General features: G+C 35.3%; 2 protein-coding genes across 6 annotated transcripts; one reads left to right on the top strand and one right to left on the bottom strand.

The window, feature by feature from the left end:
- Nucleotides 1-17,447: 17,447 nt before the first annotated feature.
- Nucleotides 17,448-31,946, bottom strand: PHT4;5 (phosphate transporter 4;5). Of its 2 annotated transcripts, XR_015200771.1 has the most exons (16): nt 31,427-31,946; nt 31,196-31,341; nt 31,020-31,119; nt 30,198-30,250; nt 29,141-29,215; nt 28,930-29,010; nt 28,630-28,691; nt 27,389-27,483; nt 22,836-22,951; nt 22,266-22,302; nt 20,526-20,621; nt 19,992-20,051; nt 19,038-19,179; nt 18,861-18,913; nt 17,889-17,975; nt 17,448-17,781 (listed from the first exon to the last, which is right to left on the bottom strand). XR_015200771.1 is itself a non-coding variant. In XM_086569986.1 (15 exons), exons 1-15 carry the CDS (start codon nt 31,724-31,726, stop codon nt 17,680-17,682), a joined length of 1,545 nt encoding a protein of 514 aa, XP_086426112.1. In that variant the 5' UTR covers nt 31,727-31,946; the 3' UTR covers nt 17,448-17,679. The 2 variants fall into 2 exon arrangements, 1 of the variants encoding a protein (XP_086426112.1); XM_086569986.1 differs by lacking the exon at nt 19,992-20,051.
- A 9,264-nt stretch (nt 31,947-41,210) lies between these two features.
- RAD5 (DNA/RNA helicase protein) lies at nt 41,211-53,167 on the top strand. Of its 4 annotated transcripts, none has more exons than XM_086572005.1 (20): nt 41,211-41,761; nt 41,837-41,970; nt 42,051-42,186; nt 42,481-42,534; nt 42,612-42,761; nt 42,859-43,010; nt 43,093-43,177; nt 43,261-43,593; nt 44,763-44,909; nt 45,038-45,193; nt 45,718-45,785; nt 46,800-46,922; nt 47,020-47,119; nt 47,224-47,336; nt 48,551-48,829; nt 48,958-49,158; nt 50,962-51,055; nt 51,149-51,220; nt 52,104-52,202; nt 52,429-53,167. In XM_086572005.1, the coding sequence occupies exons 1-20, from the start codon at nt 41,285-41,287 to the stop codon at nt 52,549-52,551; spliced, it is 3,096 nt and encodes a 1,031-aa protein (XP_086428131.1). In that variant the 5' UTR covers nt 41,211-41,284; the 3' UTR covers nt 52,552-53,167. The 4 variants fall into 4 exon arrangements, with proteins under 4 accessions (XP_086428131.1, XP_086428132.1, XP_086428130.1 ...); XM_086572006.1 differs by having other exon boundaries at nt 41,822-41,970; nt 43,333-43,593; XM_086572004.1 differs by having other exon boundaries at nt 41,822-41,970.
- Nucleotides 53,168-72,089: the final 18,922 nt, after the last annotated feature.

Here is a 72,089-nt window from a genome sequence, read left to right as displayed (position 1 = left end):
TAAAGAAACTATCATAAGCAAATGTATTGATCAAATAAATGGGGTACGCATTGTCGGAGGATATGAAAATACAAATGTGTACACATTTCCTCATGGGGACTATATCTAGAGTGTTAGAAGATTTGTCATATACATCTAATTTTATTTCTTCCCTTGTATTCACAAGTGTTATTATATTGGTAGGGTTGATGTGAGTGGAGCCTTCACAGTGACTCATGCCCCTGCTGTGGTATATTTTATCTCTTACTTTTTCTATGGTTCTATCACAAATAACATGTTAATTTATTTTTGAAATAAATATGCAGAACCAGTAATTCCAATCTCAATGCAGTTGAGATGTTGGAAGGACTACTATAAATGGAGGTCTCTCCCACTACATTCTCCTATTGCGTTGTTACTTCATTGGGTACGGGATTCCTTAGTTTAGTAGTTCAAACATGAGAGCCATTAAAAATTTTATTGTTATTTTTTTCACCTGCCAGCTATTCTTCATTATTTACATATGGATCTTTTGTTTACTATAGACTCATAGATTTGATTTTGATTAAGTAAATGTTTGTTGCTTTCTTGGGTTTTAATTCAGTAAAGTGTATATACTGCAGACTAGAGACTAATACGTGTCGTTCTTCTTCACACACACACACACACACACACACACACACACACACACACACACACACACACACATATATATATATATATATATATATATATATATATATATATATATATATATATATATATATATATATATATATATATATATATATATATATATATATATATCTTTTGATTGGTAACTATCCTTGTTTTGATATTCAGTCCAAGTAAGTTGTCCTTCTTTTAAGAACGTGTGACGAAAAGCAGTTTAAGGCCATACCGCGTTATGTGGTGACCATATATAGTTTTATTAAACCCTTGCACAGTAACTGATCTTCAACTTCTGTAGCCTTTAACTCAGGCTCCTCACTAGATCTGACTGTCTTTGGCTTTTACTTTCTTAACTCGTATTTTCCGGTTTGGCAACATCGCTGGCGCCATTCCTTTGGAGTGGTGGCTAGGACGTGGAGCCCCCTTGGATCCTTATTTGAAAGGCTTATTAGTAAGTTTCCTCCAAAAGGAACTAAAGCCGTGTGACTAAAAAGTCGCGCCTGACGAGTCGTGGAGACTCAGACATGTACCAAGCTAACTTATCATATTGAAATTACTCGTTGCTAGTTGTTTCTCTTTGTTAACTACTCGTTAACTTATCATATTGAAATCCATTTGACACCATCCCAAACTAATTCAAGGAAACAACTCATGAGACATTCTTTTTTTTTTGCTAAGGGTAATTGTATTAAAAAGAAAATTTTCGAAGTACAAAAAATTTCGTAGTACAAAGAACTCATGAGACATTCTATTTTCTATATGAGATGTTATACTTTTTATGTGTCGACATCCATTATTAATTCTCATAGTTCATCTAATTGAGGTGAGGCTATATTCTTGTAGCAGTCTATCAGGATTATGTGGCAAAAGTTTTCTTTTGTTGCTAATCGGACCTAATCAAAGGAAGGCTAAACATGTATTTAGGGGTTTTACTTTTTTTTGGGCAATTAGATATTTTATTTTTAAATTAAATATCATTGTTTCTATTCCTAATGTTTCCAGGACATATAGTTGATTGGGCATTTACAGTAGCCTTTAATCCGATGTTTGATCCGTTACTTAAGGCATCGCGAGAGGCAACCAATACTGGAATTAAGGTATCTCATTTCTTTACAGTCTTTGCATACAATTCTACATTGGTTGATAATGTGTGATCTTGCAATGAATTCTTCTTGAACACTTAAAGAATCATCTCATCCTTGCATATTTACTTACTTAATTAATGTTACATAAAAAACAACAACTAACATTTCAATATATAAAACCTTAGCCACTCAACCCATTTCTATTTTATATGTTTTAGATGTATCACTGCACAATGAATGCATATATGAACTTGGAATTAGTATGTAGTGCCTTTTCTTCTTCTAGTTTCTAGCTCTGAAAGTAAACTGCATTGCATATTCTAGTATTATGGATGGTAATTATTAAGGTTAATGACAACAATATGCTCATGTGTCGTAATTTATTCTGCTCTACATTAATGTCCATACATCATATCTGTTATGTGGTGTTTCTCTTATATCCTGAAGGAAGCTGGAATAGATGTAGGTTTGTGTGATGTCGGCACTGCAATAATCCAGGAGGTCATGGAGTCATATGAGGTTGAAATAAATGGAAAGATCTTTCAAGGTACAGTTGTTATGTTTGGAGATACATTTCTAGTCGTTTATAGTAGATTTAAAATCTTAATGCTTTTATTACTTGCACTATGTATTTGGATGCTATTATGATGATACTTGGTGTACTGCTTTTTTTTCTTGGATCATTGAACTGATTTTAGCTTTTCTTAAGGGAACTATTTAAAAACCAATAATGATGCATACATAGAAATTATGTACGTATTATCGGTGGCGGTGATTTGCAGATGAAAGTTTTCGGGGAAAAGAAATCCAAGCATGGCATGGTGAGTATATTATTCTGTGTAAAGACTTTGATTTAGATTGACCTTGTACTTGCATAATCATGAATAGGCTAGCATGATAGTGTCATTTCTTTTGGTGTAATTATTTTGTGGGTTTTGACTGAGCAAGCATGGTTTGAACTTTGTCTTTGATCAAGTGAATGTGCAGGTTCTGACTTTTTGTGTTGATTGGACTGGTTTTTTGTGTTATGTCTACCCTATGAAACTAACTTGGTTAAAGGTAAAAGTAATGTTAAATGTAGTTATTGTGTATAATCGCGTATATGTTACTTCAGTTATTTTGTTATAGGAATAAGGAACTAAAATGCCTCCGAAAGTGAGGAACTAGCTTTAGCGTTAGGAACGTAGATGTAGAGCAACAATGGGGGAGACCTAGCAGCTTAATGAAAGGTAAGGTCCTTGTGTGGTTTTCTTTCGTTTCATATGTGACAATTGTATGCGGATGTTGGAATATTCACGAGTTTTGTTTTGGAAGATAGGTATGTAAGTAGTGTGAAAGTATGATGTATATATATTCGAAGTGTGGTATCTCTGATTGGAACTAATAGAGGTGTATAACACTGATATAAGTGGAAGTGATGTATATATTGTTTTCATTTTAATTTTGGTTTATAATTTATGGTGTCTTTTTTATTTGAGGATTGGTTATTTGACTTAACTGCCATTGGTCGAGATGGTTAAGTAGCTGGTTCTATGAATCAATATATATTTGAGTAGTTGGGTTTACAACTGAGGTCTGAGGTTTTAATATATGTTATGGAAGTATATTATTTGATTTTCAGGTTATGACAGGATTTATATCTATGAAATGTTGAAAATACAAAGGAGACTCTGCCGAAATTTTTATGTCTTTCGTCAAGGTGTCTGACAAGGTTATAGGGTTTTGGGGCGTTACATAAACTTTCATGTCTATACTATGCTTCTAGCTATTGCTACTAGTCTGCTATCATACCCTCTTTTCTGAATTCCGTAGTTTAAGTATAAGGAGCTACTACTTAAGAATAGGATATAAGTATATATCTATACATATTTGTTTTCTATTGCCTGACTATCTTTTATTTATTTTTATTGGTGTATATGATAAAAGGGACTTTTCTGATGATACCATCCCAAAGTCATCCCCTGATGCTTGCAACTATTGAAGGTGGGATATCTGTACAAATGACGTTTGAGAGCTTGAGTTTAAAACAAGTCCCATTTATTGGAAAACAATGTGTATTTCATTCGTGGCAAGTCCTATTTATGAAAAAGGTTTTGGTGATGTTATTTTAATAAAAGATTATGTGATTGGATGTACTTGTGAGATTTCTTGTTTATGTTATGGACGATTGCAGAATACCCAATAAGTGGGGGCATCTTTATACAGGTTTAGTAGTCTCCCAAAAATGGTGGTTTTGGGGAAAATTATTTTTTTACATATGGAATAGTTTTGTAATGGTAGAAAACCGTAACGAATCTTTGCAATGAGTAACACTTACGGCAAAGAAAACCGTTACTAAAAAAGAAAATTAACCGTTACAAATTTTATAAATCAGTAACATAAAAAAGTGTTACTAACTTTATAAAACCGTTACAAAAGAGTAACACAATTGAGCAAAGAAAACCGTTAGCAAATATTTTTAGTTATGGAAAAAACTGTTACAATAAATAATTATGTAACGGTTCTGAACCGTTACGAATATTAATAACGAATTAGCAATGCCCAAACTGTGACGCAAAAAAACCATTACAAATATTTTTAGTAACGGTTTTTTACTGTTAAGTATGTCCTATTTTGGTATAGTGTATGTCTTCTTCTACTTATTATTATGTTTATGATAGTCTCATGATTCATAGCTAAACCTCCATTAGAGGAGTTTGATTAAAGTCTTGATGAAGACTTGATGTGTTAGTATATATAGAATAGTTGTAGTAAGATATCCCACTCTAGAAGGTAGTTAATTCACCATGAGAATGAGTTTCAATTGCCTCACGTGTTAATTATTAGTTGGTAGAAATGTCATGAATAATTAGGGATAAAAAGACCTAACATTTATTTAAAAACATAAAGATTAGGGTTGCAAAAAAATCTACACTAACATACTAAGAATTAATCAAGGTGGAATCAAATCCCCCTAATCTCTTCTTCTCATTCACATCTTTTCATTTAATTACTATAGTATAATTTAGAATATTTTAATTAGTTATTTTCATCATATTAGTATAATTAAACCCTTACTCTCATTGATATTATAGAATTATTTAATTTAGAGAAATTATTACATCTAAGCAACTAGGAATGGAACGAATTCTGACTCCAGTTTTATTATAAGATAATCGATAGTAGAATTTTGATAAACAACAAGTATAATCCATGTTTTTACTTTTGCCGAGTTTAATTAGTTAAGTGTGAGTAAAAACGAGTTTTTACGAATATCAAGAGTGATTATTCATAGTCATGAGTTATGAACATTCTTTGTTCATATCACAATTAGACTATGAACAGTGATTGTTCATAGTTCGGTAGTTATGAACAATGAACAATTGTGATATTTTATATCACAATTGGACTATGAAAAGTGATTGTTCATAGTTTGATATATAGCTATGGACACTCATTGTTCATAGCTATTAACAATGAGTGTTCATTGTCCATACTGTACTATGAATAATCATGAGCTATGAATATACCCTAGGTTGTGTCGGCTGGGACGTTTATTTTTTTTCTTCAGGAGTATACTTGACCTTTCAACTACCCGAGCCATTGTTATTTCGCGTCAAGAATAAACTCAAACTTACGTCCACCCGGTCATTGTGAGTTATTAAAAAAAAAAAAGTGTCCTCTAGAATTATTTTTTCGAGCTATTTGTCGTTGAGAGTCGTTCTCTGTTATTAATTTCCCTATTGAAATCAGAGAAAGTGGGGAAAAAAGCTAAGAGAAAATGGTGGACGCGTTTGATTGAACTTGCAAATGTACTAGTGATAATTGTTTAGATTATAGGTTGTGGCCTGGGGCCTACTATATGTGAAGAGAACTTGGTCTGGAGTGAAGATTCTAAAACCTTGACATAGATTTTTTTAACGTATATATATTTATCAAAGATATTGTAAGTACATATATTTATTCTTATTAATTTATCATCCAATCACAAGATCGACGTGGCCAAGTAGCGAATAAATTAAAATTCTCATCTATGCTTGCCTGTTTGTTTGGCACAACAGTCTCCCAGATCTCATAGAACCGTTACGTAACTGTTTATGACAAAAAGTTGTTTAGGGCATTCCCAGTGCAAATGATTGTGATAGTAAATTGAGAGTTTTCACTTTGGAGCAAAAAAACCTTGCGTAATGCAAATGTGACAATGATGGTGACTTGTCACTAAGTCAAAACGAAAGTAACAGTTGCTACTAAGATAGTAATTAAGTTGTTAATTTTGGGCGGGATGTTTGATTCCGTCTTGTGTGTGTTTTTTTTTTTTTTTTTTTTTTTTTTCGGATGGAATGTCGTCCCGTGTGTTTTTTTTATTTTGTTTTTCTTTTGGACGAGATCTTTCATTTCATCCGGCCATTTTTTCGATTTTTACATTCAAACGGAATCAAACATTCCGTCCAAGGTTTAAAATCACTTCTGCATTGGGCAACATTTTTTTTGTTTTTCACCACAAAGATAGCAAAGAGGAGAAATAGTCCTACGTTGGGGTGAAAAAAAATGACTTGCATTGGGAATACTCTTATATGTGATAAACAACACACTACATAGAAAATTGTTTATAACCACTCCACTCCTCCTAGCCCATTTTTTAGCTCCTTGACACAATTCACAAAACAAAAAAAAACCAGGAGACGGGTTATTTTAGGAGACTCTTCACTGAAGTGCTTACAAGTCTATAACCTTAAGTTCACAACATTTTATATGTTTCAATAATATTGGCAATTTTTGTTAGACTATAATTTCTCCTTATTTCTGATGTCTTTGTTACATAACCAAGTTATAGAAAAATAATGTTGCGAATGGTAGTAGAGCTTTTCTCATCACAGTGTTTTAAATGATCAATATTAATGGAAATGGAAGTTTCGTTTGATATCAAACTTCAAAATTATATATCTCTACTACTAGTATAGCCTATAATGATCGTGGCCTCTTAAATTCATCCGGGACTTTTTCTGACGCATAATACCCTTGATGAATAATAAAATCAGATGCCTAGCTATTTATTAATGAGGACTACTTTGCCTTTTTATGTGTTTATAAATTTTCAGTACCGATATTGTCCTTAAATAAAACAATTGCTTAACACCTTTAAATAGGGCTAATCAGTCTTTTCATGTGGGAGTATATTAGAAAACCAAATCCACGCCATTCTCATTTGTACGCATTACTATTAATGTCATTTAATTAGCAATAATTGCGATTTAATAAGAGGTTAAGAAATGGAAAAGTCTAATTAGAGAATAAGAACCGATTCTTTTCCATTCTCTCCCACATCCTGGAACTAGCACAGAAGCCTAAAACCGATGCTTACCCCTTCTTCGTCTCACATAAAATCTCTTAGAAGAACTCTCCCATCTCAAAAAAATAAAGGGGTCAACAAACACGCTAATCGAAAGCATAGAAACAGAGAAAAAGATGGGCGACTAAAAGGCGGATATTGTAAGAGTACCCGAACAAGAAAAACTGAAGCAACTGATTGCTCAACAAAGCTCGACGAAGAGGTTGTTGGGGAGCAGTGAAGGTGGGGGTGGGTTTGTTTTTTTGGTGAGTCTTAATAGGTGTCCATTAATTTCTTATTATTGTTTAAGTTTCTTAATACGTTATGAAGACATACTGTTTAGGAGAATTGTTGTATAATTATTTTGTATTTGAATAAACACCACCTTTTGTATCTCTAGCTCGATTTTTTTTTTCTTCTTCTAATAAATCTATACTAAGCTTGGAAGGGATTGTAGAATTAGCAGGTGGCTTCCATCCAGAGTGTTGCATCAGTGAAATGAATAGTTTGACTTGTGTGATGGATTTCTCAAAGATCTTTCTTTCCGTGTTGGGTTTAACAAATTGAATGGTGATCCAACTGGCGTCGTTGAAACTGAAAAGCGGGTGACATTAAGGGAGACTAAAATGTGGATATTCTAAGAGTACCCGAAGGTTCTCGCAATACTAACTCCAATCATTTTAGAGTTCTTTTACAGATATGTGATTTAATTTCCCTTCATCTAAATTTTGTATTAATTATTTTTTATTTCAAAAAAATTTCAGTGCAACACTTTCTCGATCGCTTCTGTGATTTGTTTGACGCAAATGGAGGTACCAAAGAACAATTTTTCTGAGCTTAATAATATCCAAAATTCTGGCCGGGGACCTACTCGCACAAGTCGGTATAGAAAGTGATTGAGTAAAATGACTGAAACAAAGTGAAATGCATATCTGCAACATGAACGCCTTCGGAAGAGAACGCATCGTCTCAATATGACTGCTGAAGAACGTGCTATACATTTAGAAAGTCGTCGTGATAGTTATCGACAACATTCAGAAGGCCTAGCTGATGAACAAAGATCATTGGTGAGAGAGTGCCAGCGAATATGTGCATGCGAACATAGAGCCACTAAGCTTTCTAGAGCACGACAAACTCAACATACAAACGACCAACAAATACTTTTACGAAAATCATTAGATGTTATCACATTCCCCGGGGGTTCACAAACTGAACATCCAGGTACATTAAATGTGAGACCATCAGGTACACCAGTATTGCAGTATGCTACTTCTGCATCTGACACTGATACGTGTTGATAGTGCTGATGAGGGCCGTTTCGTCCAAGTTATGTAGCAACATTTGAACTCAGAATCATCTATACTAAGTGGTCATGACATTAAAGGATCCTTGAGCATTCAGAATGACTCATTACACATTGATTTCAATTGTCGTGGTATTCACATAATTCTTCTCTTATAAATTTGCTCTTATTTTACTTTGCCATTTTTATGCTATATTTATTAGTTTATATTTGTCCCTTAAAGGAACTTCTACTATATCTTTCGGCGTGGATCATGGATTAGAATTAAACAATGAGGTTGACCTTATTATACACAATGGCAATGAAGACATTCATAGTGATGACTACGTTAAAACTGGTCTTAGCAGCAGTATTACAAGCTCCATCTATAGCAAGTTGCAGTATACAAGGTAAGTCACCTTCATTTTCTATAGATATTCATGTATTATTTCCATGTAAATTGTGTATAATAGGGTATGTATTTATATAATCTACATTAGAGTTTTATGCTCAAATGGTATCTAATTATTTCCTGTAAGTGGAAGCTATCTTAGATACAGGAAATTCCACCAAGTTCTGCCAAGACATGTGCACTTCATTTCTTATATGAACTAACTACATTGGGCATGTCTGTGGTTGGTTTTATTATTATTAAATTACAAAAGTTATTCAACATTTTTAAAAAGAAAAAAAAGTATTCCCCTGTTTAACCACACACGAGCTTCGTTGGACATCTGATACAGTTTATGGCAATGGGTCATACTCGAATTCACTTTCTGGTGAGTTGGTAGAAATAACACTCGACGTACAAGATGACGACATTGTACTTCTTCGAAGCGTTGAACCAGCAACTTCCACCAACCATGATGGCAATGCCACAGATACACCCATGTCGTCAAAGCCATCAACAATGAAGAGAACTTCATCAAGCAAACTTCTAAACTTTTCGCAAGAACTCAAAGCAGAAGCTATCACGAAAGCTAAGCAGTTTTCGCAAGAACTTAAAGCTGAATTTCAAAGGAAGTTTTCAAGGAATCATAGTATCGTCGAAAAGCACTTTCGAGATCTTCTTCTTCTTTAAATCATAACCAAAATGGTGATCACCGTTTTGACTCGGCTTTAGCTGCTAGAGCTTTGAGACGACAACGAGCTGAGTTTAACAGGACTCAGAAAGCACTTAAGGGGTTGAGATTTATTAGTAGTAATGCAATTTCAAGTAATGGTGCTAATGGTTGGAATGATGTTGAAAATAATTTTGATAAGCTTTCGAAAGATGAGTTTCTATACAGATCCGATTTCGCTCAGTGCATAGGTTGGTTTTTCATTTTTTGTTAATTTTTATTTTTCTTAAAAAATATATATTTTTTCCATTAAATTTAAATAGTTAATTTATTTGTATGTTTATTTGTTGACATTTTTTTTTTGTGTTTGAAGGAATGAGAGATTCGAAAGAATTTGCATTGGAACTATTCGATGCGCTAGGCCGGAGGAGGTGAATGAAGGTGGAAAAAATCAGCAAAGATGAACTATATGAGTTTTGGTCTCAAATTGCTGATCAGAGTTTCGATTCGCATCTTTAAATATTTTTCGACATGTATGATTGTTTTTGTTATATATATATATAACGAGAAGGTTCTGTTTACCACACTTTTTATACCATAGTTTATATCATGCCCCACAACTTTACGTACAACATGAATTATAACCTAATTTTTTTTGGATGTGTTCAACTAACCATGAAGATCACCTCTACTAAATTTCAACTTATTTGATAATGTTTAGCTATGTCAAAAGATGATTGCAAAATCGAAAAATCTGAGCCGTTTAAAAAAAATCAAAATTGAGAACAATTTTTAACTAGGTTAGAGGTTTCTAAATGCAACAAATTTTTGCAGATATGTTATCAATGGTTAGTAGATTATATCCAAAAATTATTAGCACTTAACTCATCTTGTAGGGGGATGTGGTATAAACTATAGTATAAAAAGTATGTATATATATATATATATATATATACATATATGGTATAATTTTTAGGTGAGTCAACTCAAAATATATATATATATATATATATATATATATATATTATAGGTATATATATATATATATATAAAATTTTTTATCAAAAATTTTATAAAGAGGTCAACTCAATATTTTTGTTTTGTTGGAGTTAATTATAATAAAATAAAAAAACACACGGAAATTTTAAAAGAAACTATGATGTAGTTCTTTTTGGGAATTTTTTGTTTATGAGAATGCTAATTGACTTTTTTTTTTCTTGGTCATAATTATATATTTCATGTAGGCATATGAATGTATTCCATGTGTTCATGGTATACATTCAAGTTTTGAGTCGAAGATATATTAGTGGTTCATGGTATATTCACAACAATCCAAGTTTTTTTTCTTGGTCATAATTATATATTTCATGTAGGCATATGAGTGTATGAAGAAATGCTTAGGGTCTTTTGTAGCAACTGGTGGTGTTACACTATAACATTTATGTAGTGGAGACAAGTAGTTTTGCTAATTTTTCCATTATTGTGATCAACTCTATGTTACCATACTTTTTATTAGCATTGTTAGGTGCTATGGTCGTCATATACTATGTGAGTAATGTCTCGCTTATGCACCCTGTCAATACTATCATGCTTATGTGCGACTAGATGGAGACAATCCTGAATATATATATTTTGGACTTATGTTCTTGGAGCTAAATAGGCGTACATTGCATACGAGTTCATTGTCCCATCTCCTTTCTTTCAAGCTGTTGTTAGTTTATGCTAAATTTAATTCATCATTCTATGATACTTAATTTCATTGTGACTTAATTACAAGGGTTGTTTATAATGATTTAGCAACTTTCTGAGTTTTGATCTTATGCAACTAATGGTTAATGCAAGGAACTCTACAAAATTCATATTTGCCATTAAGGGCAAGCGGGCTACGATGCCATATGGTGATTGCATACACTTTTGCCACTCAGTGCAAGCGAGCGTAATCCTGCTTTGAACCTATTTTTCCGAATTAGATACCTCTATTTTGAACGGGGGGGGGCTGCATGCATGTGATATACTCTACTTTCTACTTTTTTTTACTTTCGTTTTGTTTTGTATTGTACATACAGTTGTCTAATCTGGATCTTAATGCAGGTCTTTAAGGAATGTCAGGCACCCGATGACTCTAGAAACTCCTTTAAACTCTCTTTGATTAGCTACAAATGTTTTGGAGCTTATGTGAGAAACAAAAAAGAAACAAAATCCGGTAATTTTTTTTGGATTTTAATCATTTTCTTGACCCTTTATATATTTTTGCGTACTCTATCTACATGACAGTGTGGTAGTCATATACGAGCCCTTAGTGCAAAAACTACAAACTGATTTTGCTATATATTTCTATAAAAACATGCAGTTAGTTTTGCAAAAGCTTCAGGATTGTGTCGCGTTGTTACTGTAGCACTTTTATGGGTTCCACTTGATTAATTAGTTTTCTTATTCATGACACCACACCTAAGGTTTATGCTTCTTCAATTTTCAGATTCACTCCTTCAAATCAACAGGTAATATTTTTTATTTGTTTTAGTTTTTTGTCCCAAATTTTATTTGTTCATGATACCCTATTTCTTTCATTGTTTCATTTCCAATCTACTAAGATTTTATTACTTTTAAATATTGTTGGTTGTAATTCTTTATTTGAAGGTTTTTCTTCAGCATCATTCTTTATATCATTTTTTAATTATAGCAAGACTAAATTTTTTGTCGAGTATGGAACAATGAGATAGAGGGATGCATGTTAATGAGTGCGGGCATAATTAAATCTTAGTACTCCAAAAGTCGATGAACTAAACCAATTGCTTCCAATTGGCCACTGTATTGAATTGGCCTAGAGTTGTTTGTTGTTCAAGTTACCACATTTGATTATATGGCGGAATGGTTATTGCAGTGTGTAATTGTCTATTTCATATAAGGTTGCTAATGTAGCAAGTCTTAATTCTGTAATCAACACATGATCGAGCAACCAATTGTCATGTGTACGATAAAACCATTGTATCTCCTATGTTGAATTCGATCGGAGTCACTCTTCCCCCTTAGAGAAATGCTCTATATGGGTACCTCACACTGGAAGTGCAATCAAGAAGTTGTCAGTATGAGTTTTGTGTTTGACTCGTTGGCTTAGCTACTTTTAAAATCGAATCTACCAGTGAGTTATACATGGTAAGCCCAACGTATGCGTATGGAGGCAGTAATGGCACTCCTACTGCGATGTATAACTAACTTGGCTAAGTCACGACCTGGACCGACAATAAAATTAGTTATTGATAAGTCCACCATTGTCTCAACATTCTTTTGGTTATCTCATTGTAACCGCAGAGTTGCGATGTCTGAAGGAGTTTATCAAGAAGATTGAAGCAAAATATATAAAGAAAGCACAACATGATAATGGAGCCTTTTTTCCTAATTGTTTTAGATGACAGCTTGGTGCATACTGTGCTACAAAGCCATTCGTCTTATCATTTAGTGCTTGGTGTAGGTGCCCTTACTATGAAGTACGTGGATTTTTTGAGTGGGGAAATCCCATATGAGTAAGTCCTCTCAGTCTGCTTCATGAGAATTTTTTTGTGGTTATGGATACAAAGAATGGTGATAGGATTGAAACATGGGTGGCCTTACATGAAGAAGACATGTCTACTTTTGAATATGAACTAGAGCTCCTTGCTTTGAAGAGATGGGAAGAAGTAGTCATAATGTTACAGTCCCATGTGGAGAATTCTAATGAAGAGCGCAAATGCGCGTGTTGGGGTGTCGGTTTTTGCAAAACCAGCAGCCATGGAGTTATAGAGAACAATATCCGGTTAGGGATTTTGATCATACAAGTTTTGGGAATAGTCCATTATAATGTGGTGGAGGTGAGAGTGAAATTGTGGATGAGTTTGGTGAGGATAGCAAGTTTGTTAAGGGTGTTTGATTTCATTATAGATGCTTGGATTTGTTTGAGTTCGGAGGAGTTGCATTTGGATATTTAATTTATAACATGGTCAGGTCCTTTCAAACTAGAGTTGAAAGGAAGACAACTTCATAAAAAAAATGTTTATCGAAAACAAAATAAAAATTACAAGCTACTCTTTCGACTCTGTTGAGAACGATTCTCGTCAATTGTATCCAATGGAATACATCAACTCCATCTGTCCAGGAGGATTGCCTCCACACAAACTCAATCTAAAACTAGGATCACCAATTATATTGCAGAGGAACATTAACCCAAGTTATGGATTATGCAATGGAACAAGAATGCTTTGCCGCGGGTTTTTTAGAAAATTTATCTATGCAGAAATAGTGACTAGAAGTTTCTGTGGTAAACCTGTTTTCGTACCGCGTATACCACTGACGTCATCTGCTGACATTAAGCTCCCTTTTGTCATGACAAGGAAACAGTTTCCAGTTCGTCTGAGCTTTGCACTTACCATCAACAAGTCTCAAGGACAGACTATACCAACTGTTGGTATATACTTACTGAATCATGTCTTCACTCATAGACAACTATATGTTGCAATGTCTAGAGGTGTATCCAGGAATACGACAAAGATCTTGGTAAATAATGGAGCATTGCGTGGTTTCACAGGAGTTCATACTAGGAACGTTGTATACACTAAACTCCTCCACTCCACCACTACATAATAATGTGCTTCATCAGTACAGCAGGTTCTTTTTTGTTTTTCTTCACTGGTAAATTTCCTTCTTTCTAATAATTTCCTTCTACCTTTTCTTTATCTCATCCTTTTAACTATATATATATTATTACTAACAACTCCTCTCATGTGTTGCAGACTTTTGACACGCAACAAATACTTTTGACAAGTAACAATATTGGCACAAAAGAATGTAAAGAGCCAAAAGAGGTTTGTGGCTTTATATTCTTCTGTTTCTACCTTTTTTTTTTTTTTTTTTTTTTTTTTGATAAAAAAAAGGTTATAATCATATCATGTAAATAGAATTTTTTTGGTACTATATGCCTTTAACAATGTCATACTCGATACACCTTCTATTCCGCCTACAAAGTTTAGCTTATATCTGATTTAATTGATTTGCTATTTTGATTATAAAATATGTGTTCCTTGATGTTGTTGCCTAATCATTTTACTATCCTATATCCAAGTTGATTGAAGGTTCGTAAGTGTCTTCTTTTGTAAAGAGTCTTTTGTTATCTTTGTTCAGTATCCATTTATTAAGATTGGTTATTTGATCTGGATTTAGTGCCATTGTCTACATACATTTTTTACTTAAAAAATTTATAATATGTAAGTTTTTACCTATTTTTTTCACTAATGTAAGCTAATGTTGCATGTGAAAAATATAGCTTCTACATATCTGTTTTATAGATCGGTAGCTAAGATTTTCAAGAGCAGAGTATAGACGAGTATAATAAATTGGTAGTTTCAGCATATCTGTTTGGGATGTGGGCATGAGGGACTATTACTAGAACTAACACCATACCATAAATTTGAATAAACCTGATGGTAATTTTTCACTACAAATGGAAGTGTTTTGTCCAGAGCCTTTTTTGCTAACCATTTAAGTGAAGCATCAAGCAATAGGGATTGATCAACGGTATGCCAGAGGCTTCTCCTTCTTCCCTCACTTAGCATTTAGAACATATTATGGTGGCTATTAATTTTAGTATATGAGTACTTTGGACTCTATTTTTGTTCTTTTTTTTAGGTTTGACTGGGTAATGTGTTCTTGATAATGCGAAGAGCTGTGATTTTTTCTGTCAATTTAAAATTTGAATTTCTGATGTTTGTTTGCCTATTGTTCATTTGGGTCCTTTGTAGATTTTGTCTTCACTTGATTCCAATTTCACTTCAGGACTTGAAGTATTTATGAATTTCACTTTAACTCCGTCAGATTACCAACCCAAAAAAAAAAACTTTTGTTTCTTATAGCTACTCAAGAGGAAGCAGCAACTACATATGACACACTAGCAATCGAGTACATCAACAAGTCAAAATGCACCACTTCTGTATAAAAGTGTAAGTGCAATTTTCTTACAATTTAAATAACTTTGCTATGAAGTTTTGTTATCTATAATATATACATTGATACACAATTCTCTTCTTGCTTTGCCAGTGATGACATCTGTTGTATTCAATGAGGAACTTTGCTGTTATATCAAAGACATGTTCCGATCAAATATTTGGTTCTTTTGCATCTGTATATCTACATGACATTAAGTTTTCTATTATGTGTTCTTTACTGACTACTCTGTATATGATATTATACATCTGTAGATCTATATGATGTTTTGCTCTTCTCTGTTTTGTTCACTGGAGAAGCATCAGAACTTTTTAAGTTATTTAAAGACTTTTGCATTTCTATTTTAAGTTGATAATATGAATACGTGCATCCCTCAAATATGTTGCATCTGCATTCATTTAGTTAGGTAAGGTAGTGCGAATGGCAATGTTGGAATTGGATTGTATAGTTTGTACCAAATAGTTATCTACTGAAGGGTGCATTGACAATCGCCAAATAATAGTATAGAGGCACAAACCCGTCACTTAAGGACCTCCAGCTTTATTCAATTAAATAATCCTAATTAAACAATCAACTCTTTATGGATTTGATCCATCATTAGCTTTGTGGAGAAATTTAGATATTGAACTAACGTCCACATCTGTTTTAGATATTGAACTAACATCCACATCTGTGAGAAACAAAGATTAAGGTTTTCTAATACTTTGAGCTATGGAGTGGAATAGGAATTACTGTGACTTGATTTGTAATGCTATGATTGGATATAGAGTTGATAATCACACTAACATGCACACTTTTGTAGCTGTGTCAGTAAATAATCATGGTTATCTTACTTTGTAATCCAACTAATTCATAGTAATTGTGTTACAGGTATGGGACAGTTGCAAAGACATGGTCACAATGTAGGAGATTACACTGCTTTTGTATTGAATGTTTCATTGTGTGTTGAGACTTGGGAATCTGCTCTCAAATATATCTTTTATAAATTGTAAAATTGTATATACATCTAGATAACTAAAGAGTCATTACAAATTTACTGATTTTCATTATTTATGTGTATACAACTCCGAATGTAAATAAATGTCATTAAATTATCGATTGTCGTCACAACACAAACAATTGTGTATTAACTTCTATTTAGTTTGTTTAATGATTAAAATAGGATGTCAACACCTTTGGCACTGCCAATAAAAAAAGAACATCTTTTGCACTTCCTGCTTTAGGATAGATTTGCTTTGGCAGGTCTTCCATTTTTTACTTTTTATTTTTGATAATCTGGTAGGTCTTCCAGTGGTAATGTGATACGAACTTTTTGGCAATTTGTGGGTCTTTGCCACGTTCAAGTCACGTGCACTTATGCTGGTGAAAATAATTGCGTGATTGAGTTGGACTACGGAGTAGGTGGTGACCTTCTGCCGTATAGTATGGGGTCATATATATTTTAAAGTTGATATCAAAGGGTGCTAAGAAGGCATTGGGTCTCAAATGTACTCTAATACAATGACTCCACACATTATCCCAACCTTGATTTGAGAGTGACTGTTTAGAATGTTCTGGTTAATGCGTTAATCGGTATAGAAAGTTAAAAAGTAGTTATGGTCACAATGTGTTACGTGTCTCATAAAAAAAAAACAATGTGTTACGTGTGCGGTATCTAATTTGCAGATTATTTACTTGAATATATATATATATTGAGAATTTGAGATCAGCTTTGATCTCGTTAGTTGGGACATAAAAGACAGATTAGAGTTGGTTAGCTGTGAATAATTTAGTCAGCTGGGTCAAGAACCAAAAGTAGATCCTGTTATGAAAAAGACCTACATGCATTGAAATAGGTCTTGCATGGGATGCTACTGCTGTAACTGGTTGAGAAGATTATATCAGGAAAGAGAAATGCGGGTAACCCACTTGTAAGTTGCATGCATGCCCACCTCGCTAAGTATTGAGATCCACATATCTAAGCACTGTAGAATTTTCCATCTCAATCAGAAATATGAGTAAATAAATAACAACGAAGAAATATGATTTTTTATATTTGTTTTGGTATCGTTTGCTCGAGCATATCTGACACAATCAGGTAAAAAATTGTGTACCAGAAATATCTAAAGATCTTGATATTAATGCGACTATGTGAGTGACATGATTATATATGTAATACAATACAATTTACATAACGTACAATTGGATATACAACAGAAAAACTACAACTGAAGGGTGTTTCAAAGTTCAAACTACGCAAACTAAATGGCCTCGCTACACTTGATTGTCAAAATTCTTAGGCCACTAAGCGTATCTATGGGAGTCCAAACTATGGCAATTGAGTTAATCAATCTTTGAAAAGCTTTGAGGTTTACAACTTGCAAACACTATCCATATAATGGTTCCAGTCAAGTAGAAGAAGATAGATGGAGCAAATAATGACAGCTGCAAAGATGGAAAGCAAATAATTAAACAGCGAACTCTTAAAACTTTAACGATGTTAAGGTGGATATAATCAACAAAGTTTACTCTTAACAGATTAGACAACTTACACTCCATGAATGGGTCGAATCAAGGAGATAACCTGTGAGTGCAACACCAACAATTCCGGGTACGGCCCCAACGGTGTTCGTAATTCCCTGAATGGAAAACATAATTTGCCATGAAGTTACAAAAATTATTCTCACTTAATATTCTTGCAGCTTCTGATGTAATACTACTGCCAACTTCATCTGTGGCGTGTTTGAAAGAAAATCTTAAGAAAACACAATACGATAAAGAGCTAGACATAGCTGTGCGAACTACCAACAGAAATACTCTCCACTCGTCCCATCTACTACCTAGAATACAGTACGTGCAGACCCCATCTGTTCAACTAGTTGGGAGCTATATAACATGGACACTTTATATTTTCAAAAGAACCACTGTCCAATAGCATTCGTGTCAAACACATCATATATGCATTCATACCATTTTTCTTTTAAACCCTAAAGCTAAGTAAGAATGAGAAATTTATTCTTTAGTCACAACTTCATGATATGCCACTTGCAAGTAATTCATTTGTAAGGAGGTTCTTTGTAACATCTTGAACCCTACTTCATATAGATCGCCGTGTCGACACACATACCCATCTCAATGTTAGTTATACATGGAAGTTGGATGCGGATAGTTCTACACTTCTATCCAATAGACTGTCTTACAACCAACAACAGCCAACACCACCACCACCACCGACAACAACAACAACAATAGTTCAGGGTTGAATCGATAATGACTACTCTGGGTTGCACTGGCCGAATTGCCATAAATGCATCTATGACTGAAATTCATGTTCTTATAAATACCTTCTCACAGGAGAATGACTAAAACTGACACAGAAACACAGTTATATTCCTAGTTGCAACTAGAAATAGAGAAATTTTGGCATCTATTCACACAAGAACGAGCATTGCATTCAACAATATGGTATCTTAATAGTCAAGAATTAACATAGAAATAAAATTCGAAATATAAAAGCTACATACCAAAAGTATACTAGCGTATTGAGGAGAAATGTCTTGATGAGTACAATAAAGTCCTGCAGCACCACAAAATGTGAAGCTGATGTCTTTAGCCAGAACTTGGTAATAATAGCTAAATTCGCAACTCTGATGATTTTTAGTAATGGATAATGGAACTGTCAGGCTTGATATGATCAGTACCTGACAAAGCAAAACTTGAGAGTGCTAGACCTCCAGTGAGAATCCCCACCACTTCCCAATGTGGTAAACCTAGATCCAAAGATGAAACACTCATGCAAGCTGCAGGAGACAGAAATGCAATGGATTGACAAATTTTCCGCACCTACATGTACACATGAGCTAAATCAGAAACTGATAAACTAATCCGGAGATATCAAAACCCCATATAGAAAATGATCAGAATCACTAATCCAATCAAATCACTAATTACTTATGACCAGAATAATATTCTAGAATATTATAATTTAAGATCATTCATATATATTGATCAAAACACCTGAAAATTCCAATACCCCTTCTGAATGATGGATGTATTCTAGTAAACAAAAGCCAGTAAGGTTGTTGTAGCACCACTTTCAACTGTTTCAAGTAAGGGTAAATGGATAATGGAGCACATTCTACTAACTATAGCATAGACACTATAAAACATACGGGGATTTTTTAGCATCAAGGAAGGGAGCTTCAAAAAATCGTGAAAGAGATCAGAGAAGAACTTTTCAACTGGGCAAGTCTTGTAGTCTAGGGGTGGACCTTTCCATGGCTTAATGGGTAATTGGGATTTGCTTGTAATATGGGAGTCTGTTATTGTAATGGGTGGGTCATGGGTGACTCTCATTGGTGTTGGTCGCTCCTTTCTACGATGAGCCAAGCGGAAGTATGTACCTTGTAAGCCCCGTAAACATTAGTGGAATAGAAATTTAATTAATTGATCCAAAACAGAAAAATAACCTCCACCTACTTGCAAGAAAGAACATAAGAGGTGACAGTACCAAACCTCCATATACAAGAATTTTACCATTGCAAGAGAAAATGTAAATTAATGAGTACTTAAATTTTGATTATCACAGTAACTTATAAAGTACACATAAAATCTTGTTGAAATTTCTCCTTTTATTTAAATCATATAAAGCTAACCTGCTAAAACGTTTCCCCACTTTGGGTAACAGCCCGTTCATACTTTGGTGCAATACAATACTAGGAAAAAAGGACAGAGAGACTCAGTTAGAGATCATAAAATCGACAACGTACCATGACTCCATGAGGTTTGAACAATATTCTGACGACAGAAAATTTGGCAATCCTCAATTTTAAAGTTACAGTCCAACATTTATTTTTCCATTGTAAGAGCTTTATCCCACCAATTTAGTCTGGCAAAACAATAATTTTTAAGCCGTGTCAATGTATACAACATTTCTTCTCTTAATAAGGCAATCTACATTACATTCCTTCAAAACCATGAGATGAAGTGATGAGTTTTTATACATGCAACTATCAAAACATTCAGCCAGACAATATATGCGATATCATCACATCATCTTTGTAGGAATTGCACGAATAAATTAATACAATCTTACAAGAAGTATAAACAGGACAGCACACTAAGAATTGAAAGCTTTTTATCATCTCAAAACTGGACAAAAATATTGAGAATCATACACTTTCTCATACCTTCGTAGTTTCAACTCCCTTGGTTATTAAACTATCTGCAAATTGTGCAGCAAGGCCAGTAACAAGAACTGAAGCCAAAGGAGGAAGGACTGAAACCTGCAGAGAATGTCGTAAACTTATTATTTCCTATAGTCATTAGTATCTACATTCATTAGATGTTAGGAGACATACTGACAATTATTAGTAAAAAGGACCCCTCCCTATTTACCAAAGATACCAACAATCTGATAAAATAACTCCAGGAACACTACTGTGCAAATGCTCATAAAACACAAACGGTAATACTCGAACCCCTGATCCACATATCCGTAATTGGAATATATCATCAGTTGACCTCAGAGGTTATCTTAACAGATTGTCAGCCTGTACATTATATGCTGGGTTGGCCTAAAGACTTTAGTTCCACATAACAGACGAGCACAATTGTCATCACAAATTGGTTGGCCCATGAACTTAAATATTCAATCAAATTAAAAATCTTGATCTATAAATCAGTGCGACAGTGCATACTAAAATAAGATACTAGCACCCGTATCCCTGTCTTCAAAATTTCAAAATTTTGTTTCCCTGTTGAAGCGCCATACCCTTGTCCATGGACATCATAGCTGGAAGGTTCTCCAGGTCACCAGAAAACATGGGAACTTAAAGTAGGGCCTAATGATAACTCCCAGATGGTTGACATTCGGCTATTGTTCCTTTGTTGGAGGGGAGTAATATAAGCTGTTATTTCTTGGCAGAGGGAAATAAGCTATTATTTCAATTTCAAAGGCTGATTTAGAGCAATGATACGTGGGAATGTAAACTCTCATGAGGACTTTGTTCAGCAAACTAGGAGTTGAAGTAAGGGTAACAATCAATGTTTTGTAATAGTATAGCTTCCATGAGCACGCATATAATCTAGTTCAGACTGAGAGAACAAAGCAAACTGAGGTAGGTCTACGCTTCATTAAAGAGAAGCAAGTTGCTGATGCGCTAACGAAAGGTGTCACAAAGAGATTCCTACATATATTGATTCCCTAGTTGAGTATGATAGTAGCTCTGCACTATCGCACGAACTCAAGGGGAAGCCTATAAGTTGTGATGTGGGCTTGGTCCATATTCTGCAACCGTAATACGTACGCAATATGACATATTAACTCGTCCAGAATATGTTGGACAGTAGTTGTCACTTGCAAGGCTTTCCTATTACATTAAACAGAACTTATACAAACAAAGTTTTTTCCTTTTATAAAAAAAACAAAGTTCTTTTCATTTGGTCTTATTCTTATGCTCCAACTGCTCTTCATGGGGACAACCAAATTGAACTTTCCCCATTATCTCAAAACTTGTCATACTATAGCCCTAGCAAAAATAACATAACATTGGTTCTCAATCCCGTGTGCTTATGAAAGAAATCCTAAACAATGGAAATGTTTTATTTATTTTCTGAAGTATTCATTTGAGTACTATAGTTGCATTGTGACACCAATATCAAATCTCTCCTATAAAAATTTCCATTACCACTTTCTTAAAAATTAATTATTCACATTGTAAATAGCAATATGAAACATGAGTTGCAGAGGATCGTCTAGAATACCACTGTCTTGGATATAGTACTAATTTAAGTTCAATTGAAGTATTGCTGTACACTTGTACCCAAGATTAACTCTAATTCTTTTGCCATAACATTAAGGCTTATTTCATTACTGACTGATAAATAGTTTAATACAACAAAGAATGAGGATCATATGAAAGGCTTACCCATGCAGCTTCCCTCAAATTTAGGTCGAGCTCCTCACTGCATGGAATGTCGATGGAAACGTAAATCTTTACTGCTATTTAGTTGCATAATGACTATAGAGAACAAACATACTGTGAACTAGGAGTACTAGGTCAGATCTTCATATTGAGGAATATTTCATAGTTTATGGGATCTCATACTATATGAAATATTTCATAGAGGAGACTGTGAAGTGTGAACAAGGAAGCAATATACAGAATCATACAGAATAAGAAGATTAGAGGAAATCTAGCAGGCATCCCAAAACTTTGTGGAGCAGGGAAACTAACACTTATACCCACTAACCCACTTCATTGTCGCCTTAACGCTATACCTAGGAAGAAGTTTAACTCACCGGAGTTCAGTTCTTTGGATGTGTAGGATTTATAGATAAGTTTTCAATGTAGGCTCTAGTTCAGAATCCATGCAGAGAATGCCCAGAGTTTAATAGATCAAAAGGCCGAAGAACTCTCAGATCGATAGGTGAAAAGAGTTTACTTCATTTACAAAAGAGAAAGAAAAGGCAACTACAAAGACATAAATAGTGGTACCTGAAATAAGTAGGGAGCCATGATAAACAAGTATAGTGACCCCAACTCCCACAAAAGTGAGCATATATCATTGCCCAAACTGCTGGACTACGGAAGAATGCTTTCCATGGTACATCCTGTAAAATCATCCATCAAATGGGCATATGATGAATATAATGACAGCATCTCAGACTAAAGATAACTCTTTATGACTTGTCCAAACTAAGTAAAATTATAAGATTTTCTAAAAAGAAAACAAAATAGATTATAGAAAAAATAGAAAGAAAGAAAAATAAAGAAGAATCTGTTGACATATATGAGCTTCTAATATATTAATAGAATTGACCTTTCACATAAATTCGAGCTTATGGAGAAATTGGCAATTTAACATGGTATCAGAGCCACTGGTTTCTGAGAGGTCTCGGGTTCAATTCTTACCAGGTGAAGATGTCCAGTCCTTCTACCTGTGTATTTCCAACGTGTCCCGCTGAGGGGAAGTGTTGACATATATGAGCATCTAATATATTAATATAATTGACCCTTCACATAAGTTCGAGCTTATGGAGAAATTGGCAATTTAACAGAATCAAGTCAGACATTACTAAAGATGTGAGAACATTAAATTTGTTCGGGAAAATGCTTTTCCTTGGTATATTTTCACAACTTACTCGTGTGCGTAGAGGAGAGCTTTTTTTTTTTTTTGAAGCAAATTACTGGGATAAGGAGACCCAAACCTTTATTAAAATCCAGATCTTACATAGATTTTCCTTGAGCATCCTCAGTTACAATGTTGTCTAGGACATCATCTAAAGGTGGAGAGAAGTAATACACCGTATTCCCAACATTCATCTTAGCGAGGTAGTCTACAACACAGTTAGTTTCCCTATAACAATGGCTAAAGCTACAATGCTCTAATTCAGCAACTTTTATCCCAATAGACAGTACTGTGTTTAAGCAATACCATGGTGGCGGTTCAACAACACCTTTCGCAATCTGCACTGCTAGAGTAGAGTCTGGGCAGACATGAATATTCTTCAGGCCAAGAAGTATACATCCTTCTAAACCTGCCTCTATAGCCTTCCAACTCTTGCAAGAGAACTGACTTGGTCTAGTGATTCACACTATAGGCAAACAAAACTCTCCCATTATGAGCACGAGCTGCACCACCAAAACCTCTGCTAGTTGCATTGACAGCCCCATCTGTATTAAGCTTTACCTTACCATTCTCAGGGCACAGCCACTTACAAAGGATAAGTAACTTAGCTTTGTACCCGATGCAGATACCCAATCTGTCAAAGAGTATTCTAGTGCTCATGCAATCAGGCACCTGCTTAACAAAACTGAGAATGTAGTTCTTCATGTCTTCAAGGAGCTTTACCATAACCAGTTGAGGTGGCCTAGACTTCCTTTCAAACAGTTTCATGTTTCTTTCCTGCCAAATGGCACTGACAGTAGCACAGATATCTGCTCTCCATACCTCAGATTCAGCAGAGTTGCTTTTACATGTTTGAAGAATTTGTAGCCATTCACCATTAGAATTAGAAATAATGTTGCCCATGCCCAGTTGCGGCTTAACACCTTGCCATACCACTCTTGAGTAGGGGTAATCAAAATACAAGTGTCTTGAATTCTCCCTACTTTTGAGTAGGGGCAATCAGCGTAGAGGAGAACTTGGTGTGTATGTTTAACTGCATTTGAAAGACTGCACAACTTCTGCGCATGTTTGATTTATCTAACTTGACTATTTTTCCATTGTAACGCAGAAACACAAAGAGTGCTGGAGCGACAAGAGTTAAGGTAACCAGCCGAGTTGGCATTTGAAAAGGCATGAACAGGAGTACAAGCAGACTCCTGAAAAACCAACAACGCAGTGCAACATACCTTAAGATATCACAGAATGCGCTTAATATCGTTAAGTGCTCAGTGAAGGCAATGTGGAAGTACCAACAAAGACAATACCTAGTGTAATGAGAGTCAAGTACCAGGTATGTGTAAGGAATTGAGTTGTGACAATGTCTATTGGGTCTTTTCACACCCTGTAATTAGTAGTCTAAATAGATATTTGATAGAGAGATAATATGATGTGAATTACACAGCAGAAAATAAAGCACTTCAATTAACACTCAATTTCTTAGTGAAAATATTAGTCAATAACCAAAACTGTTCTTTCAGTAAGAACCTGAACCAACTCTGTAAGGAGGCTACAATTCTATTTATAGTATCTTTGCCTCGTTAAACATTAAAAACCCTTAAAACTAACTAGCTGGGCTTTTATTCTTGGGCTAACATAGCCATAAATAAAATTATAAAAAGAAAATAAAAAAGGGTCCTAAAAACGACACCTATGACACCTATTACATCTTTCTCCCCTAGCTGAAAAAAAAAATGGTTATCAAATTTCTAAACAACAAACAACCTCAGGGGAAGAGAAGTACGTGCACAAGCGGCGGAAAGCTGGCATCTCCCCAGCTGAAAGGGATACTACCATGGACTTTTTCTTTGTAGCAGCTTCCAGGGCACTAGAAAGGCAGAGAGAACGGTAAGAGCACATGCAGGTGAGGCTTTTAGCGGTTCTATGGCTTACTGGCTTCAACAATGTCAACACCATTAATGATGTATGGGAGCTGCGACTTTCGTGCAGTTCCTGACTCTACTAAGGCAGCTTCTGCTTTTTCTAAAACCAATTTCCACATCTGTTCCCACTTCTCCTTCATCTTGTGAGTTCAAAAATCTGACGACCTTCTACCTCACTACCAATCGTGGTATTTTGGAGATCAATTCCCTTGACACTTGCTTCCAAAAGGACTTCATTACAGGTCTAACATCACCATTTTTATACCGGATTCCTGCAACTTTCTCATACCAACCTTTTCCTTCGATTCCTGAATTCTAAAACACAACTTACAATTTTCCCATAGTCGAATTTCAAATAATAATAATAATAAATCAAAACCCTTTTTTCCGTGGGTAGTGTCACGCAAACAGTACTCAATGTGAACAGAGTTACGCGATGAACAATGTTTATAGAAAAATCTCCAAGAATCAGTCGCTTTGATTACCACTTTGATATGAATTACGGAGCGGAATAATAAAACAACTAAATTAACACTCAATTTCTCAATAAAAATATCACTCGATAATAAAATTGTTCATTTCGTAAAAACCTCAAACAACTCTGTAAGGAGGCCATTATCCTATTTATAATATCCTTGCCTCTTTAAACCCTTCAAACTAGCTAGCCGGGCTTTATTCTTGGGCAGGCATGGAAATAAACTCAAAAAATAAATAATAAAAAACAACAAAATAAAAACCTAAAAAGGACACCTATGACGCCTATCACATCACAATATAACTCTCTACAACTCTCTTAAACCCTAATTCAACTTCTCTTTCTGTTGTCTCCTCTTTTCACCTTTTCTTACTGGTTTTACTTATCGTTGTATCATCTCAACTCTCCTTGCATCACCATTAATGGTAACCCACCTTAAAACTAGAGTGAGAAATTGTTGAGATTCATAATCCCATATAGGGTAACTTAATCCTCCATAAAAAATAAAATAAATCTTGGTTCCGCTCCACTTATTGCCAATCGGTTTTGAGTTGGATCATGAATGCCCAAATTTATATTGGTTTCAAAGCGGGTTATTTCTCTAGTCCAAAAGTCTCATGTACTCCACATCACCCACCTAAAAAATTGTCCACATGCTCAAGATATGCCACACCTGAAAGGGAATGTTGAGATTTGTAATCCCATTTCGGGTATCTAAAGCCTCGCATTAAAATGAATAAATCATGGGACCTCTCCACTCATTGCCAATTGGTTTTGAGTTGGATGCCCAAATTTAATAGCAGCTCTAGATTTCCTCTTGCTACTACATGTGACAAGGTTTCCACCAACAAACTTGCAATAACCCAACCTAGACTTACATACTATCCTTGACACCGAAGAACTTCTTTACCCTTTCTTCAACATGTGCCATACAGAAGAGGTATCTTTTGTGTTTCTCTTATATTCTGGAAACACTTTTGAGTGGAGACCTTTGGTGTGTGCTGGCATATTTTGTAGAGCAAAAAAGATACATATGCTGCCTTACTCCCCAGCAGTATATTTCTTGGTGTAGGATGACTTGTTCTACAGTTTAACTTCTTTTTATAGCTATTTTTATTTGTCGATAACTCCATTGTCCATACCCAAACAAAATATAAACAGATCCTTTCCACATAAAATTTGAGAATTCCAAAATTTCTACCGGAATTAAAAATCAGTGAAAACCTCTGCACCAACCAATTCCAAAGTCTCTATTTGGTACCCCAGACACTTTGTAATGAGCTGAATCTTATTGGAGAAAATCAATGCGAGGAGATCATATCCACAAAGATTAGGTGACCATGGATCCGAGGTTCCTAAGTGGGTAATGTAAACTTTTGTAACCGAAAAAGAGAGTAAATATAACTTGACCAATTAGGCCGGTTTGCATACTCTACAAGTAATTAAACATCAGCATGCAGGTATTAGTAAGTTATAGTTCACAAATTTTGCTGAGAGAAAATTCTTAAGATCCAACCAACTATACCTTTAGTGAGTCACCCATCTCTTTCAATGAAGTATACTGTGCCTTCATCTTAGATATAGGTGACAAAGGAACACTACCATTTGTCTCGGATCTACCTGCAAACATGAGAAGTGTAATTCTTTAGACTAGAATGAAACTACAAGATGTAGGAAATATATCTCTATAAATTAAAATTGGTATAGAGAGAATGTATAGCAATACTTTTGTATACCTCCCAACCAAAAATAACTACAAACTGCTATTTAATTCATATTAGAATTTCTCTTCTATCTGTAATTAAAAATATTAAAATAATAGCATTTCGAAAAAATATCCACTAAAATCTGGTGAGAGCACATTGTAGTTATTTAATTTCAAAAAACTTATCCTCTTTTGTTTTTATCGGTAAAAAGTATATTTCAGTCTGAGAATAAAATTACATTCGCAATAAGGAAGACTTCCCTTGCCAAGATGTTGAAGTGTTGAACTAACCCTTCCAAAAAAGAAAAGGAAAATACATCACAAGATTGTCCCAATTACACAACATTGCGAAATCTGAAATCTCTAGTCCAATCACATAAAACTTCTTTCACCCCAAAATCATGTGCATCTCCTTGGACTTGTGTTCGAAGATTCTCCTATCCCTTTTCTTAAATCCAAACTACCCATACAATGGCCTCCCAAAAAGCCATATAGCCTTAGGTTATATGCAATGAACTATAATATTTACCCTCCCATACAAATCTTTATTCCAAATCTGGAAATTGCTAAACTAGGGTCATAAAAAGTTAAGAGTAGGTTTAACTTTCTGTTTGATCATTGTTTTTGTTTTGTGCATTTACATATGAATCATTAGTAAGGGCATAAAAGCCGCCTCAGATGAGGATTGGATTTCATCACTAATTCCTTATCCACCTAGGTCTAAAAACCAGTTGCATAAATCACCTAAAGCCTAAACGTTAATGTAAAATTCTTTAGACTGTAAGTGTCAGGGTATAACATAGATTATATAAAGGGCCGACTTTGAAAGAAGAGTAACTAGTAAGCCCATAGAGTCCTTTCCAACCTAAGAAACTTCAAAAATCTTGTTTAATTATGTGTCTTCTTCAGGGTATTAAGGTTATACCCTTTATTATTCAGAAACTTGTTACGCTTGGAAGCTTCGATTTCCAAGATCAAGAAAAGAAGTAACACCAAGATCAAGTTCTCATTTCCCAAACAATGACACTGACATAAAAGAAACAAGAAAACCAAATACTTACTTGACAAGACTTCATCGGCATGAGAAGGCTGTCCTTCTTCGACAAGCTGAAATCCCAAACACCTTCATGAATGAAGAATCATTTCAAAAGAATTTAAAGTTTGTCACTTCAAATTCTCCTATTCTTTTTAAAGCTACTACTTGGGACCTTGCCTTCCTAGAAATTTCAAGTATAATTCAGGAAAAGAAAGTCAAGGAGGTCCAAGATTTTTGATCATGCTTTAAGCCGAAATACAATTTTGGGTCCTAGGCTACAACTATTGGAATTAGAAACTACGTCTAAAGTCCAAGTATTACTTACCAAATTATTCCAAAGAATCCAAATATGTAAAAAACAGATTCCCAGCCAAAACTTTGGATAAAGGGAGGAGCCAAGAGAAGCCTGCAAAGTTGTACAATGAGACAAGTGAGCATTAAACTGCTCCATCATACAAGTAGACCATAGAATATAAGAATTATAAACATCCAACAAGACCAAAATTCATTATGCATCAGAATAGAAAAGTACACACCCCGCAACGCTTCCTACACTTAATCCACCAAAAACAAATGCTACTGCTCGTGAGCGCTCTTCCAGTGGTATTGTCCTATCATGATGAAGAGAAAGCAAAAATTGAGAAAGCAAATATAAAATTTATAAGATTTTTCATTGGAGTGCAATAGTATAACACCAAATTTACATTCAATTATTAATTATTCTTTGAAAATGGACACAATCTTATTGCATCGATAGCGCATCTAGGAGGCGTGCTTATCATCAATGTTTGGATTCAAAGTAACCACTGAGATCTATCCATAAACGAGAAGAAAACTTTGTATAAAGAAATGTCTTCTGTTAACAGCAAGGATTTGTACTCACGTAAAATAGTATATATTTGGTGCAAACTCGATACAAAGACAGAACAATGGCTCATGCTATCTGGTTTATTTTTATGGTATTTTAGAAGTATATTTTTTTTCGGAAATCACATTGTTTTTGCTTCAGGCATACCTAAAACCTTGGTTTGCTTAAAGCCATTGACACCTTTTTCTTTATGTAGAAATTGACTTACACGTAAGAGGTAAAATGTGGCTAAGAGCTGGGGGGCAGGGGAGGGTGTTCATGTCTACTTACCCTGTACTTTAAAGAAGTCTTAATAATAACCTGAAAGTAGCCATAAGGATTTCATAACTAGCATTAGTAATTTTTTATAGGTCGCTATAATTGCTTAAACTTGGGCAAATCCATGTGTCTATTGGAGTCATAGCACAACACCGTCTCGGTGAACCCGTATCGACTTTTTAATATTTGCCATAACTCTGTCTATTACCTCTTAAAGATGGAAAAGAAATAGCAAGATGAAACAAATTTCTTTTATAAAACTAAGACATGGCAACTAGCAAAGATTATCTTCACAATGTGCAGACTCAACACCAACAAATATGAGATATATAAACCACGAGTCACCATTAGAGTGTAGCATTAGAAGTGAGCATAGTTAAATAACAGAAAGCTTATTCATTAAACTCGTGTATAATGTCTATCAAAAATATGTTTACTAAACTATTGAGAAGGTTGTCATATCATGCCTGGCAATAAGGTCAGTTGCAGCTGATGGGGAAACACCTTCTCCTATTCCAACCTGGATTAAAAATTGGATAACTTAGAAAGAAATAACGAAAATTAAAATGTGAAGTGGCAATCAGCAAAATTAAAGCAACATCTACTTCACAGATGCGGAAAACAGGACATCTATATAATAATATACACTTTTTTCTGCCACTAAAAGACAAATTCAGGCAAAGAGAAAGAACGGTGCAGATTGATTTCCACCACCAATGACCGACCGATATTCTTTCTACTTCCTCGAGGAGCATGCTTTGATTCTGTTAATATGATATTGTCCAATAATTTTCATGTAAAACAATGGACCGAAACAGCTCTAACGTCAACTTCCATCAAGTTGGTCAGCTGTTCAATTCTTTTTTAGAATGTAATAATAATCTAAAAACTGCTGAAAAATAAATCATAAATAGCCGTCGGTGATTCAAAGTTGAGCCCAACCTGACAAATACGTACATAACAAAATTTGCATGTATTAGAACCTATTCTAGGACTGGCATGAAATTGCTATTGGCATGGGAAACAAAGTGAAACTCGTGAGCAACATTCGTCGACGCAACTTCGATTTACCTGTTTTCATTTTGAAACTACTCACGGGCGGAAGCATGCCAATGAGAGCCTTTAAGGCATGGGGCATATTCTAGTAGAGTAACAATCCTATAAATACTGTACACATTAATTTTTTTTCGAATTGGGTTCAAGTGTTAGATACAGCACATCTTACTGCTCATCCACACAGTCATTGTGCTCGCACATAAATACTAGAGGATAATATCAAATGAACTTACTAAGATCCTTGACATGACAAGTCCTGGCATAAATCCTGCCGCAAAAGGAACTAATATAGTAGCTAAAGACCACATCAAAACTCCAATTTCAAGGACTTTCCTGCATCATAACCCAGGGGGCCATAATTAATTCGAAATTAAAAGTAAGTAAACCAAATGAGTTAACATTAACTAACCTTCCACCAAATATCTTGGCAAGCCATCCACCAGGCAATTGACTCAGAGCATACCCCCAAAAGAATGATGACTGCACCAATCCAGCCGTTGATGAATTCCATCCAAATTGATGCGACATCGGTATAATAGCAATGCTCAAATTCACCTACTCATTAAAACAATACAATAACAATAAATAAAAACACTTAAACAAACAAACAAACAAAGCATGAGCATATATATTTACAGACCTTATCCATATTACAAATAACAAAAGCAAGTGAGGTGGTTCCAATAAGTCTATAACGTTCTGGAACATTCCTCCACGGTGGCCAGTTGGAATTAGAACAAGGTAGTATCGGTATCAATTTTATTTCCTCTTCTTTTTCTTTACTACTATTATTACTAATCTTTTGCTGCTGAGAAGCAAATGTTTTCGTACTATGATAATGACGATTATGTAACCGGATATAGTTGTGGGAGAGAGAATGTTTTTGTGGAGAATAATAATGGTGTGCTCTCATTTTGAATACTGGCAAATTATTCGTCATTTTTTCTTTTTTCTTTTTTGTGTTGTCTGTTTATTAAGTTATTATATATGATGATTATGAGGGGGAGTGTGCTTCGATTTTTGGGAGGAGTATTAATTGGGTGATCCGTGTTGGATAAGAAGTTTTTTGTCTCCAATGGTCGATCTCCTTACACGTCACACCATTAGTTAGTCTGAGCTTGGGAAGGAAGAGGGATCGAATACGGATCCAGAATCTTTCCTTGGTCACGTGAAAATGTACTACTTATCAAAGATAAGATATCGATGTATCATAACACTAGTTTGCATACCTTCATAGCTTCAAGTCTTCAACAATACATTGATTTAGTGCAATAACAAGCAGATTTCGTAGCCCGTTCAGTGAACGGGTGCCGTTTACATAGCCATGTATTCAAAATTTTAAACAACAAATCTCAAACAGTTTAATTGTGTGGATAAGATTATCCTTATTAAGAAGTCGTATTTTTAAATGAATTTGTCCGTAATAATGAACTTTGTTTTCTTTTTAAAATTGAAAGTACTCAAAAATAAATAATCCACATGAAGCCATGATAATAAAACCACTTAATTTTTTTTTTTTTTTTTTTTTTTTTTTATAAGACATAACACTGAATGTTTCTAAAATAAGTTTTTTATCTTAATTAACATTTTTTCATAAAATTACCATAGTTACTTTTCAGTAGTTCAAATTACCTACGACCTATTCAATCTCTTAATCTTGCAACTAATAAAGTCTTTTTTTAGTTGATGAAGACATGACCTTAAATCTTGCAAATAGTAAATCTGATTAAAGACACATATGTAATACACAATTTATACGTGTCATCTTATATAAATTTGATTAATAATGTCATCTTATATAAAAAAAACCTCGTGCCACAACAAAATTAAAAACACAAACAATGACATTTTTTACATCATGAAGTTTTGGGTGGAGATGAAAGAGCCGCACCACAGTGGAGGCATGGCACGGTATAAGGTTTTTGTCTTGGGGGAGAATTTTAGCAATAGGAAACTTTTTGTTTATTAGAAGTCGAGTCCTTTGATTTTTCGTAATTAGCAAATGACGTAGACACTATAACTGGCTCAATGACGTGGTCACTCTAACTGAGCTCAAAAGGCAAATTAATATTGAAATCTGAAATGAAGTTTGTTTAAGGTAAATGGTATCATCCTCAACCGTAGCATTTACTACATAATCTAAATTCGGCCCAACTATTATTTAGATATTAGCCTCCGAATTACTATGTTTATTTTAATTTATTATATATACAACATTAAAATCATTCAAAGCTCAAAATCATACATTGTCAGGTTAAATCCAATATCAATGAGGAGGTTCAAGTAATCATCATAACCTAATGAACCGTCATGCCATAATAAGGTTTTATAAACATTTACACACACATATATAGGTAGGTTAGTATAAGGAACTAAAAGAAAACCAAACACAATGATTGTAAAGTAAACTCTGCTGGAAATTCACATAAACTTCATTTTAAAAGATAATATCAATCAAACTGAGTGACATTCTTTTGTACGCAAGTAAGGTAGCATTCCTTTTGCGACACCAGCAGCAACGCAAAGACATTCCCTCGAACATTGCCGGAATAACACATTCCCTCTTATTTGATATACAAAACCTCAACAACACTTACAACACATAAAAAGATTGCAATAAAAGATAATTTGGAAGAAAAAAACCATATACCTAATTTATATATTGCAAGAGATTACAATAATCAACATAAAGTTAATAATCTCCTAAAATTTAATTATCAACCAAAATATCAATATCAGTACATATCATGCAAAAACAATTATGTTTACTTATAAGTTATAACAAATAAATCAGCATAATTTAAGATTATCATATAGGAAGATATATCATCGTACGGACTTATACTACAAAAATATGAACTTTATGCCTCCTATTATTTTCAAATGATGCATACAATGTCTATATTGGGAACCAAAAAAAATAGGACGGGCATATAGAATATTACTTGAGAAATACAAAGCCGCTCTCAGATTTTATTGGATAAATGACTATATGGTGTCCCTGGGTTTATTTCAACACCCGATAAACTAATAATAACATGAGAAAACATGTATCTCAACGTGTACACCAGGACAATAACTGGTAAACCTTAGAATAATAAGCTTCGGCAAAAAATGCATAATTAATTTATTCAAAATAATAGCAGTAGATAAAAATGTGGCTTTATACAGTTTCCAGGTTCAAGATTGAGAGAAAATACTAACCCCAAAACGCCATTTTGGGATTGCGCTAATGACGTTTTATTGATTTATCTAAATCTACGGCTTCTTAATAAAATACTATTACTATAAAGTCGTTGTTCATCTCCTCTAAATCCATATTAGTCTGTCTCTGTTTTTTTGTGCATAATGGCAGACAAAGTATTGAGCAAATCGGTATTCAACTGGCAAATTGAATTAACTTCAAATAATATGAATCAAGTAAGGTTTTCTATTTCACACATTAAACCTTAAATCAAAAGATTGCTATAAACCCTGACATTTGATTATTTGATTAACTAACATAAATGGAGTTCACGAGGTATAGAAAGTTAAAAGAAAATAATTTTAGTCACCATCCTTTTCGTGTGTCGACTAAACCTTACAGTTGGGAGTGCTCCTAGGAGGTCTTGCACTCTGGCACAATTAAACCACCATCAAGGCCTAAGGGTAAATATCATTGGTCAGATCTCGGCAACTGAACGTAGAACACAACTGCAGTTACAAATCATTGATATTTCGCGCGAGGTATGTTCAACACCATATGTAGTGGGGGGTAAGTTCTATGCAGGGTGGGCTGAACTGATTTCTTGCATAGTTTTTTTTTTAATAACTATCAACTTTAAACTTTAATACCTCATGTAAAGGAGAAATTAATTGCAAAAGCAAAGAAAAAATGGTGAAAGTGAAATACCTTTTGACGTAGTTAGTTTGGCCCAAAGCTAGTTTTGAATTATTGGTAATAGACCTTCAACAGACTAATCTATTAATTTCAACTAGCCATTTGGCCCGGCCTATGGCCGGACTTGCTATATAGATAGCTAATGACTCAAAAGCCTAAAATCTACTTGAATAAATCATATATGTATATTAATAGCTAATGATTCATTGCTTATAATATATGTATACTTTGTTTGAAGGGTTTATACATTCTAATTCACGGGATAGATTTCATATTGGGAAATTCCATTGTAAATGATGTTCATAACTACATATATTTAGACACTAAATTTTGCTATTGCCCGAAATAATCTAAGGATTGCTTCAATGTATCATGTACTTGAAGTGACTTAGAAAAATACTGCAAAACCATATGTTATTATGGGATATTGTGCTTTAGCGACTTTTAGTCATTTGGACTCGCATGATCAATGCCTCATTTAGAGCTGCCATATTTGACACACGTCAAACACCTATTTTACTGAAAATTTAGATTACCTATTAGTTTACTTATAGGTGAAAATGTCAATTAAATGTGTCGCTAAACTTCGAGATAGTTAAGTGGGTGCATGAAAAGCGGCGAGCGACCACTGGTGCGTCCAAGGTACCATTTTATGAGTATTACCAAAAAAAAATACTCCTTTTCAATAATTCTATTGCTCCGACTCATGCTTTGTGACCGGTTTGTTGTTCTGCTTCTTTGTTGTTCCCGTGGCTGAGGTGACATTTGTTGTTGATGCGGCTTCAATTGAAACATGTTAAGCTTGTTAGTCCGTTGATGCTATTCTTTGGAACATCTTGGGGGTTCATGGATAATTGCCGAGCAAAGCTGGAATTGTGTACTTCTCCACCCAATCAGTATTTGTAGCCAACCACCGCTAGACTTCATGATCAATGCCTCATTTAGAGCTGCCATATTTGACACACGTCAAACACCTATTTTACTGAAAATTTAGATTACCTATTACTTTACTCATAGGTGAAAAGGTCAATTAAATGTGTCGCTAAACTGTTCGATTTGGTTCCATTGTCACATACATTTAGACCCCAATCAATTCAACACAAACAATGATAGTTAGCATTTCATAATAAGTTTTTTTTTTTTTTCAATTTCGAATTCATAAAATCGGATAAATGATAAAATGAATAAATCATCAAAAATTAAGAATGGGGTATAAAAAAAATTTAAGTTCTAGGCATGTATTTAGAACAGAATTGTCTAGTTACAACTCTGACTGCACCAACACCACTTGTGAAGTTGACTGCCTCAAACGTCACTACTTTCCCAATGGTGAAGTTCTTTTGTTACATTGTCACTATTGATTTTTTTGTTAACGTCACTACTCATCAAAATAGTGTTGTTTTTATATTTCATGTCTCTAGCTCTTCAATTTTGGTGTACAAATGCCTTTGTGCATAGATTAGGTAAGTAGGATTGTAGTACATTCTTAGTTGATATGTTCTTTGTCATGAAGAAATCAGTAGCAATGGCGAGGACAATTTGACATTTCATAAGAGAAAGTATTTCATGGTTGGCGTTTTCACTAAAGTTCTATCATCTCTCAATTTGTAGAAGATGAGCCAGCTGAACCCATCAAATACCCAATTGATGATCTTCTTGTGCAACCTGATGTCGATGATCCAGTCCTCACCGACGCCCTACTCCATCAAGGGATTTCAATGTTCCAATGGATTGTGTGGGGACCTTTTAATGGTTTGGGATTTTGTTCCTCATTTAGCAAGCTGCTGCGAATCGCCACCATTCCCTCTTGAAGACTTTCATAATGCAACCGCCACAAGGACAACAATCTTATTCTCATTATAGAATCACATGCAGCAGAGTTCTTAAACTGGCGATCAAAGAGAGGGGAGAATACTTCACATCCATACATAATAAGAATCGGAGCGAGAGACGGTAGGAATTTTCATTGTAGTACCTTATGTTCGTACATAAAATGAGATGAATCTCTCTTGCTATCTTGTTTTTATTGCTTCCACGGTGATAGGCGTATGATTTATTGGCCTTTTTTTCCTGATAACGTCGCATTTCATCAGATGACAGTGATCAATAGGACAAACTATGTGTGCAACTTCTTAGAGATGGTTGATGTATCGATCGCCTCAAACTTTGATCGCACCAACACCATACCCGATTCACGTTGACATAAAAGACACCACACCTACAAAAAAATATTCAAAGGCAAAACAAAACAAAACCAGGCCATATGGACAAAACAACATACTTAATGAGTAAACCTGCGATCGGGGCTACCAAGCCGCCGGTTCGTGGCAGCGTGGGTTAACACCGATTGAGAATTCTGAAATATTATGTGATATATCCAAGTATCTTCGGGTACTATCGGCTTGCACCCAAAGGCCTCGAAATGAAATCACCGGGGACCTTGCCATTTGAAAATCGTCCCGGTTGGTTTTACCTCCAAATAAATCACGTCCATATGGCCTAAAATCGCTCTTAAGTCTTTGTCAAAAGATGATTATTGTTACCGAATCAACTGGAGAGTCACCGAATGAAGATGATGACTCTTTGGAACTTTTGCTCGATGTGAAAAATTAGTAATAAGAATTAGGTTAAAAAAGAGCCATGGCATGGTGCAGTAATGTGCCATATATATTTTGAAATCTCAAATGATATGTATGGAAGTAAAAATAGTAGTTCTTATAGCGAATAATGTGATGAAAGTGGTAGGGAAGAAATCAAGAAAGTCAGGTTTGATTGAAGTTAGAGGGAGATATTTGTTGTGTGTACTTGTGCTTCTTGATTTCGTCTAGCAAATGTCACATTTATACCTTTATATATGCACCAAACTTCTCTCTCTTCTTACTTACATGCCAGCTTACCTTAACCAAACTTAAACATTGATCGATAAGGAAGAGACAACGATATTTACTAATTAACGTCACAGTATCTGATCCAACAACAATAATTCTATATATCTGGGCAGAGGGGATATTGTTCCAATTCACAGAAGATATATATAGCCTGCTTTTCTCCTATTCATAGTAGATTATGAGATATTATAGGCCTAGAAAGCGTTGGCAACTCGTTAAATGGGCTTGTTATTATTAGGATTTGTCTATTTCTTTTCTAGGCACTTTCTGTACTATTCATTTTCCTAAAAACCAAAAACCATCACACCCCAAACTCATAAATACAACAACAAAAACAAAAAATTCCATAACAAAAATAATATATATACATTACATATGCAAGACCCATTTCTTATGACAATAAGCAAGTCCTTTCAGAGTCATTTGAATATACGGCGAAAGAACAATATTGTGGTCGCAAATAACAGCTTCTAAATCACTTATCACTTATTTGGTAGTGTATCATTTATATGTAATGGCACTTTATGCAATACAATGAAGGCTAGAGCAAAAGATGTATAAAAGAAACATATAATGCTTCTTATTTGGGCAGTATTTCACCTTTGCTAATGTGTTGATCTTCTTCCCCGCTATCTTCTTCTGGATCTTCTGATGATTCAGATAACCTGTGTTTTGCATCTATCTCTTCCATAACAGTTGAGGATTCCATATTGGGTATGGGTGACTCTTTCAGATCATCGGTATCATCCTGTTAGAGATGTTAAGAAAGACAATAGACCAAAAGGAACTGGATACGAAATCAGTGGATGATTAAAAACAAAAGCTGTTAGCAAAGAAACCATGCTTAAGGATACAAAGGAATCTGTTTCAGCATTTACACCAGAAGAACCACGTTTGGATTTCTGGACACTTGACATGCAATTTCTACTATCACCTATAACTCCTAAACCACTCTGATATTAGCATACACCCGATAACCACTTATACACATGAAAACTTATGGTTGACGATCACAATCTTTAGCCAAACTTTATAAAGGTCAGGGAGCACCTTTTACTATTGTGAAAAGTAAAATATGTTATATACTACGATGAAAGAAAAGGAAGTAGAGTATGAGATATTCTACAACACAAATCCAGTAGTGCAATAACCAAAAAGAGAGTCACTCAGTCATCCATTCATAGTTAACAAAACAATACTGCTGAATTGTTCCATGTAAATGCAACCAATAAGTTTTCCATTTCATACACCACAACATATTTGGAGGGAAAAAAAAAGTCTGAGGAAAAAAAATATTTAGCAAATTTGAGACATGAAAACAGGGTGTTTTAGTTTGTATGCATTAGATGTGCTCTAACAATTGTTGACCTTCTAGAATTTATACTTGGGGTTGGGATTTCTGTTCCAATTGAACGCATAGTTTTGTGTGTAACCAAAATTCATATAAACTCACTATGCACACGTGGCGAGTATCTTTCAACTCTTATACCATAGGTGTTTGAGGCATGGCGTGAAATGATGGCATGGGCAATCCCACCACCACACCCCACGTAGACCGTGGTCAAGGAAAATCAAAAGATGTATTATAAACCCCATATAGCTGGAAAGCCGAAAGTGATGTAAATAGAGAAAAACTCAAGCGAGAAATGAAAGGGTCTTACCAAGAGATAAGACGCTCCCATTCCTCAAGTCAGTATCAATGTAGAGATGTCTCCCTAAAATGTTGACTTGAACTCGATGTATAAGTTGAGTACCGCCATTGCCCATAATGACACCGCCAATCTCGCGGAAATCTAGTAAAACAACTAAAAAAAACAAAAGCAACTTAAATTAGCTAGAAACCAAGTGCGATAATGTAAACCGCACAATGTTGTGTAATAGCCAAGTGGTCGTTCATACTTAGAATTTTCAGATTTTCCCATATCTCAATCTTCTCCAAAGATGTTAGTGTATCCTTTTCTAGCTTTAATCTATCGGTAATTTGTGAATGATCTAATTCATCGGATACCGATTCATAAATAGTACATAGCATAAGGTAACGTTGTCGAATCAACTATTCTCTGAATGCTCTCAAAATGAGCTTGCAGCCTATCAAACCAAAAACAACAAATAAATTTCACTACTAAACAAAATGAAACTTTAAAAAAAGTCCAAGAGTGTTATTAACTAACTGTGCTTTAATGAGTTCATCGGCTTCGCGCGCCCTTTCAAGCTCCCTCTCTAAATCCAAAAGCCTCTGTCTATGTCCATTATAAAGCTTATACAAAACATACCCACTCCCTAAAAGTCCTACAGTAACAAAAACCTTCCTCTTATTTCTCCTCCAGAAACTCTTACATTAAAACACAAAGAAATAAATAAAGCTACAAAACAGTAATAAGTTATATCATAAAACAATATATAAAATGAAAATTACCTAATGGAAATTACCTCCAAAAAAAGCTTTTGTCACAAATATTCTCTCACCTGGTACAGGACTCTGAACACCCTGTTCCTCTTGTATGGTTTTTGGTGATGTGTTGAGAAAAGACTCTTTCATGGTTGCTTTCATTCTTAAGGTCGGACTCTCAGCACCATATTGGGGGCTGGATTATTTTTCCAGGAAGCACTCCAAAAACCTGTTAGAGGAGTATCTTTTGGTAACTCTTGACTATCAGATGTCGTGTTTAAGGTTTCTTTTTGTTTAAGAAAGGAGAAGGAAGAGAGAAGTTTTACTACTTAGCTCTTACTTTTTCAGGATTACTTTTGTTTAAGAATGGAGATAAGATTTAAGAACGGAGGTTTTTATCTATTTTGGGCTACGAACAATTGAAATCGCCAAAAAAGGGCGTATAATTTATTTTTTTAGGTAAAATCTGATGTGTCAGTCTGAGAGAAAAAAGGGAGGCTGACGTGGGTCACTGGGAGCATTCTCAACTACTCAGTATTAATGGTCTTTGATGTTGATGACACTCAAATAACTTATGCTAAATATTAAAATGAGGTTATTTGGCGTAGGAGTTTTCAAATAGCAAGAATAGTTTGTACAAAACACATACATTAACCTCAGTTCTCTCTAAATCTAACCAAAGTAATAACACTAACTGCATGATCTTAGTTTGAATAGATAACAGTATCTGATCATTGCTTTGTATATTCAACAAAAGAAACATCATTATTTCAAGCAAATTAAACCTTTGATGTTTAAAGCAACCACAACAATAGAAAAGTAAAATTTCAAATTTTATTGATGTTGCATTGTAATTTCATTGAAATAAATAAAATTAAAGCAAAAAAAAAAAAAAAAAAAAAAAAAAAAATCAAACCAACTTATTTCCTTTCTTAATCACCACTTTGCTAAGAAATCGTAGCTAAATCAACTTAAGAAAAAACAATAATATACAAACTATAATATGCCACGTATAAAGTCAAATATATAAAAATTATGTAGATCGAGTTCATATTATGTTATGTTATGAAAGGTAGTCCTAAGAAAATGCAATTTATATTTTGTAAATTTCTTTAGTTGTTTTATGAATTAACCATTGATTTAAATTTCCTCCACCAATAACACTCTAACAAATATATATAAATATCGGTTGATTACCGGTCAAATATCGGCATATAGCGAGTTGCCAAATGGCGGGAAATAAATACCGCGACACATTTGCTTTTTAACAAGTACAAAACCAGACCGCGCCTTGCTTTCCTCATTTTTAAGTTCCAATTTTAGGGTTAGGGTTTTTGTTTTATGGCAAATAGTAAAGTCAAAGACGAAATGATTAACACAATTCGGTCAATAATCGGTCAAGAATATTCAGAAATGGATATAATCCGTGCTCTACATATGTCAAACAATGATATCACTGCTGCAATTAACATTATTTTTGACACCCCTAATTATTCAAAAAAACCCCAACCTAGAAAACTTGAAAAAAATGAAGTGGTCTCTAAACTTGACAGTAGAGTGGTGTCCACGTCATCATCAGTGCCAGACGTGAATGAGAGTGTTTGTGAGAATGGGGAGGATAGTGAATGGTGGTTTGTTGGTAGTTCGGAAGTGTCGTGTATGTCTACTTGTAAAGGAAGGAAGTTGAAAGGTGGTGATGAAGTAGTGTTTTCGTTTCCGGTAAAGAATTCGGGGAATAAGTTTGTTGGGGGGCGAGGAGGGCGATCGCCTTCTGCTTGTTCGGAGATTGTTAGGTTTTCTACCAAGGAGGCTGGAGAGGTATTTAAATACTATATTGTTTTTAGTTTATTATAAATGAATGCATACTTTATAATGTAGTTGTTTTTGTTGGAGATTGGTCGCATTCCGAATGAGTGGGCACGGTGCCTTTTGCCATTGGTGAAGGATAAGAAGATTAGAGTTGAAGGACAGTGTAAATATGCTCCGGATGTTCTTGGGATTATGGATACTGTTGTTTTGTTAGTCAGGTATGCTCAGGGTAAATTTTGTGTTTTTTTTGGAATGGGTATATGATGTTTGACAATTTTGTGTTGTCTGTATCTATCAGTGTCTACATCAATAGCTCCATGTTCCGTAAGTTTCACAAAACTTCGATCAAGTCAGCCAATAGTGTTAACGAGGAATCAGTTGTTCATCCTCTCCCAACTTTGTTTAAGTTGCTTGGGATGACCGCCTTTAAGAAGGTAATGCTATTGATTTTAATTATATGATCATTTACAAGCTTTTTGTGATAGTTGTTATTGTACATATAATTTCTATTGGCCGAGTGCTGGATACATGAAGCATGATTTCAATATTCTTTTTAGTAAAGAGAAAATAAGAAAAACTGAAAAAATACATTGAAAAGAAGCCAATCTCACAATGGTTGGGCAGATTTCTACTATTGTATACTTTAAGTCATTGCAGCAATTTGTTTGCCTATTTTTTTTAATCAAGTTTGCTACTGAAGTTGAAGTCAATTCCTTAATCTTAATTAGGCAGAAGTTACTCCAGAGGATCTTTACACAAGAAAGCGGCCTTTAGGCTTAAAGGTACAAGAGATGAAATAATTTGATTTTCGTTCCTGTTAGTAACATCATGTTTGTGGTCACTAATGATGTTTTAACAGGAAGATTCTGGAATTAATGCCTCGTTGTTACACATTTGCAACTCTAAGAAACCAATGACCCAAGAAAGTAAAGATGATAACGAGCAGGAACCCATTTCAGATGCTGAGATGGATGATATTGTTGGCATAGGAAATAGCTCGGAGCTAGAGGTATTTACTTCTTCACAAATATTATATATCCGTGTCATATCACTGCAACTTTACATGAAGGTATAAATACATGCCTTGCATTTCTTTTGTATCGTAGGAAATGGACCCGCCGAGAACCCTGCAGTGTGAACTACGACCCTACCAAAAACAAGCGCTTCACTGGATGGTCCAGCTGGAGAAGGGGAGATGCTTGGAGGAAGCTGCAACAACTCTTCATCCATGTTGGGATGCATATCGTCTTGCCGACAAGTACTTTGGAACTTAATTAATTTATTTTTCTTTTCCTTTCTGTTTTGTCAGGCTAGTGTTTGACTTGTGCGTTCATGTCTAGGAGGGAGCTTGTTATCTTCTTGAATGTATTTTCTGGGGATGCTACAACAGAATTTCCCAGCACTCTCCAAATGTCAAGAGGAGGTGTAAGTTACATATTTCTGTTTCTTTAGCGTTCAAATATTATAACTCCCATTTCTATGTAAGAAACCTTCTGTTCCCCCCTCAGCACACACAGGCAACTCCCACCCAGAAAAGAAGGAGAAAACTTGAGTGTCCTAACTCGAGTATATTTTTGAAGATTTTGGCAGATGCAATGGGACTTGGGAAGACAATTATGACCATAGCTCTTCTGCTTTCTCATTCCGAGAGAGGTGGATCCTCAGGTATTCAAGCATCAGAAGAAGCTACTGAAATAAACAGTATGTCAGAACAATCACCAACTCCTTCAAAGAAAATGACAAAGCATTCTGGTTTTGATAAGCTATTGAAGCCTAGGACTTCACTTATTGGCGGTGGGAATTTGATTGTTTGCCCGATGACTTTGCTTGGCCAATGGAAGGTGATAATGGTTTTATGCTATCTTTTGATGTTATTGGTGTATCAATAGTTGACAAGTATTCAAACAGTCACATTTTTTGCGGAACAGTAAAAAGAGAATATATTTATAAACAATGGGCTGGAGTAGAGACACAGCTGAGACTGATCTGTCTCAAACTTTAAGTATATTGATCCTGAGGTCTAAAGTCTAACGAACTCTTGTTAGTGGTTTACACTGTTCTAATTACAAACTAGGTCTGTTGGTTTACTGTCACTATACTTGACAAACCTCTAACCAACCCAGAAAGAAAAACTTGATTCAACGTGTGTCTTCGTTCTGCTTCCTTGTAGGGAAGAACTGAATGTTTTACCATTCCTTAATGGGACTTTCAGGTTTGCTTCACATCACATTGTTGATATAACACAGATCCATCTCTCTTGCAAGTTGCAACTATGTCATATACAAATGTGTTACACAATTTATACCAATTAAACTTGATCGATGCCCCCTTTTCCAAGTTGAAAAGGAAACCACACCTTAACTGAGGACGAGGGGAGATATGATACCACCTCCCTTTCCCTTGACAATCTTCCTCCATTAGAATTTTAAGAATGCTTATCCTCTGTAGCGTATTCTAAATTTTTAGACTATGTCCAATGGTTTGCCTGCTGCAACCTCATAACTTCATAGCATTGTGTATGTATATGAGGGAATAGGGTTTGGACGTGCAATGATGGAAAGACTTGGACGCCACTGGCAACGGCACAAAAAGTGTTTAACACAGTGATAATAAAACAAGGTACTAAATTGGTGAAGTTAACTTGGACGCCACTAGCAGTGGTGTATGATTTCGAACACCAGGGACAGTGGCTCCTGAGCTCTACCACATCCCCTCAAATCATGCTGCATAAATTCAGTGAGATATCCAAAAACAGTTGAGGATTGTGTTGCAGTGCACCATTGGACCTCATTTTCTCCTTTTTATTGTATTAGAATGCGCCGTTGCACTTAGTCTCAATCATCTACGTAACTGTAGTTGGGTGTTATAGAGATGATTGAGCAAGAGGTCTAAATTCTCAAGTTCTGAAGTATCTTCTTCTTCTTCTTCTTGGTACATACCTTCTCTGTTGAGTCCATATAAGTCCTATTTGCCATCTCTGACTTCTGACATTTTTATTTTCGAATGACAGGAAGAAATAGAAACCCATGGCGAACCTGGTTCTTTGTCCATATATGTTCATTATGGACATAGCAGACCAAAAGATGCGAAGCTTCTAGCACAAAATGATGTTGTTCTCACTACCTATGGCGTATTGACTTCGGAATATTCTACCGAGGTATCTTCAGATGCTTAAAATTTGTCTAAAGCAGTGTCTTGGTTAACTTTTCTATTGATGCATTCTTAAATACAGGTGAACCTAATGATATTTAGTTATTTTCAATATTATCTGTTTGGTTGAGTTAGAATGCTGAAGAGGGTGGAGGACTTCATTCGGTGCGGTGGTTCAGGGTTGTACTTGATGAAGCACATACCATAAAAAACTCGAAAAGCCAAATCTCTGTTGCTACATCTGCTCTAATCGCTGATCGCCGTTGGTGCCTGACTGGTACACCTATACAGGTGATTTTTTTCCTTGGTTGTGCTGTACTCTAGTGTGTTTCGTCTCACCATAATTTTTTTTTCCAAGAGATCCTCTACTACTTTGCTTGAAGAAATTTTTTCACTAGTCCTCTTTTTGAAAGACAGGACAGTGAAATTGTTTTACTTTGTTGAAGTGTGCACCCACTCTGGCTTGATAATATATGATTTTAACAAAAACCCATCTATCTATGTGTTTGTCCAAAGTATTGTAGCCTGTACCTTATGGTACATTTAACTTGCCTTTTTCATTAATTATACTATAGACTTAATTATGGACCATAGTGTTTCATACACTTCAAATTAAATTGAAAGTTAGAGAGGTTATTAACTTTTCCTTTTAGATGAAGTTGGAACTGCTAACCTTCTACGGATATATAGGGTTTTTCATGTATTTGGGTATTAACCTACACTCCTGGAGTTCAGTCTGTATAAGTGAATTTTGTACGTTTATTTTTGATCTACCATTAATACTCACTCTCTAATTGCTGAATTGTGTTTGACAGAACAATCTTGAGGACATTTACAGTCTTCTGAGGTTTTTGAGGGTGGAACCTTGGGGCAACTGGGGCTGGTAACTTCTGCTACTTTTAGTTTAAGTTCCAGATGTTTTGTATCCAGTTCTACTGCTTTTAGTCGTTTCACTTGAATGTTATTAAGCTTCAAACTCAGTACAGTAGGACCTCATTTTGCTACATTTGTAAGCTAATAGATTTCAAAAAATTTCCTATAGAGATTTATATGTCCCACTTATTACATGAATGAATAAGAAGTATATATGAGACCAACTATGATGTGTAGTGTTAAAGAATAGGTTGTGTTTGATTAACAACCCCCCCTCTTTATTGTAAACCCTATTATTTTATTATATCTATACAAGTGATAAAAGACCGAAACTAACTAAGGCAGTAGCCTCTTTTTCATCTCTTTTCTCTCCAAACTTCTTCTCCATTAGCCATGATATAATTTTACTCTTAGTACCTCATTGGAGACATGAAAGTTAAACTTGGAGTCTGCATGCGTTCTTTTGAATTTAAAGATATGGTAAACTAGTGAAATCTAATAGATTTAGTTACTGATGAAAAATTCTTTTCACCTTACAACTGAAAATTAAGAAGATTTGTTTTTTTACAAGCTATGATTCTCTATTATATTCACAAAGATAGGAGTTACTAGTACAACATATGCAGAGGGCCTTCCATGAGTGAAGCACTGCATTATTATGGTAGCTAGCCTCCCGACTAGGTTATTTATGCTACCCCCCCCCCTACTGCCTATATTTAGATTCACCATCCATTACAATCTGATTGAGCCTGACATCCAAATGGATGAATACAACAGTTGCATCATGCGGGCCCCTTTAGAGATTGTACCAGTCACCTATGTTGTTAGCTTCTCTGTATAAATGAATGATTTCGAGTACTTCATTATTGTACTGCATATGCTGTATGTGATAGCTTTTATTAATACCCTTCTTTTTCATTTGTTGACTTATTTGCTAAATTTACTTGAAGTACTTCTAGGGCCAATGTTCAATTCAACTGTCAATTATGTTATTTAGAAAATAAACGATTATTTTAACCATTAGGTGGAACAAACTCGTTCAAAAGCCTTTTGAGGAGGGTGATGGACGGGGTTTAAAGTTGGTACAGTCTATCTTGAAGCCCATCATGTTGAGAAGGACGAAGTGTAGCACAGACAGAGATGGAAGGTATACAATCTGCTCACGGATGCAATCTAGTTATATCCACGCGTTTTCCTTGGTTTAATTATTATCATTATTATTTTTTTCTTTTGTTTTGTTGTAGGCCAATTCTTGTTCTTCCTCCTGCTGATGTTAAGGTGATTTACTGCGAGCTCACAGCTGCTGAGAAGGATTTCTATGAGGCTTTGTTTAAGAAATCAAAGGCGAGTGTGAACTTAAATGAATAACTTGTAGGAAGTGAAGCCATTGCATTTCTTTTGTTTCCATTTTTGTGACTGCTAAAACATGGCTTTGTGGTTTCTTTCAGGTCAAGTTTGACCAGTTTGTGGAGCAAGGGAAGGTTCTTCACAATTATGCTTCTATTTTGGAGTTGCTTTTACGTCTTCGACAATGTTGTGATCATCCATTTCTTGTGATGAGGTTTGCTTCAGACCCTGTTAGTTTTCTTGTGTTTCCTCTCCTGGTTCTTTTCAATGATCACATTTTCACATTCCAGCAAAATCTGGGAAGGTGATTGCTAGTCGCTAGTGGTTGTTTGGACTTCAGATAGGGTACATTGTTGCTTTTAGAGTCTATATTGTTTTTAGCTATGCTGTAAAAAGCGTTAGGCCAGTTTCAGTCCGCTTTGGACACTGCCTGGGCAGTACCTTTGACCAGTCAACGTACAGTTTGACCCCCCAAACAATTCTTTGTTTTACAGTGACATATACTACGTGTCTACTTATCAAAAAGTATATTTCTTGCAGTTTGTTTGCTCTTATGAACATACTCTTATAGTAACAAATCATATATTACAAACATTTAAACATTAAAAGTGTTGGATTTTCATACAAATTACATGGTGATAAATCCTGCATACTTTGCATTGCTTTCATAGCTCAGTTGGTTAAAGTTTGGGTTTTTTTTTTTTGGTTTAAGAGTTTTGGGCTTCTTTTTTGGTTTTCTCATGTTGGGCTTTTATTTTTTTAAAGTTGCTTTTAGTTTAAATGCCTTTCCCGCCTGGCAGCTGCCTAGGCGGTGCCGCTGATGTGTCATGGCCTCATGGGCGGACTTTGAAGCAGGTGAGGCATTGGTGTTGAAAACCTGCCCAAGCGGTGCTTTTGACAGCATAGGTTTTTAGAGGTATATCATAGTAATAACTAGTAACTCTTCATAAAGGGATGTACCTAGAAACACGGTCCCAGTCAAGAGGGGCAAGTTGCTTAGTGAGATGGATTTCATCTATATTTTAGTGCAGAGCAACTTACTGGAGTATTATTGAAATTTTAAACTCATCGTTTATGTATATACACTTGTCCTATTGCCATATCATCTGGTTGTCAGATAGTGCATTGGATCAGGCTCATCTTGCTGTCACCATTACCTTAATCAGTAAATGTTTTACCCAGTAAAACAGTAAATATTCTACTGATAGGGATCATCATCATCATCAGCATCAGCATCAGCATCAGCATCAGCATCAGCATCAGCATCAGCATCAGCATCAGCATCAGCATCATCATCTTCATGATTATGACTTATAATGCTAGTACCGCTGTTAATACTACTACTGTTTTCGTTATTACTATCGTTGATCTGATGTTGGAAACTGATTTGTGGTTTTCTGGTGGGTTGGCTGGCTTTCATGTGTCCAGTCGGGGAGATACACAAGAGTTTTCGGATTTGAATAAGCTTGCAAAACGTTTCCTTAAAGGTGGTCAAGATGCCGTACCGGGGGATCTGGATGATGTGCCCTCGAAGGCCTACATTCAGGAGGTTGTGGAAGAGCTACGCAAAGGAGAAGAGGGAGAATGTCCAATTTGCCTTGAAGCTTTTGAGGATGCTGTGTTGACGCCTTGTGCTCATCGCCTGTGTCGAGAATGTCTGTTGGCAAGCTGGCAAAATCATACGTCTGGCCTTTGTCCTGTTTGTAGGTATCATTATCTTCTCTTTCATCTACTATGTCATTTGGGCTGATTGTTGGTGTCTTTCATGGTTATTTCTGATTTTTTTTTGTATACAACACTAGCTAAAGGGTTACACTGGAATTATCTATTGACAGGAAAGCAATCAATAAGCAAGACCTTATAACTGCTCCTAGTGATAGCCGGTTCCGAATTGATGTTGAGAAAAACTGGGCAGAGTCTTCCAAAGTTGCAGTTCTACTGCACGAACTCAAAAATCTTTGCTCATCAGGGTCCAAAAGCATTGTTTTTAGCCAGTGGACTGCCTTTTTAGACCTTTTGCAGATTCCTCTTTCTCGGTATATTTTTCCTCCTGATAATATTGAATTAAAGTGGTTATAGTGCTGGCTTACTGCATGCTATTGTTTGGTTAAGCTGTGCTTGTTTCTCTATATCCGATTAGAAAATGTACCACTTTTTGTTTTTCCCGATAAATCTGTTACTTTGAAGTTCTTAATTGTGTTGGGAGGGCTGTTTCTTGACTGCTGTAGGGAGGTCTAACACTAAAGACTCTTTAGGCACCGCTAGTCCCTAATGGCTTGCCGACGATGGCGGTCAAGCACCATCACCTTACATTGCTCCGTTGAGTTCATATTCTGTTCGTCCACCACCAGAACCACCACCAAGTATCACCTCTTAAGCTTGTTTTGTTGGCTCCTTTGAGATCTACAGAACCAATCCGACCCAGTTCTCCTTCTTCACTCCTCATGTCTCTTTCCCCGAACTCATTCCTAGTACCAGTTTTCGCGAGATTCTCTCCCTTCGGCTTCCCTCATTCTACCTGTGTGCGGCCAGTGGCCTCTGGATAGGCTGGAGTTCCACTATGGATCTGCAGATTCTTTACTCTTTGGATTGGTACATTGTAGCGTTGATAAAGAACTACCCACAAACACCCAATTGCTCTGCACCTTTGTCTATAGATACTCCAATCCCAACAAGACAAACTATAGTTTTACAGAAATCACAAGTAATCACTCCATGCACTGGCTCATTATGGGGGGATTAGATGAGTTGAACTGTCAAGAAGTGAAATACAAAAGAGTTTCTTTTGACACTGACCAAGCTGCTCCATTTCTGAACTTTATGTTCTGGTCTTGGATCTGGGCTTTGAAGGTAGTTCCTTCCACTTTGACAAACAAGAGATGATCTCACAAAATAGTGTGGATGGTGCTATTGTCAACACAAACTGGCAGACCTTCCGAAGGTGAAAATCGCTAATCACTGAATCTGACCATGGTCCATTTGAAACCACTTGAGGAGGCAATTCCCAAGTTTTTGTTTCCAATCTTTCTGAATTTCATCTTCAGAGGTGCAGTCATCGTTGGAAAGTCCTGGGAAAATAATAACAGAGGTTTGCATGCTTACTGGTTTAACGATATGTTTAAGATAGTAAAAAGAAACTCAAGAACTGGAAGAATAATATTTTTGGTAATATCCATGTTCCAGAAAACTTAGAGATGAGATTGAAACTTTGACATCACGGGAGAAATACAACTACATGATGACTTCCTTTACTTTAGAAGAACAACTCTTGAGAGATAAATCTAGAAGCGAATTCATGCTACTATAGCGTCATCACATGTCTACTGGTGTTAGTAGAAACCACATAGCTGTCAACACTATCAGAAACACAAACGACAACAGTAATGCATTTTAATGGCTTTTATGCGACAAGATTTGGACTCAAATCTTAGGTGGACCATTAGATAGAAGTCTACTACTTCTAGCCAAAAATGTAGTCTAATAGAATTGATAAGTACATCTATCTAGAAGATTTAAGTTAACATTGACGACCTGAATTGCAGTCTATAACTTTCTGTGTTAGGGTGACACCTACTTACAATGCCATGTGGGTGCAGACAGTATATAGAGTTTCAAGTACTTGACTTTTTCTTCTAGCACTGATCTTACAGTCTTACATATATCATTCATGGTTTACTGATATAACACTCAAAAGGAGAAAAAAGAAACATTTCTTCTACCATATTTAACTCTGAAGCAAAGCTCGCATCTTTAAGTATATGAGCAGTAAATTCACTACAGGTACATATATTGAGAATATATGTGGTTTCTTACATTTTGCATACTGTGTTTTCCTCTAGGAGTAATATCTCATTTGTTCGTTTGGATGGGACTCTTAATCAACAGCATCGGGAAAAAGTTATTAAGCAGTTTTCTGAGGATGAAAACATAATGGTATGCTCTAGGACTTGTGGATTTTTATGAAGTATCTAATTGAAGCTGTTGCAGTCCAAATTGAAACTTTTAATCTATTGCTGGCCACTGAAGGTATTGTTGATGTCGTTGAAAGCTGGTGGAGTTGGAATAAACCTAACTGCAGCGTCCAATGCATTTGTAATGGTATACACCTTCTCACTTCTCCTAATGACGTTGGAAGCACAACACACACAGGCAGATTTTTTTATAAGTAACTTAGTCAGTTATTTATAGGTCAATCAGTTCATAGGAGATCTTTTATATTGCATATGCATCTTAACCTGACGATAGTAGATGTTCATGATTGACAAAATATTGAGGTCTTAGTTTATCGATAAGTTATTGTGTTGCATTTTAGCAGCCAGTGAAGACTTCGTAGCATGAAACCTTTAGTCCTCATATGCGTTAGTATATTAGTTAGCACGTGAATTGGACGTACATTAATTGTCAACATTGGAGGTCATTCTGATAAAATGGCTATACTAATGTGGACTCCTAGTCTATGGTTTCTATATTTTTTATCTTATTCTGCCAACACATTTGGTTTTTAGGGATAACAAATCAGAATTTAAGCTTCAATTTATGTGTTTCTCCTAGTGGTTATCCATAATTCGTGGTGGAGTACATTGATATACGATGATATAGTGTAATACTGAACAACTACTTTTGAGTAGCATATGGAGGGAGACTGCAAAATCTGTGGGCAACACATGCAAATATGCTGATAGAGGCGTGATGATCCTAATTTGAGTAGATCTTGCTGGAAATTTTGGAGCCAGTATCTTTCATACTTATAACAATTGTATAACCTAATGATATAATTCATTTTATGCATCTTCCTTGTTCTTAGGGATACCACCATCTATTTCTTCCATTCACCCCCTGTGATATACTTGTTAACACTTTAGTCCTACCATGTTTTAGAAATGGAAAATTGATTTAATTGAATAATATCACTCCGTAAAAGAGGTTGCTAATAGAACTCAAGTTCCAATAAGTGGTACCTTTTTCTTTTTTTATTTTGTAGGATCCATGGTGGAACCCAGCTGTCGAGGAACAAGCAGTAATGCGAATTCATCGTATTGGTCAAACTAAAAGTGTATCAATAAAGCGGTTCATTGTGAAGGTATGGGTTTCCTTGTCTCATCGTACTTTTTATCCTTTTTTCTAGTAATATTAACCGATTGGCATGTGGAGGCACGAGTTCATCATACAGATGCATCATCTTCTGGACTTTGGTCCTATGTTGGAGATTGAATCTTGGGCTCTTGGCCAAGTATTTTTGAGGTGTTTTAGGAAGTTGGTTGAGTGTTGTTGATGGGAGGTTAAAATTGGTTTAATTTTGCTTACAGGGAACTGTCGAGGAAAGAATGGAGGCAGTGCAGGCTCGTAAGCAGCGTTTGATATCTGGTGCCCTAACTGATCAAGAAGTCCGTTCTGCACGCATAGAGGAACTGAAAATGCTCTTTACTTAATCAATTAAGAGTGATGATACTATTTTCTGTCAAACACAAGCAGTGGAATACACTTGGATGACCTTGTCAGTTCCAAAGGAGAATCCAATGATTTGAGATTGAAGATTTTGAACTGCAGAGTTCCCCACAATATCCGATAACAAGCAAAGAGTTTGTAACTTTTCACAGTTCAGGGTATATCCACTGTATATAAATTTTGGTGAATGAGCAAGCGTTCCTGATGGTTTTGGCTTTTAGGAGATGTTGGATGTACCATACGCTGTCCTCAATAACGAGGAAACTGCAAGTGCAACTTGAGCTTTCCTTCATGTCTAAAGTGAAAATAAATCAGCATAATGCAGCAAAGTTGAAGAAGATTTGTGGCCACTAGCACTGTCATATCAGTTGGAGCTGTGATAGGTAACCAGCTTGAACTGAAGAACACTCTATAAGGCATACCTGTAGCATAAGAATGAAGACAACATACTGCTGTAATTTTTAGGTTAATTTACCGAGGCATATATTATGAAGAGAATCAAAGTATATCCAGTTGTAATCTTAATAACTATGTACTATGTACTGCAGTTTTATGTATTCATAATAAAAGTTACGCTGTCTGTAGCAGTTTGTTTGTTTAGTGTTCAGTGACTCAGTGTGATGACTGAAATAGGATACGTAACTCTGCATGGTTCTTCACTGCTGATCATGTACGGCGAGGTCCGTCCGTCATGGGACCTACATGAAATACAGCACACCATTTTGCTTTGTTTTTTAATGGAAATAATAATGGTTTGCGAAATAATTTTATGTCAAAATTTTGTGTATGTTTGATGAGTTAATAATGTTTAATTAGTTGTTTCATGAACTACCAAGAGTGGACCACCAGGAATGGTTCTGAATTAAATATTTTTTCAGTATCTTAACGTTGCCAAACACGCCCTGTTGCCAACCTAGTTTTGCTTTGGGGAATAGATGGCCTCTGAAACGAGATGTAATCTGAAAGATGTTTCGGTTCTGCGATTTTCGCACTGTGTACTATTTACAACCACAACATCAGATTTCACCACCTGCAAATCGTCCACATTTGTAGTTTGTCCTGATCACCTGAACCTCGTTAACTGGTCTCAGTGTGTAAAAAGACCGCATATGCAACTAGCCTTACTTCCTGAGCCTTTTCCATTTCTGTTGGGCTTGGACCCAACCAACTAATTGAATGGACCTTGGGCCTATATTCAATACCGGACTAGAAGCCCATTTCATGACGAATATCATTTCGCTGCTGTGGTGTGTTTCGCAGGTATCACCATGCACTACGTGCTTCGACGCTCTCTGGTTTTGTTACTGTAAGTGAATGCACGGACGGAGCCAGCCAGTATTCCACACCCACCTCACCAAAAAAAACCAAAAAAAAAAAAAAAAAAAAAAAAATAATAATATATATATATATATATATATATATATATATATATATATATATATATATATATATATATATTTTTTTTTTTTTTTTTCGAAGGTCTAAATAATAAATATCAACAAAATTATGTATTTATTTCAATTCACAAAACTATAGTGCATTTGACTACTAAAAATTTAATATGGATTAATGAAGTTAACTACTTAAATACTTAAGCTATTTATTGATACTACTATGTCTATACAGAAAATTAGTCTAGAGGAGTTAGTTATAAATATTTAGTAGTCCTAATACTCATCTTAAACTTTTTTAGAATTTAATACCCCAATTTGACCATAATATAGAACTGACACCTGTTATCCAATTTTACCATGAATGGACGAAAATATCCTCACTTATAAACCAGTAGAACCGACTAACTACCCAGTAGTGGGATGCAAAACAAAATTTTGATTTTCAAATAAAAAAAGAAACTGAATCAAAATTTTTAGATATGAAAAGTTACTCAATTTAAAGAACTAAATTCTCGAGAAAATTAAGTTTGTTAGAGATAAAAAATGAAGAAGACGTCAATTGCGAATCGTGATCAAAGGTATATAATAAATTTGTTTCCAATTTTAACAAATTTTAATATTATCATATATAGAAATTTATTAATTAGTGAATTCAACGTATAGCAATTAGCATCTTCCATTAATTTCTCATTTATTTTCAAAATCAGAATTCATATTTTCAAAAACATTTTAAAAAAACGTAGATGTTTCACTCACTTTCCTTATAAAACTTTTATTTGATTGGTTAACATTAACTGTCATTGTGAAAAAAAAAAGAACTGAATTGTTTATAAGCATTACTTACATTGTAATTAGTAAATAAAGGTTTCAATTTGTTTTAGGAATGCGTATGCCAACTTTTTGAAATGTGAAATCTCTGGCAACATTTAAAAATGTAAAATCACTTCATTGGTCATACATTTTAAAATGCAAATTCATTTTGTATTTCATTTTAACAATTCAGATGGGGAAAACTCTGACTCAGATTTTGAAGATGATCCAAAACATAAAGTTCAGAAGGAGATTTCAAAACCAGTTGAAGAAGATACAGAAAGTAGCTCATTTGGAGAATATCGATGCAATCTCAAGGGACTATACGACTTAATCAATGGGATCCGGGACAAAATCAATGAGCACCACTTGTACTTATTTAGAGGTACACCTTTTGGGAGTTTCTTCATGTTGTTCTACGAAAAAAGATTCGATAGGGACTCTATCGTGACCAAAACAGCAAGCAGCATAATCTCTGTTATATGAACATACTCTTATGAGAAAGATGCCTTTAGAATTGGTGATAAACTCTTGAAACTATCGGAGAAAGATATTGCATTAACGTTTGGGCTACCACTAGAATGAAAAATGGTACAAGTTTTCCCAAGGAACACATACAGAGCGCCAAAGAGTGATTTATATTTGAGGAATTTTGAGGGGGAAGGAGTCTTACAGAAATCTGTTGTGGTGGATGCAATAAAGAACTCATTAATTAGACGCGATATGTACGCATTGAGAGATTTTGTAAAACTAGTTATAATGTACATGGTTGCAACCATCTTCTTCCCAAGTGCTGCAGGGACATTAGCAAGCTCATTTATCCAACACGTTGATGATTTTGATACTATTAAGAGCATCTGCATTTTAAAATATATAAATTTATAACATGGTGCATCTGCATTTTAGTAGTCTTAAGACTCCTCTTGAATTTTTTTAGAATTTAATACTCCAATTTGACCAGAATATGGAATTGACCACATGTTACCCAACTTTATCAGGAATAGACGAAAATATCTTCACTTGGAAACAAGCATAACGACTATCTATCCAGTAACGTAGTGGGATGCAAAACAAAAATTTGAATCACACAAAAATTTCACTTATAACCACCTGTCTTTACATTTAAAAATGCATATAATGAAAAAACTAAAAATATTATGCCTCCAATATTTTGTGGAGGTCTTTGACACTAGTCGTTAAGTCTAAACCCCAAACCACTAGACACTAAACCCAAAATCTTTATAAACTGGACCGTAAGCCCAAACCCTAAACCTTAAGACACTAAATCCTAACCCCTATAAACTAGACCCTAAGCCCAAACCCTAAACCTTAAGACACTAAACCCTAACCCCTATATCCTAAATTTCTAAACATTAAATCCTAAACCAACCCGTTGCATTTAATAGTAGTTAATCAAACCCACAAAATAAATAATCAAATATATTTTATATCTGCATTTTAAAATGCGCGGTGTGTATGCATTTTAAAATGTATAAGTTTATAACGTGGTGCATCTGCATTTTAAAAAATGTTTTTTTTTTTTTTTTTTTTCCCTATGAAAAACGGTTAAAGGGTAAAAAGAGAAGACGATTTTTTTTGAAAAAAGAAGTTTCGCTGGCGGTCTCGAGTCATATCCCCAAATTCTAAAACATTTTAAAAAATAACGACTTTTAGTGAAAATAACCAAAATGGTATTAAAACCCAAAAATAATACTTCCGGGTCTTTAAAAGTAATTTTATTTTTGAAGCAGCTCTATAGCCCAATTTCTTGTATGTCTATATATATCTACATAATCTAGTCTACAAATCTACCACAATTTAACAAATTGTTAACTTTTTATAATGTTATAAGTCCATACAACCTTACTATCATATGGAGAAAACTATAAAGGATTAACATTGAAAGTAAAAAAATTAATTTGTTTTGTTTTGTTTTTTGTTTTTTTAAGTGGAAATTTTATTGATAATGATAATGAGTTTTACAAATAATTATGGCAAACGTGCAACAAGCTATGCCGCAAGTCATTTATGAATTTGTTTTTTGTTTTTTGGGTTGAAGTTTTACGCTTAGGAGTGAAAGAAATGAGGGAGAGCCCAATTATTGAAGACTTATCTGTGTCTCCATGCAGGATCCATTGTTCTAACACTTCTCAAAATGAAGTTTAGCACTTTACGGTGCTTTTGAATTTCATTTTGCAGTTGCCCCATTTTGGTAGCAATTGCAGAAAGCCTGTTTGCAGCATCCATAGCCATACGTGCTAGTACTAAATTTCTTTGATTTGAATTTGATGAAGTGAAGACACTTATCGAGCTTCCATTTATAGAGTGGTAGAGTAATATCGCCATGCAGTACGAATTGCATGGCAAGCACAATTCTTACTATTGAGAATTTCGGGCCGGAGTTCGTTACGGGTTTGTTATGGGTGATTAGAATTATACAAACTGATCAGTTGAGTTTTGATAGGAGTGTAAAAAAAAACTGTTGACCCATCATCCGGTAGGGTACCCGGTCTTCACCCACCACCCAAACCCGGACCGACCCGAAAATAGACCCACCCCGCCCCGCCACTGTTTTTGTGCGGTCGGGCTATGGGTGTAGGTTCTATGCTCAAACCCTATCCGTCAAACCGCCCGACCCGTACCATGTCAAAAGCCGTTGACCCAACCCCATTGACCCGCACAATTTCAATACTTTAACTCTAATATTTTTGTATTTTGTTTATAATTTCTTTCAACTTTTGTAGGAATTTGATAGATATGAATACAAACTTATGAGTTCAACATCAATTTCACATATTCAAGTTTGAACATTGGGAAAATATCAAAAGTTCAAATTCAACTTTCGAATTTTGGAGAAGATAAATCATTCATCCTTGTATTAATTTCGAATTATTTTAGTTTATATTTTATTGTTTTGTACCATAGATCCTTGCTCCCATCTTCATTTTATCATACTATGGAAAATAATCAATTTACAAATGGTAAATTATGATAAATAAGTTTCAAATTTACAAATATGGTTTTGGGTTCAAATTCAAGTTTTTTTATTTTTGTTTATTTTTTATTGATTGATTCAATTTTTTCTCTATGCTGTGAATTGGAAATATATTACTTGCAGAATTAGAAAGTTTTTTTTTTGAGTGAAATTGGAAATATATTACTTGCAGAATTAGAAAGGTTTTTTTTGAGTGATTGGGTTAAAATGATAATTTCCACCCGACCCAGATGACCGCCAGTAAAGTTTGACCCAACTAACGGGCGGGTGATGGTACTAAGACATGACACTTCAACCCACCCCGCCCACCCGGGGACCACTATTTAACCCACTATTTAACCCCGCTTGACCCGCCCGCCCGTATTACACCCCTAGGTTTTGAGCCTTTGGCTATTTATTTTAGTCTCATTAACCCATCAAACATTTAAAAACACATTTGTACATCTTTAATAATTTTCGACTCAAAATAAATGATAAATGATAATTTTGTAAGGGCAAAAAGAGAAATAAAAAAAACATTGGTTTATTGGAATGCATTTTATTAGTTTTTTTTAATACTATTTTTTTTGTTGATTATATTCTCACTATAGTTGTGAAAATTTTGAGAGTGCGGTAGTGGAAGTTTGCTAAAATAATTAGGGGGGGGGGGGGGGAGTCCTTATAGTTTGAAGATTTTTCTAGGCAATTAGTTGTGTGGTAGTAAAGTTTTTCTAATATCAGGTGGTGTGACTGCCCCCACACGCACCCCCTATATCCATCTACAGTTCCAGTTAACTTTTAGCCTCAGTATATCTTCAAAATTACTTCGATGCCGAGGAACCGAACGCATACCGTACGTGTCGTGATTATGAGAATTTAAATTAACATATCCGATGAATTCCTGAAATGATGAAATGTCCTTGAAATTAAACTAACGCGCCTAACTACGAAACTCGTGTCCAAGAACGAAAGAACGTAGTCAAGAAGTTCAATGGGCAACGAACCAAGTCTATCAACGTGTGCACTCTCCACATTTTCTTGAATCTTCTTCATTACATCTATACCCAACCAATTTATCACTTTGATTTATCTTTCTTTGAAACTTGAATACTATTATTTTCTAGCTTGATTCACTTTCTTGGTCAATTATTTTTTTTTTTTATCACTAGTTCACTACTCATTTTTTTTTTTATCAAGTGAGTGTTGTTTTGCTTTGTTTTTTGTTTTAAATGAAAATTTTATTGATAATGATAACGAGAGTTTTACAAATAATAGCGTGTAACGCAATAAGCTATGCCACAAGTCCTTTTTGAATTTGTTTTTTGTTTTTTTTTTTTGGTTGAGGTCTGACGCTTAAGAGTGAAAGAAATGAGGGAGAGCTTACGGGTTTATTATGGGTGATTAGAATTATACAAACTGATCGGTTGGGCTTTGGGCCTTTGGCTATTTGTTTTAGTCTCATTAACCCATCAAACATTTAAAAACACATTTGTCAATCTTTAATGGTTTTGGACTCAAAATAAATGATAAATGATAAATTTGTAAGGGCAAAAAGAGAAATAAAAAAACACGTTAGTTTATTGGAATGTTTTTTATTAGTCTTTTTTTATACTATTTTTTTTGTTTATTATATTCTTACTATAGTTGTGAAAATTTTGGAGGTGCGGTAATGGAAATTTGCTAAAATAATGGGGAGTCCTTATAGTTTGAAGATTTTCTAGAGCTTCTTGCTTAATCTTCCTAAATTTTTGGGATCCCTAATTTTTTTAGTTCTTCTATTCGATTCTTTACCCTTATTCTTTCGGTTCGTTGTCTGTTTCTGTTGAAAACACATTTTGGTTTTTGATGGGGTAGAGTCAAATGAAAACATTATTTTGGGGGGTTTAGACAAATGTGTGAAGTTGTTTTAATTTTGATGTTTTCTGCTTACAGGGACAAATGGTACCATCAAGTAGCACATATGGCCCTTGTTTTAATTATGGAGAGTGTGACCATTGGAAGCCTGACTGTCCTTGGCTACACTATCCTTGTGTCAAATGTTGTGGACAAACCATGAAAGTTAAGTGAAGTGGAGTGGAACATAGCAAAGGAAAAAGGTTTTTGAGCTGTAATGGTTCCCCTGTATGTAGAAGCTTCAGTTCTAGCAGAGTTGAATGTAGAAAGTGCACATGACAAAATGAAGGAGAAAAATATGGAAGAGGGGAAATTGAAGCTTTGTATTGATGGCCCTATGAAGATACAAATAGAGAGCAATGTTTATGATCTAACACAACTTATTAAGAACCTATCACTTCTAAATTAATGGCAACATTAACTTTTTTTTTTTTTTTTCCTATCAGCACATTCACTTCTCTGTTTTTTTTCCTGTCAGCACATTCACTTCTTTGTTTTTTTTCCTGTCAGCACATTCACTCATGCGCCTAACATGCACACTGCAAACTTAATACCATATGACAATAACTGCAAAAGAATAGCACTACAACAACCCAAACAACATAAAAATACTTAAAACACTACTGCAGTAGAGTAGTAGAAAAACACAAACAACATAAAAATAGAGTACTAGAATAACATAGGACCATAGGACCCAAAAGTACCTAACAACATCCCATCAAAAAGTAAAAATAACCCATGAACCATACAAAATACTCAATCAAACACTGCAACACTTCACTCATGGTTTCCAAAATTTAGTAGGTTGTAAAGCTCCACCAGTGCATAATGCTTGAGTTGATGTCATTCCTTGTTGCTTCCTTCTCTTTGGTGGAGGAGGCATGGGTGGCATGCCAGGTATGTTCAAAATAAGTCTTCCTTGCTCTACATCAGTGCATGAGACTTGAGTTTGTGACATTGTAGCATGTGAAGTTTGTGATTATGAAGCCTTTCCCCCTCTTTGACCACCCCTTCCTCTGCCTCTACTCTAAGTTGGAACATCCCCACCACTTCCTGTTTCTGTCTCACCTTGACTCTGATTTTGAACACCCCCACCCCCACCACTTCCTATTTCTGTTTCACCTTGACTTCTAGTTTGAACACCCCTTCCTTTACCTTTCCATCTTCCTCTTCCTCTTCTTCTTCCTGGCTCACCTTCACTCTGCTTTCAAAAACTTGGTCTTCACTCTGGCATTCACCCCTTCCTCTCCCTCTTCCTAGCTCACCTTCACTATAGCTTTCAAAAACTTGGTCTTCACTCTGACATTCAACACTCCTTCCCTTTCCCCTTCCTCTCCCTCTCCCATCTTCACCTTCAGGAACTTGAGATCCAGTTTCATGATTGAATGGCCTTTGAAGAAAAAGATTCTTTTGTACTCTAGTTCTTGGTCTCCCACCTCTTCCTCTTGTTCTTCCAACTTGGGCTCTAGTCTGAGCATTAATGGCATCATTTCCACCAACTGGTTCACCTTGACAGCCCCTAATATTGTGGCCATGCTCTCCATACCCAGAACATTTTTTTTTTCTATTTTTATCATCATCCCTTTTTCTGTTAACTCGAGGCCTCCCTGGTTGTCTGGTTTTGATTGGTGGGTAGACCCAATCAGTTTATGTAGGCTGTACCAAAAATAAACATATAAAATCAATCAAACATTGTAGGGTACAAGTATAAACATTGTAGCAGACAACTATAAACATTGTAGTAAACATTGTAGGGTACTCACTATCTGCCATTCATCCTCATGCAAGTATGGTGTTATATGTCCATTACAAGCAGCTTTGTATGCTTTTGCAGTAAAATAAGGACTACAGAACTTATATGAAGTAGAACTTCAATTAACCCAATTAAATTGAATAAATTAAATTGAAAGTTTAATTAAAACTTACTGAGCTATTAGAAATCTCCTTGGCTTGATCACAACCACAACATGAATGCAAGGAATCCCTGTAACTTGCAATTCATTACAGTCACAAGTCCTATTAATTAAACTTACATTCCACCAAACACCACTTGTAAGCATCACTATGTAAGTGTTGTTACCTAAAGGACTGACATGATAAGGGCCAATTTGATCTTCTCTTTTTCTGAGGATATTCTTAACCCTAGGCACCAACTCATCATCACTCCAACTTTCACATTTCTCCTTTCTATCATACAACAACTTCATCTGTAAAACCATAATAGTTGACACCATCTTAACAATTGGCTTGTCCCTAGCTTCTAAGATATAACTATTCTAAGCTTCACTGAAGTTGTTTGAAAGGTGATCTAACTTACTAGTTGCATCAAACTGAGATCTTGTCCAAAGAGAAGGGTGTTCACTCATCAAATACTCTGTTGCCTTGTCATCTCTTTTAGTAACTTTATCCATAAGCTTCACAAACTCTGATGGTGAGAAAGTCTTTGTAGCATTCCATGATTCAAGTTCCAGGCCTTTAAACTTGGTCTTCATGTTCTTCATCAAGTGTCTGAAACATAACCTTTGGTTGCAATCAGGGAAATGAGTTGCAACTGCATTAATCAACCCTTTCTACCTATCAGAAATAATGGTTAATTTTGTAGGGTGTCTGCTGATATGTGGAGCCATAATATCTAAGAAATATGTCTATGTTTCTGTGTTATCTAAACCACATATATAGAATGCTAGAGGAAACAACCCATTATTATCATATAGTGCAATAATTGACAGACAAACACCCCATACCTCCCTTTCAGAAAACACCCATAAAGTCTTATGAGAGGTCTACACCCTAGTATGAATCCATCTATACATGCCTTGAAAGATATACAATAATATTCAAAACTCTTATAGTTTTGATGGAAACTACATTTTACAATACTTCCAGGGTTAGAAACTAGCAGTTGCCTACACATCTCAGGTACTTTAGCATATGACAAATCATAATTACCATGTATCCTCTCCATGGCTAGGTTCCATCCATTCCAAGCTTGCCAGTATTTTATCCTCACCTGAAATCTAGTAAATATTATTAACTTGATGTCCTTAGCTTTAAAACTCCCATGATGCATCCTCATATCATTCTCAATGTGAGCTGCAATCCATAAAACATTAGCCATTGGATTTTTATCTTTAGCATCAACCTCACAACAATGTTCATCTGTTAAATCTCTGAGCTTCATGGTGTGGTTATCTATCATTATCCTGACATAAACCCTCCAACCACAAGGTTGTCTACCTTTGTTCATATAAACACCTTCAATCCTATTGTTATCATTCCTCTTGAACCAAATCACAAACTTATTCTTGATAGCATACATTCTTAGGTAATCTCTACATTCATATATATCCTTCCATTTTTTACCCACATATAGGTTAGGCCCATGTTTCTCAGCAGCCGCACCCTCATCAGTTGGTATCTCAAATGTATTGTGAACTATCTGACTTAGTAAATCATCATTTACAGGCACTTCATTCTCATATTGCTGTCTACTACAATCTTCATTCTCATCTACCAAACCCACATAACCTTCACCATCACTGTCAGAATTCTCATCCCCTGGCTCATAGTCCTCATCAGATGAACTTGAAAATATATCATCTGCATCAATCTGTTCAACATTTATCTTTTTCTTCCTATGAAACTTACCAGCTGCAAACAAACATAGGTTAGGGTTAAAAATGATGTACAACAAACAAACAAATTAAGATTAAAATTAGTCTTAAAATAAAATTAATAAGGGTCAGAAACTCACAAGCAGCAGGTAAATCATCATTGTTCAAATCAGGAGGTAAACCACCATTTTGTGTCCTTCCTTTTGTCTGGATATACTTCCCCTTCCTCTATCTTTCTGAAGAAATATTTTGTGTCCTTTCCTCAGGTTTTTCAAGACTTGTTTTATTGTGGTCCCCCTCATGTGGTTCTTGTTCCCCATTATCTAAAGGTCTTGTTTTATATGTTAAAAGCTTGGGCCTTTGGGAACTGTTATTGGTCAACTTCTCAAGTTTGTCATATATTTCCACCTCAGGCCACTAATCTAAGTCAAACACTTATCCAATTATGTATGTTCTACCCTTATGCATAGGCATGCTTCCCCTACTTTCATCCCCTTCCCCTTCCTCTTCTTCCATATTATACAAGTCTTCTTCATTATCACCCCAGAAACCCCTTTCACTCTCATTACCATTTGAAGGGCTACTATCATTGTGGAAACTCTCCCATCACTATCACTACTCATAGTTATCATTTCAGTCAGCTTCAAATACAAATGAGTATAACTACGCCTATTAGGCTTTGCTTGCACCCACATGTATAACAAATCCCCATCAAAAGTTATTTTCCTTACATTTTCACCATCAACCTACTCTATTTCAATTACAGGATCAGGAGGACCTGAAACATGGTCTTTGATCCATGCAACCATGTCCATCAAGTTTGCAAGATCACCATCCAATAATGAAGAATCAACTACATCCCCACCTACGTAATTGAACACTTTCACACCCTTCTTTGAATCTACTCTAAGTTCTCCTCCATAATGAAAATTTTAAAGTCTTGAAACCATACTCTACCATTTCTGCAATAATATATACAAAAGGTTAATTTGTGTAAACCCCCTAATATTGTGTAAACCCCCCACATTTACAACAAACTATACAAATCAAAGTAAAAAATATCATACTTTCATGTATCAAAACATAAAAATAGAAACATGCAAGGGAAAATTGGTTTACAGCAAACTTACTTCACTTGCCGTCAAATCGTGTTGCAAAGAGAGAGAAAATAGAGTGGAATCAGTAGATCAAACTTTACTTGTCATTGAATCGAAGTTGGAGAGAATAATTAAGAATGCCGTCAACGGAGAGTGTTGAATCGTCAACGGAGGTTAAGTACTAGGGTTAAATAAAATTAGAGGGGTTTACTATAATAAAAACCTAAATAATTTTCCCGCTATTTTAAATAATAGTTTATGTAATAAAGTGAGAAAATGACAAAAGAAATCTTCAAAGGTAATTTAGTCAATGTACATCACTAAGGGGTACTTTTGGTATTAGGTGAAATACCAACAGAACTTGAATGAAAGTCAGACAGAGCGGGGGGTAAATCGTGATATTTACAAATGTGGAGGGTTTATTCAAAAGTGGTGACAAAAGTGGGGTGGGGGTTTGGACAAATTTCCCCTAAAAAATGTGATGTGAGAGAGAAGGAATAATGAAAGTTGTACTGTTGAGACTTAACAATGCTGTGTATCTTTGTGTTGTTTTCACCATTGTTTGTCTGCGCTTGAATTCAGCCTTTTGTATTACATTTGGAATGTGCAACATTCAAACAAAACACACACACACACACACTACGGATGTGGGATTGTGGCATCGTATCCCTGAATGCACCCCACCGAGGAAGAGTGTATAGTAGACATCAATTTCTTTTGCAACTCATTATCTTGGCCTATATAGATTCGCCCCTTGTATCTCACAAGACCAGCAACATAAGAGTAGTGTGGTATGCTATCTGGGGCCAATAAGAGCTTTGATATGAGTTGTTGTGCTATATGGCCCTTTTCATAACTTAGAATGACTTCCTTCATCCAATGAGGTTGTACTGCGGAGAGGATATGACAAGAACTTTGTTCCTCCACTACTCTTAAGAGAGCATCAGCAGTAGCGTGTTTTCCTTCCCTCTTTTGTATTTAATCTCATTTCCTTCCCATCACGATTGCTAGTAACTCATTGTATTTAATCTTGAAAAAATAGGTTTAAAATCCTGTGACTCCTCCGAAGTATCCGTGTCTCCACTATAAAGTGCCAGGTAAGGTTAATACCCCTAAATATTTTGTTGGCCGGGTCACAAGTCTAACAGGCTTTAGGGATTAGGGCTTTAGGTAGGGATATATTTTTTTTTTTCCATCGTTTTAAAAATTTATATTACAAAATGTACAATAATCTACAAACTCAAAGTCCAACCAATCTAGTAATAATGTAAGTCCAAAAATTTAAAATGGTCAAGTACATAATGAATTTGATCAAACCCACTAAAATTACATTTAACATTGAAATACATAGACAAATAATTATATTATCATTTTAAAGGGAGTAATAGATATAAAGAAGAAACATAATAGTTTTGGTTTGGTCATGGAAGTTGTTAAACTATTTGTAATATCATAAATTATTTCTATAATAGATTCAAACAAATATAATATTACCTTTCTTCTAATTTAAAAGTTATTCAAGCTTTGTATATGGAAATGAAAATATTGGCTTTTGAACAAGTGATGGAGAAAGGTTTGAGATTACAAATGTCATTTTTCTGAAAAAGGGTGTTTTTTGGTTTCTATGTTGTCAGTATTTTGTTTTAATTGTGTGGAAGGAAACCTTTAGTTTTAGACTTGGCTTGGATGTGAATAAAAATATAATTTATAAGAAATAAGTAAAAGAAATTGAGAATAATAAGTTATGGACTTTGACTATAAAGAATAAAGTCTTATTTTTATTAGGCTAGTGAAATTGTTCTTCATGGCTGCTAAGTTGACAAGTTTTTGTTATATAAAACAAGTTAGTAAGTGTGTAAGTGATAAATTGGGCAATGTTATTTTTTGAAAATATTTTTATGGACAATTATGGTATGTAAGTGAAAAAAACAGGGGCGGTTAGGGTTTGGTTAGGGCTTGGTTTCCAAAAATAGAAGGCATTAGGGCGGGCGGGCCGGCCCTAAACTCTGTGAGGGCTTTAGTTGTGAGGGGGCTTTATAGGGCTTAGGGTCGGGTCGGTCAGGGCCGGGTTAGGGTCGTTAGGGCCAAATTCCCACCCCTAGTTAATACTAGTGTGGTGGTCATTGTCTTTTTTTTTTTAATAGATAAAAGGAAAACACTTCCAAAAATTTAGGAAGCGCGTCCTACAGAGTTTTCATCTACGGACAACTGAATCAGGGACCTAGCCGTAGCTGGGTTCAAACTAAAAAATGGAGGAGCTCTCCTTCCCCTACTAGCTAGTGCATGAGCAACAAAATTAGAGTCTCTACGAATAAAATGAAAATGACAATCATCCAACAATGAGATACAAGCATAAATATCATGCGTTATTGAGGTAGCTCCCCAAGATAAGCTTGTTCTCTTCTGTTCCAAAATTTAAGCTAAATTTTTGCAGTCCATCAAAATGGCGAGACATCGGATCTGCAAATGCCGAGTCAGGTCTAGTCCTCCTTGGATAGCTCGTGCCTCTGCCTCTTATGGATCAGAGGTTGTGTGTCACACCCCGAATTTCGACAAAATTCGGAAAAAACAATATTTGTTCCCGACTCTTCGATCTTCGAGGTGTGACGCACTCTCAACTCCCAAAAATCCATAAACAGTTTAAATATGCGGATAATTAAAAACCAATAAAAATTTTAAACTTAAACAAAAGTCATCTTCATTACAAAAATTTACAAATGAAAATACAAATAACCTTGTCTCAACTGAAAATCTATATCACCTCAAAGGAAAACAAGGCCTATCTTGAAATGCGACGCTAACGCAAACCACAAGCAACAACCAATCTTCTTCAACACTAAACCTGTCAAGACTTATCAACTGTGTTCATTTAATGAACACACCCGATAAGCAAACATGCAAATCGGGTCAGCATTATAAAAATGCTGGTGTGAGTAGCCCTAAAATATAACCTATACTTATACATATATTTACACAATCTATAAGGCAGTTAGTTCCTCCACCGAGGCACCTTAACTTCCAACAACTAATACGACATTCTTAACTACAATAAATAAGGTAGGTAGTTCCTCCACTGAGGCGCCTTAACTTCCTACTAACCACACAACAAACCATACGCATAATAAAAAGGCATTTAGTTCCTCCACGAGGTGCCTTAGGTTCTAACCAAGCTAATAACCAGCCAAACATATTCTATACTTATCTTATTTCATGCTCAATTACAGAGTGGGTCGTCTTTGCACAAGTAATTAGTTTGACCCACGCACCCGTCTGCAAAACCATATACAATCATCTATCTAAAGATATATTATTAAACAACATATTACCATAATTATATTAATTAAGGCTTTCTTTGCGTGTCCCTAAAATCACGTCGTATCTATGTCTTACCTAGTTTCTTTGGCTACCACAATCGCTTCCCAACGCCGAACATGTACATCCACATGCTTCCCCTTACATAATGAACCACTCCGTGCGTAACTACCCCGGCGGGATGCGCGCGACACCGGTAACCCTCACACGAAAGCCATTATGTAAGTACTGCCACTATTCGGCATAAAATATCGCGCGTCTCATTCAAATTTTGCGAACGGAATAATCAAGCCACTATTCGGCTACAATTGCCCAACACATGGGTCAATCAACATCTTATATATACACCCTACACAAGGGCCAATCATATCACATACGCCCACACAGGGCAAATCACATGAGTTGTGGTAGCTAGGTTCTAGGATTTTCGTTACGTAATTTATTCAAGTGTCATATATAAATATCTCATAAACATTTCACTATATCACGTGCATGTCAAATACCTTATTGCACTAAGCCACAATATTTAGAAATATCTCAATTATATCTCATAACCACTTTCATTCTTTCACGTGCCAATATATTATTGCACTACGCCACACTCCCGTGGGAAATATCCACAAATACTCTACTAGCATCTCACAGATAAAATAATAGAGCGTTTATACATTTATTTCTCCAAAACTATTGCATTTAATATATATATCCCAACATATTATATAATGTCACTATATCAACGTCAAATCTTAATTAGATAATGACAACCAAATTTATACAAGCTTCCACAGCATTTAAACATTTGATTTATCCATACAATTTAATATATAAAAACGTAACACAATTAAACAGTCAACAATCCACAATCAAAGTCCATGAATCTAAGTCCGTATATAATTTAATTCTCGTAAAAACGTATATATTTAAGTCCTATAAAATTCCCGCTTGTTACATGCTAATATATTATAGGTTTTACACACTACCCACATCAAATCTTAATTAGATAAAGACAAACAAAATTATACAATTTTCGACAATATTTTATTACTACATTTGTCCATATTCTTAAATATGTGAAAAATTGGAAAAACAACATTCCACGGTCAACGGTCAAAGTCAACGGTCAAAGTCAAAATCAACACGTCATTATCACAGTCAAACTGTCGTTTCCATGTTCAACAGGTTCATGGTCAAAGCCATGGTTCATTGCTAAGGTCAAAGGTGCATGGGCTCATGGCGAAGGTCATGGTTCGGACCCAACTAGAAATATCTAAAGGGAACAGATCCACTTAAAACCAAAATGATCCAGCCCACAAAATAAAAGAAAACCGGCCCATGAATACAAAAATTAGAACTGGCCCCATCAAAAACAAACTAATTGGAAAAGGCCCAACCACAATTAAAAGAAAAGAATCCGGCCCAACCAAAACACAATAAAAGCTGGCCCCAACAAGAAATAGAAATTGGCCCAAAAACTTTAAACTGAACTGGCCCAAAACTCAATTGGATTCGGCCCAAAAACAAAATCATAGAAACTGGCCCAAGAAAACTAAACTAGAATCCGGCCCAACCAAACAAAAGGTTTAGGCCCAAGGAAAACTAGTTAGTTTTTGGCCCAACCAACTTAATCTAAACCGCCCAAACCAAAACCAAAATAGCCAGCCCAAAGAAACCAACCAAGGCCCAAGGCCCAACTAAGAGGAACAGGTCGTCCTCTTCCTTCTTCATCAGCTCACCAGCAGCTCCTCTCCACCGCCATCACTGCTAGCCCCCCACTCGTGCTCCCCTTTCAACCCCACGGTTTTGATCCCCTAGAAAAACCCCATCTTCCCATACCCACAAAACCCTCATACTGCGAAAACTCAACCCAACCGCCATTGAAAGCCATGACCAACCTTCAAAACTCCGAACAACACCAAATCTCCAGCCCACCATCACCCCACTACCACCACACCTAAATTAACCAACCCATAACACCAACAAAACAGTTCACAACAACAAAATCACATAAAAATCCAACCCTCAGTATCACAGTAATGAAAATTTACAGAGGAGGAGGTTTGGGGGCTCACGCCTCCCCTTTACAACCACCTAAAGGTTTCAGCAGTCCTAACAAATAACAAATCTAATAAGTTTAAACCTTACAGAGAAAACCATTGTTGAACAGAAATGAGTCGACATGAAAAAAATGAATGAAACCTGTTTCTACAGTAAAACCACCTTTGTGTATATACGAGAAAAATGCAAACTAACTACTCATAATAACAGTTTATATGGATAACCGACAGAATATATCGACATTGAACAGAACAAACTGGAAGAACGAGCAAACTTATATAGTTTGGACAGTAAATTCGTAAATGCTATACAGACAAAAATTATAGTTTTAGTAGTGGTGAGAGATAAGCTCTACTCACCTGTATTATAACCCGATGAATCCTTCATCGTCTGAACCGTCGCGCTCCCACGCTCTAGCAATCCAGCTTCTATCTCTGCCTCCATTTTTATTATTTTTTTATTATCTAAGAACCCTATTCTCTAGAACAATACGAATATATACTTGGATTTGAAACCCAAGCCCAACGCAGACTCGGGCCCAAAAACCAGGCCCACCTATCCCAAATCCAATCCAACGAATATTAAATAAATAATTAAATTAATAAATAAATAAATAAATAAATATGTATTTTAAATATGGGCGTTACACTGTGTCTCTACTGTGTCCTGCACCAATACAATAACCAAAGTTATTCCATAAGGTAAAACCTATTCCTACTTGCTTTGTGTTACAATCCCAAGAGGCATCCGTGGTGAGGTAATGCCAATTGTTGTTTATTTGAGGCCACATGTGTAAATGGTTGTTTTTGGAAAAAGGTTTTTCATTGTTAGTAATGAAAGTTTCAGCTCTACATATAATGCTGGAAACATTTGTTTGTTTTTGGCTGAAGACAAGGTCATTCTTACTAATCCAAATGGAAAACATAGTAGTGGCGAAATTACTCATAGTGCTTCGTAAAATAGTTTTATCATGTAGGTTAGAACAAATAGTACTAATAATAGAGTCGATTGAATCTGTTTGGTTCCAATGGTCCGTTCTAATGGAAAATTTAGAAGCGTACTAGATGTGTCTGAGCATATTGCAATGGAAGAGTCCGTGAGAATTAGATTCCACCTGGTTGTTGCACCGTGGGCAAGTTGTGGAGTTGGTAATAGTCCTATTCCTCAGGTTCTCTCGTGTAGGAAGGCTATTTGTGACAGCTTTCCAGAGGAACAACTTTACTCTTTCTGCTGTATCAATATTCAAGATCTTTTTCCAGAGTTGCTGATTTTGCCCGTTGTCAAATGTTTTTGTGCTGAGATATTTGTACACAGATTTGACGCTGAGTTCCCCATTTTGTTCCCTTGTCCATCTGATGGTGTCTACATGTTCGTTCTGACTGAGCTGTATTTTCAAGATTTCCTTGACAATGTTGGGGAGAAAGAGGGTATCTAGAATATTCATTTTCCAGGTGCGGTTTTGCTGGTCTATAAGATCTGAAACTCTCTTGTAGGTGTTGTTTGATGGTGGAGGACCAAAAGGTTTTTTATTTGACAGAGTAGGTATCCAGGGATCCAGCCATATGTCTATATCATGTCCTGATCTGATATGCCATCATAACTGAGGCAGAATTTCGTGTCTCGCCTTTATAATACCTCTCCAGATCTTTGAGGCACCCTTTGGGCATTTAACAGAAAGGATCGATTTTCCTAGTGCATATTTCTTTAAGAGACTAGAGGCCCACGGTTTGTCCGGTTCTTTTACAATTCTCCAAAATAACTTTGCTTGTAAAGCGGTATTGTGGTGCGAGGCAATTCTGATTCCAAGTCCTCTACTTGATTTTGGGTGGCAAATCTTGTTCCAACATATATAATGGATCTTGTTTGTGTTTTCTTTTGTTTTTCCCCAAAAGAAATTTGCATTCAGAAAGTCTAGGGTATTGCAAGTCGATGTTGGTAACGGGAATACAGACATAAGGTGAGAGGGTATAGCTGAGGTGACGGCTTTAATGAGGGTAAGCTTTCCCCGCTTGGGGACGGGGAGTTTAGCTCTCCACCCTTCCATTCTTTGAAGAACCCTTTGTATGACTTCATCAAACTCAATTCCACATTTTTTTTTTCTGAGAATCAAGGGGGCACCGAGATATTTTTCGTGGGTGATTGTTTTTTCAATCTCAAGGATGTTTTTTCAATCTTGTTTGTTCGAGTGGTGAATGTTGCGGCTGAAGAGAATACCCGACTTTTGGAAGTTTATCTCTTGCCTGGACACATTTTTAAAGGTCTCCAAGATATCTTTAAGGTGATTTGTCTCGGAGAGGTTGGCTCTGCAAAAGATGAAGCTGTCATCAGCAAAGAGGAGGTGAGATATAAGTGTGTTGCTTCGACTGATTTTTA

The sequence above is a fragment of the Coptis chinensis genome, chromosome 7, assembly GCF_015680905.1.
Source record: "Coptis chinensis isolate HL-2020 chromosome 7, ASM1568090v1, whole genome shotgun sequence".
Classification (NCBI taxonomy): domain Eukaryota; kingdom Viridiplantae; phylum Streptophyta; class Magnoliopsida; order Ranunculales; family Ranunculaceae; genus Coptis; species Coptis chinensis.
The sequence above is the reverse complement of the archived record's forward strand: the minus strand, read 5'-3'. Positions and strand labels throughout refer to the sequence as shown.

Bases quoted from the DNA above. Each gene is read 5' to 3' on its own strand.
- RAD5 (XM_086572004.1), top strand. From the start codon at position 41,285: ATGGCAAATAGTAAAGTCAAAGACGAAATGATTAACACAATTCGGTCA. The intron at 41,762-41,821 runs GTATTTAAATAC...TTTATAATGTAG, and splicing joins CTACCAAGGAGGCTGGAGAG to TTGTTTTTGTTGGAGATTGG. The intron at 44,910-45,037 runs GTATCTTCAGAT...TGGTTGAGTTAG, and splicing joins CTTCGGAATATTCTACCGAG to AATGCTGAAGAGGGTGGAGG.